Genomic DNA, 70,339 nt, shown 5'->3' on the forward strand with positions numbered 1-70,339 from the left:
TCAAATGTTGGGTTTTGAGAAGCAATATTTTGTTTTCAAAACACAGGACGTATCAAGATGCATTGAGGAGAACACTTTCCTCCAGCCAGTGTTTCCGCTGTGCTCTATACCACGCCCCACATTAGTTCTTGAGTCCTGATCTCTCCTCTTCTCACGTTGTTCATTTTGACTTCTTAGGTACAGAGCCCTTATTCCTCTTCACTTCCAAGCCCAATTGCATCTCCCCTCTCTGCTTCCAGAGAAAGTTCCAGACTCCTTCCCGTAGTGCATTGGGTCAGATTGTCCAGGAGCAAGTTTGAAGGCAAAGATTCCTGAGCAAGTGCTTTGCTAAATCGTAGTCTCAAGAATAACTGGTGTGAGGGTGCAGAAGGAGCAAGGAAGGAGGAAGAGAATGGACAGGGTTCCAGCCTTGGATTGCTCCTGTAGGGAGTTCTGGGATGTAAACTGCAGCTCAGGTGTGTCCTGTCTCCCTGAAGAGGGGCTGGACTCACTGCTGACTCTTTGGCTGTTACCTTCTCCCAGAGGGAGGTGTTGGTGGTGCCAGCTACTGGGTACTTCTGATTCTCTGTGCCTGTAGGCAAATCTGGTCCAAGAGCCCACGGCCAGTCCTCTGAAGACAGTCGCAGATGGAAGCCATTAGAAAGAAAACACAGACAGGCTGGAGGTTATATACGTCGTAAATGGATAAAAAGCTTCACGGGGATTTGGATGGAGCCATCACAGCATTCTTCCCTTGCGCCAACCAGACTGGTTTGTTCTGTAAAAATTCCCTGGGAGTTATTTTGTTCACCACTTAGAGAGTAAACCTTTGCTTCTTCTGGGTGTCCCCCGGTGCTCAGCCTACTACGGTGCTCATGGATTTAAAAGCACACTGCCCCAGTAGTCCTGGACCTCCAGGAGGACGTCCAAAGCATTTCCCCTGCTTGAGATTCCTCCAAATCCGACAAGCCAGCCAAAGACCAGAAAGATCCTTACACTGTATCAGCTGAAGTTAGTCCCTGTGACCATTTTACTCCTAACAGGAACCCTGAGCTATTCCTCAGGGTCTCTAACGACTCCCAGCAATCAGGAATATGAGAAAATACACCCATCAACCCAAGGGCAAAGCCACAGTGATGCTGACTAATTTACTCAGCTGATGGGAAGCATCTCGGGACCCTTGGTGACCCTAGAGTGCAGTTTGCTGGCAAGGAGCCCATGCAGATGTAATAGCTCCTCCAAGAAACGCACTGGGAACTAGCTCGATAAGCACATTTACAGTGCATAGTAGAAAACCGACTGTCAGCCATGTGAGGAGATCATAGCCATTTTCTTCTTTTATTTATTTCTCTTCTTACAGAGGGATAGCAATCAATGCAGCCTGGGAAGATGCCTAACTAGAGCACTTTTCCACCCAACCTGGTAGGGAATATATATATTTTGTAATCCGAATCCAAATTAGGTGCATTGTACCCATGCATGTATTTCCTCCCATATATGACTATCTTTTCTGAGGGAAGCAAAAGGCTTGGAGAAAACTGGGCTGCCAATGTGTATAATTGTCCCTCCTGTCTGCTGCCAAGATTAAAGGAAAGGCAATAGCTTCATATTTGACAAGTGAACAGCTAAGCAGGGGCCCCTAGGCATTGCTGTTTGGATAGACCAGACCCATCCTGCAGCTCCCTTCACATTCCTCCCCAGCTTGTCTTCCTACCTTGACCTTTTCTAGCCTAGAGATTTGAGATGCTGGGTCTTTAATGCTTGCTGGAGAGTTTTTGGTTGGAATACTGAGAAAGGACTGCTGGAGCAATCTGATGTCCTAGGTGAAATCTGCTTGTTACTCGGCAAATTCAGAAGATAAAGAAATTCTGCTTATAAATGTAAATTCTCAATGTCTTATAATCTGTGCACTCCTCTCTCACTGTCTGTTGCAATCATGCATTCTATTTTCTTTCAGTTCCTTTTTTAACTTGAGAAATGAGAACATCAGAAGCAACTTTCAATATTAAAGGTGTTGGCTTCTAAGTTAGTTTTCCACAGAATACTATGCAGCCATTGCTTTGGCAATTGATAGAGTTTAGAATCTGCATATTTAGTAAAATTTCCCAAAGTTGCCAACAGGGGATCTTAGGGACATGAAACCATAATTAACTATGACAAAGAGAGCAAGGCAGGAAAAAATAAGTAAATCAACGCTGTTTTACTTTTTTAATACAAGCCTACTATCAGGTAGCTAGCTAAGAAAAAATAATGCTACTCTGTGATTCCCAGATGATAGGAGCACAGAGAAGCAGAGAAAGCAAAACCATCTCCAGATAAAAAGAATTTGTTGCCACTTCTTCCGTTATATTCAGGACCTGATGCATGTGAACCTCAGCTACATGGCTGGCTGCTCTGAGATATTACCCCACAGCAAGAGAGGGATCCGGAGGGTCACGCAGCATGTGTTTCTGCTGCTAACTGGCTGATCATTTCCCAGTGCAAGTAAGCAGGTCAGGCTACAGCTACCGCATTCTTCAGCCTTGACACCAGGGCCACTTTGGTTTTAAGCCTGTGGAGCAGGGACAAGTGACTAGAGGAGACAGGGTGGCCAGTTCTCACGAGGAGAGTTCCAAACAGGCCAGTCCTGAAGAAAATGCTCTCAAGTTCACCCGCAGGGTGGCCCAAGTTTTGTTGGCCCGCCGTTGCCATTTCTCTTCTTTATTTGCTCAGTCTTGCTCTTGCTTTCTCTCTCATATGCTGGTCCCTCATAAATGTTTTGCTTTCCAAATTCCGTGTCAGCATCTACTTCTGGAAAACCTAACCTACGACACCTTAGGTAAATCAGCATGTAAAGTTTTCCTTCTGAATCAACTGCTCTAGGAGCTGCTGATGTATAGGTAGGGGCTGAAAGAGATTTGCCCATGTGGGAAGATTAGCTGTACTTGGTTTGAAGCCTTCTGTTCAAGCAAGAAAATTGTGATTTCTAAGATTTGCCTAAGCCAGGTCGTCTGTGTATCAATTTTACAAAATGATGGGATGAGTCAAGGTTTCCTCAACTTTATAGCTAATGTGTAGATTAAATTCTGATACAATGAATTGCTGAGAATATACAGTTAACCCATGAGCATGAATTATGTCTACTTACAAAAGTAAGAGCTAGTTTAAAAAAAAAAAAAGTCTAGTAACTTTCCCAAAAGCACATGGCTTCATTCTCAAACCCTACAGACTTTACTTGAAATTCTCTTGGGTCTTACTTTTCACTCCAGAGGTATCCAGATTTTCCAAAGAAAATGGAGATACACTCGGTCCACTGCATCATAGAAAATGGAGTTGCCCTACTTTCCCCCAAATCTTGTAAGATAAAACATTTCTTAAACCCTGAAGGGAGTTTAGATAAAGGTGACAAATATCCCCCATCAGGTGCTGCTCACCCTTGCCTTTCAGAACAGCGTGATGGGATTTGTCACAGAGCAAAGCAAATCAGGATGAAGATGTCCATGGTGGTGGTGATGGCTCATCTAAGCCACCTGAGAGAAGCCTTGGAGGTGACACCTGGGATTGGATTTGTGGCACGAGTTTGAGAAAAGGGATTAAAAATGAAACAGAACACAGCTGCTCTCAGCTCAGGGAGTAGCATTTGACAAAGTAGTCAGGTAGGAGAGTTCAAGGCACATTCACAGTACTGCAGGAAGCGCTTTCTTAATATGAATGGGAAAAGCTCTAGGAAAAAATGTCCAAGTGTTACAAATAAATATTTTCTCTTTCCTAAACCACTGCATGGAGACATATTTACAGTAATACTGCACAGATTTTACAAAGGAGATAAAGAAACTGGGAGAACCCATCTTCTGCCACCTACACCTTATTATCCTTTTGATCTTGGAGGATCTGTCTCCAAAGGCAGTTTATTCACACCTATGCAATATGTCACAGCAGTGAAGAAGCAAGGCTCCGGGTTCAGGGGACCCTAATTTATTAGCTACCAAACTCTGATCGAGTTACTTAACTTTCCTCAAAGTCAACTTCCTTGTGTGTAAAATGGAGGGGATGTTTCCATAATTCTTGACATTATGATGAAGATTGAGATGCAGCCGATGAAGGGCTCGAGAAAGTGCTGGTAGATGCGAATCACCTCAAAATTAGCTCCGGTTTTGTTGTTGCACCATTATCTGTGTGCTACCTTTCAGGTGTCAGAGAGTAGATAGGCATAAGAGGATAGGCTTCTTTTGAGTCTCTCTGCGTGTGATCGCCTGGACTTTTCCATTTCCTCCCCTGATTCAGGGTAAATGCAGACCAGGTTTAAGCACATGCCACGATTGTGGAGCTAATAGAAAATCCATTCTCCTGTGCCGTCAAATCACTGCGTTTTACGTGTGTGTTTAACACTGCCAAATCCAGAATGAAGGTTAATGTTCATGGCAGAGAAGAATCATTAGCAAATTTATGAATTTGCATTTCACTTAGCTTTACTGACAAAAATGGTCCATGGAAGTATAGCTAATTAATTTTTGTTAGTGACAACGACACCAAATATATTTGTGACATAGGACAGGCATTTGCACTGTCGTCTAGACTAGGTCCTCTGCTGCTTACTGAGAATCAGGAAGCGTACTGTGTGGAAAATGAGGGTGAAGGCTTCACACTGTTCCTAAAGTGAATTCTGTAAACTCCTGGCTTTTGGAAACCACTAAGCATTCTCATAGAAAAATGGGCCCTCTAGCCTCTGAGATTCAGGAACTACAGATTCTAACAAAGTTGAGCAGGATTCCTGCTATAAAACTTCCCAGAAAGTACAGCATATAATTTTGTGTCATAGATTTCCGAGAGGGACTAATCTGTGCTGTCCAGTAGACAGGTCATAGGAGCCATATGTGTCTAAAATTTTTCCACAAGACCCACGAAAAAGTGAAGAGGTTTATTTACTTGAATAGTGTCTTTATTAATGTATCAAAAATGTTCTCACCTATAATCAATATACAAATATTGAGATACTCTACATTTTTATCCTACGTTCAGAATCCAGAGTCTATTTTAAACTGGCAGCGCATTTCAATTTTGACCAGCCAAGTGCTAGACGGCTACCCACAGTGAGTGGCTACCCATGGGGATAGAGCAAGGCTGGGTGACCAGAGGCAAGGGAAAAGCACGGACACAGAAGATGCTGCCAAGGTCTTCAGTCTGAGCCAAAAGGAAGCCCATGTCATGACTCCTGTGGATATTACCTGTGCACCGCACAAGCGTGCACACCCACCTTCATCAGGAGCAGACTGACATTCAATGAGATTGCCTATGCGCTTGCAGGTGGAGAATGGGATTGAAACTCTAGTGAGAAATAGGGTTGAGTGAGTGTTACCAGAACAGGGGCCTGATGAGCGCAAGAACAGGTGTGTGGGGAGACTGCCGCTCCCACACAAGGACACTCACACCAGGGCTGTGGGAGGATAGTGATTCCCTCTCCATTTATTCATTATCCCAACTGAAGGGACTCTTAGAAACAAAGCAGTTCAGATCTTAGAACACCTTGCACATTCTGAGTCATTCCTAGATATTGGAGATGAAATCCAATAGTGCCAGAAAGGAATTCTTAGATTTTCATCCTAAACAGAAGTGGGCCTGAATCGACTGGGATTTCTTTGTTTTCATCTTGAGCAGACACAGCTCCAGATATTTCTCCACCACTCTGTAGCCTCTTAGTGACTGCCTTGCCAAGGTATTGTATCCTGCTGGCCCAAATGAGTTCACTGGCAACGAGCCAGTGAATCGAAGGGTCTTGGACCCGAGAGGCCCCAGGCAGACTTGTGCCCTCCACACTTTCCCCCAGACAGGGATCTCAAGAGAAATTTTACCAGGGATCAGCCCGGAGCTTTTCTTTCCCTGTTGTCAACAGGTTGGTTTATCAAGGCAAAGGCAAGCTAAATTTTTTTCACAATATTTGCTCAAAGGGTCTGGAATCTAACCCTAAAAAGGAGAGGCAGGAGGGACAGTGTGAGGGGAGATGTAATTTGTGCAATTGTAGTGCTATGGATGAGAACACCAATACCACCAGATTTAATTATTCCTTTCATCCTGCCTTATTTCACACTCGAAGATCAATATGCTTGTTCTCTTCTTAAGCAGCAACGATTTCTACAATCTAAACATAAATTTAATCATGTGCTGCCATCCTGGTGTTTATAGACTCTGTCAAAGACATAGCCCATTATAATTATTTTCTCAATCATTTCCCACCAGAGAAACACTTCAGGCAACACTAAAACTTAACTTAATCACTAGAAACAATATCAGTTCAACAAATGGATCTTATTAGATGGCCATTTAAGAAAAGCATAAAGCTCATTTCCCAATACTTTAATTTTCTGCTAAATTTCAGCTTGTGTTTACATACAGAAATTGTGCTATTGCCATATTTTATATGTATTATAGATGGAATAGTGTCATAAGATTGTTATTAGAACTGATTCTCGATGCAGCATATGCAAATTTCCAAGTTGTAAATTATTAAGGAAAGTTTATTTCCTTCCCCTGAAAAAGAATTGTGTATTAATGCTGAGAATGAGTGCAGACTCCAAACTCCATTCATTCTAAAGCAAATGAATGAAAATGTGAGGAGATAAGACACTTTTCGGAAAATAGGCAACGTAGATGCCCTCCAAAACTCTTTCAGACCGACCCAAGAGATTTTGAGATGAAAGTACTGTAATGTAAATTATAAAACAGAGGTACAATAGCGAAAGAAACCAGTGGTTTTGGCACTCTCTGCACTCTGGGCCTGGGATGGAGCAATGTCCACAGACTCACCTGTGTCTCCCTGAGGATGTGGCTGTGCCACACAAACCAGACCAACTTCAAATATGTATGAATCAATTAAAAATGAAAGCATGATAGATATTCAATCTTATATAAAAATCGTGTACAAATACCTCATCACCAGAATGAGATTAGGGTATGTGTATATGAATGAGTACATGTACATGTATTAGCATCTCTTTCTGTGTGTGTGTGTGTGTGTGTGTGTTTGTTTGTATATATGTCTGTGTATGTTTGTTTTGCTTGTGGTGTAGTAGGAGGCTGCATGTGTGTGGAGGTTTTATGTTTTTTGTGTATAAATAAAACAAGTATATTTCTCTGGGTGAAAAAGAACTTGCTTCACATTGTGTTAGACAAAAATAGAATCTGTTAGTATATTATCAAGAGTTTCACTTCAAAAATATGAGCTTAATAATACATACAAATGTATGACAAAATCATATAAAAATTCTCTTGATTTCTTATCAAAGGAGGGAGGAGAGATTTCTGATTCAAATGATGGAAGTTGTTCTAAAGAATACACTCTGTGCTATTGTTACTATGATCAATGTAAAACTCACAAAATGTCTAGAAGAAATAGAACAAACACCCTATAGATACCCCAGATTTAGTAAATATACCATTTTGCTATATTGACCAAGAAAAAATAATGTTGAACATTTAGCGAAGATGCTCCATATCCTTAAAATAAAAGCCCTTTCTTGCCTCCCCACAAGCAAATTCCTGGGGCCTCACACCCTTTCTGTCTGTGATTTTATACTTTTACTACTTAGTTGTGTTAAACATTTATCACTTTATCTGTGTGCTTTTACACTTTATGGTAATGACATCCCACTGTGAATGTCATCTCCTATTTATTTCTTTGTTAAATTACACTTTTCATATTTATCTATATTGAAGATTTTTTATACTGATAGCACTAGTAAATTCTGTTTAACTACTATATAGAATCCAATGTAAAAATGTAACATTTTTGTCTGCTCTCAAATCAATATCTATTTCCAAATCTCTTGTTTTTCTAATCAAGCAGTGATTATTCATCATTCCTCCTTGAATATGGGTGCAAGGATCCTGCCATGGAATCTGCCTAGAGACACAATTGTTTCTGGAAAAGGCTTCCTTGACTTTTAAGTCACCAAATTGATTTCTGTTGCATTTGTACAACTTACATAAGTATATGAGATTTCTGTTATCCCACATCTTCACCACAACTTGTTATTGTCAGGCCTTTTAATTTTATCATGTGAAAGATATAAAATAATAAACTAGTTTTTGTCTTAGTTCACATTTTGCTCATTACTAATAAGCCCTTTCTGATTTGAATTTCAATACTACCTATTTCATCATTGATCTTTATTCTGTCTTTACAGAGTCATTCTACCCATTTTTTCTGTTTTTATTATTTTTTAAAAAAATAATTTCTTCTTTTTTTATGTTGTCCCTCTTGTCCTCTTTCTCCAGCTCTGTAAGTTAATTCTTAATTCATTTTGTTTTTGATCTTCTTTATGTTTTTATTTCTGTAAATACATCTTTGGAGCTTGTTTTGATTTTTTAAATTTTTCTCTGGAGGTAATGATTCACCTGATGCAATGATTTAAACAGTAGGGATTTTGAGAACAGAAGGCTCAAAAGTATGTAACTATTTCTTTTTTAATTGAGGGAGATCTTTTGGATTTGTTGCATTCAAATACTATGGGTGCCCAGCCTGCCCATATATGATACAGGTTTGATTTTGACTAAGCTGGCCTGTCCAGTAAGAACGAATCAGTGCTGGATCCAGTTAAGAAATGTTGTCTACCTAACTTTTAGGTAGTCTTTATAAATAAAGAAGTAAGAATTCCTTTTATGAAGGCCCTCAGTGGGCCCCAGTCAGCAGAATAATGTGTGAGTAGACTGTGTGAGTAGAGCATCAGATGGAATCAGTTTAATCCAGAGTGTTCTAATTATGGCTTTCAGTACATACCACTATCCTCAGAGAACAATCCAACACCTGAGCTGGAAATACCCTTTCTGTAGATAGAAAAGTCCAGAGCAGTTTAAAATATATATTGACATTTTTAACATTTGATCTTTAAAAGAAAAGAGCTCTTGGCAGGGGGCTGACACAAACAGATTCTGAGGGGAAGAAACCAAGTCTCTTCATGGATCTAACTTGATTTTTTTCTTCACCTAAGGATGGTGTTGAAGCTTGAGTTTTATCAACATCATCCTTTACCTCATGTATTTGCCACTCACTGATTTCCCAAGTAGTTTTGTCTTTTTAATGATACTTAAGATTCAAAACCTTTACCTGGTGGACCACTTAGAAATTTTCCCTGCATCCTTTGCATGTGTGATTGCCCTACATTCCTGCTTCTCCTATAGCACTGTCTTTTCAGGTACCTTATGCCCCATTCGGTTATTCCATTTAGATTGGTTTCCATTATTGTGTCTTCCTTGGCTTCAAATCACCTTAATCTTTGGAGTCTTTGTCGATTATTGTGTTTCAGAAAAGAACAAAAATATTTGCCTCTATGATGAGGAGGAAATCATTTGCTCTTTCTTTTCTGTAAGTCTATAAACATGGGCAACACAGAGCAAAAGTTCATCTTTGACGTTTCTATTCTGTGGACCCATATACTGTTTCTTAAAATAGACTGTGAATTTAGATCTGCAATTCCTACACAAAGAAAAAAGTATTTTGCATTTTTCCTTTTCTGATTTTTTCCCCCTTCCTTTTTGGAAAAGAACCTAGTTGAATGTATTTGATAAATGATAAATGCATATGTACTTTCTAGAATTAACCACAGAAATTATTTTCTGGTTTTCTGATATTTTAAGAGTCATCTTTTATTGCAAAAGACACAGGTTTTCTTCCTCTAAAAGTAAGCTGAGATTATATATATATGTACATTGCATATATATATGCTGTTAATGAAAGTTAAGTCCAGTGGTGTGCTTCATTTGGCTTGCTGGGGAAGAAGAGGCTCCACCTCTTGCCATTTGTGAATTCTGTCATGTAAACGCTCTCCCCAAGTTTGACCTCACACTTCCAGGGTGATGGCACTAATTGAAAATGATTCATGGCAGGAGGCATTATATAATATTTCCACATAAAAGTTCCTTACATGTAATAACCCCAGACAGAGGGCTAAGTAAATTAATGAGGAAGTGCTAAGGCTTTAGTAGCGACTATCTTTGTGTTTACTATAATTTATTTACTTGTAGGTTTATATAACAAGTTTAAAATAATTGAAATTATAGCTATTTCTAAGAATCCACTCACAAATTATAACGGTAGGCTTTCTCCAGCTCACACTGGTCGGCCCTTTTTGTATTTGGTTTTATGACTTGACTTTTTAAACAGTTTTAAATAAAACAATTTAAATATTCCAGAAAATTGTTGCCTTATCTGATAAATAAACCTCTTATTTCCATACATATAAAGAAATCATGTTTTTGTTCTCATTCCATTAATTTCCCTTACTTTCTGGTCAATTTACATTTGTATTAAAATTAATTGCGGTTTTACCTGTAAGCAAAGAGAAAAACATGATGCCGCAGCAGAAGTTAAATCTTTGTTTGACACAGATTGTATCGGGACGAGCAGAGTTAAAAAATTGAGATCCTTCATTGTTCAGATTCACCTCATTTTTGTAAAGTAACCGAAACGCTTTCATTATTCCACACTGGATTTTGAAAGGAACACGAAATAAACAAAAAATAAAGACTTAGGAATTAAACTGCCTTGGACTCGAGGCCTGTTCCTCAGTACATGCTGAATGATACAACTCAATATATGTGAATTTGAAACAGTTGATTTCTGGGAAGAGTTTGAGAGAGGTTATCACGCACACTCTCTCCCCTCTCTCTGAAATTCTGCAGTTTTGTATTTATTTTATGACATAAGCACGGTAACAAGAGTATGAAATAGTCCCCAGCTCCAGGCCGGTAGTCCCTGCTCCTGACAGGTCCCCACTAAATTCTGCCCATTTCCTGTTCTCTTTACAGAAATAGTCAGTGCACACTCAAACTCACTGTGCAGATGAGAATGTTCAGCTTTGCCTCGCTTCTTCATTTAACAGTTTTTCTTACAAATTGTGCCCTTAGAGTGTCCATGGAGTTGCCTCATTGTTTGGCACTGGAGCATAAGACTCTGTACTTTAATTTCACTAATCCCCTGTTGAAAATGTAGATTTTCAGTGTATCCTTTCCTCAGTCATCATTACAGTAAACATCTCTGCCCATACTGTGGAGTGCACAGCTGTATTAACACTCCATAGAAAAGAGTCAAGTTCCTTCCTTGATGCTACACAGAGTCAGTGTGAGGATGTAATGGGTTAATTCAGACCAAGTGCTCTGTACAGGGTGTAGCATAACAAAGCAGCATCCTGCAGCCTCCTCTGCAGGATCCTGAAATAGCCCCAGGTGGTGCCCTTCTGAGCAGGGACACTCTGGGGCAGGTATTCAGGACAAAAGCAAAGTGGCCAGAGGGGATGTGTCACTCCTCCGGTATTTCATTTTCCTTGAAAGGTGAACATGGATCATCCTAGACCTGGTGATTAGGCTCTGATTACCTATTGATCACTCAGCCGAATTATAAGTTTTTGCTGTGCATGATACAACCAGTGTGACCCAAATTTTCATATTTTTCAGATGATCACTTTGGCAAATTTTAGAACTTTCTGTGTAAGCATTTAAAGCAAAGAAAGTTGAGGCCTTATTCCTTAAGTTTATTCAGTAATATTTATTACCGAATTCAGGACATTAAACTTCCTTCTCTGATGAAAAAGCCAATAGAGTGTAAACTGGTTTATAAACTCCGATATCAGGCATCCACGCCTTTGGCATTAGAGCTGATGTACTGACTCTGGTATGTTGTTCAGGCCAATGCAGGGGACTCACAAATCCCATTTTTTAATTGGATTTTCTCCCCTTTTTGTAGCAAACAACTCTCTATCTCTATATTAGGAGAGATGCTTCTTCCCTGCTGAGTGCTTAAAGGCTCATCCAAGAAAGGAGGCAGATTTATTCTGGTCTTTTATTTTCACATATTGGATTGCTTTCCTGGTATTTACAGAGCATTCAAAATGTGCAAGGTTCCGAAAACCAAGTCACCTTGCTTCCTGTTCCTGCTGCTAATCACAGAAAGAAAATAAACCATTGGGCTCAATTAGCTATTTATTTATATATAAAGGAAAGGCAAAGACGTGCCTTTTGAGGTTGTTGTTTTCCTCAGGAAAGAAAAGAGTCCAAATTCTTGATCTCCTTCCCACCGTGATATCTGCTTTGGAGGTGAGCCAGGCTGGGGCCCGCCATCTTTCTGGTCGCTCGGCCACCGTGGACATAGAGTATATCCATGCCCTAGCTCTTTTCAGGGACTTAGCAGAAGGTCACACCCAGATCCTGTTTTTGTTCCTGCTGCAGAGCTTCTTCTGCTACTAGGCTGTTAAGAGCATTTTGTGAACAATGATTATTTCTGTTGAGCTGGTTACTCATTGGTAAACAACAGTGAAAGCCGGGAAGCAACAAATAGGAGAAAGCAGGAGGAACTTGAGGAGCAGAGGAGGACTGGTTTCCCAGGTAGGAGGCAGGCCTGAGCTACAGGATCTATTCCTCAGCATCTTTCCCTTCCCCAACTTCTCTTGAATCTTTCTCCTGGCTCCCGTTCCGATAAGTGTGACCAGTAGAATGTCCTTCATCAAAGCCAATGCTATTCACATATAAAGTAAATGATTCTGAGTCCATGCATCTTAGTCCCCTCTTCAAGGGGACATTTGTATTTGCAAGGAAGCATTGGCTGATGCCTTTCTGACTGGTGTATTGTGCAAGGGTATCTTAGACTCATCGCTGTTACTTCCTGTCAATTCTACTAGGCAGGGTTGCTTGTTCTTCCTCTCAAACTGTGAATATTTAGGAGATAATGTAGGAAAAATCTCTAAGGGCATCACTACACCAAGGCCCTGACTCTATTCTTTGTTTTCCATGGCAGAGGCAGTGGAATGAGGGGAAAGAGAGGATACTTCTCCTTATACCCAAATTCCCACCAACTGCTGGCCAACTCTCTCTTCCTCTGGGTTCTTCCTTTATACATTGAATTTTTCACCTCAGCAGGCTCCTGCTTTGCCTTATTTTCCTCGACACATTTCTAGAACCCACGTTCCCATGCCTTTCCTCCACCTCCCTCACACCCCAGATCCTTGTGCCTCCCTGGCCCCTGTCCTAACCTCCCTCTTCACTCTCCATGTCCCCAGATGGATGGTGGGCCAGTCCACGACCTTTCAGAGTCTTCCATTCCACAACCATGCCATGTGGACCTCTGTCCCCTCTTCCTTAGAGTGTGTTCTTGCCTGAGACACTAAAGATTCCTTTGCATTCTAGACATGAAGACTTCCCTTGGCAGCCACTGGTGTAGGGAAGCCCTCACCCTCTGTGACAGTCTCCTCCCTTGTGTTCTATAGCACAAAGCTTTCCTCATTTCCCTCCTACCTTTCTGGCAAGTTTCTCAGCCTTGGTTTTTATCTGTTCTTTTTAAAATCCCTGAAATATTCATATTCTTCAGGGTTCTACTTCGGCCCTTTTCTGTTTAATCTCTCTTCCTAAAGGTCATCCTCTTCTGAGGTTCCATTATCCTTTTTATAATAGTGACTTCAACGCGTGCATCCCTAGACTTGATTTCTCTGGGCATTTCCCTTTAGATACAACCTAATTTCAACATCCAAAGTCTAGCCCCTTCGTTCTTTTCATCAAAGGAAACCACACTATGTGCATGCATGGCACACACACACACGTGCGCACACACACACACACACACACACACACACACACACGAGTATCCCTAGCTCTATTTTTGTTACTTAGGGAATGGAAACCATCTGGTGACCAAGACTAAACGAGTTGTTTTTCTTGACTTTCCTCTCCCACTCACCTCATTAGAATAGTTATAGAGTTTCAACCTCTATCTTTTGAGTTCACTCAGTTCTCAGTGCCCTTTGGTACTACTTGGTATCAGGGCTTCTGATTTCATTTTACTTCTCTGTTCCTATTTGGCTTCCAGAGTAATTTCTATAGATTTAAATCCCAGTAGGTCTTCAGTTTAAAACCTATGACCCTTAAGTCTCACTCAGAAGAAATAGTTCTCACTGTCTCTCTCCCCCCCTTCCCTTCCCCCTCCCCTTTCTGCCTTCATTCTTTCTTTTTTATCCTGGGGATTGAAATCAGTGTCTTTGTACTAAGATATACCCCCAGCCTCTTTTTTGTCTCTTATGTTCAGAGTCTGGCAAAGTCATAAAGTTTCCCAGTCTGGTCTCAAACATAGGATCTTCCTGCCTCAGCCTCTTAAAATAGAGGGTTCACAATGGATTCCAGCCTCATTTGTTACTATTTTCCATCTGCTCATTTGTGCCTTTGCTTCCCTTTAGATTGAACTTTCACAGTGCATGGAAATGTCCTTCCCAAGGCCTGCTCTCATCGCTTACCTCTTCGAGGTCACCTCTTGCGAGGGTCCCGGCAAAGTGTTTAGAACTCTTCCAGATGTGCTAACACTGTGTGGCCCTCCTTTCAGCCAATCAGTTGTCACCTTTCAGGAAACCTCCAGACTCAGCTGCTTTTCCCTTGACCCACAGGCCTCCCAGCCTCAGAAACCCCTTTCCTTATTTATCTCTGTCCCCCTGTGTAGTGTGCTGTGTGCAGTGTCCTATACTGCCTGGCACAGAGGAGGACTTTCACTATCACTCACCACTTCCCAAATAAATGAGTCCCAGTTCCATGCCTGGGCCCTGTCCTATTTCCCGTCATTTAGCTGCACGCTGAGCAGTTCTAATTGTTTCTAGCTAGGATCTTCATTTCAATACACCCCAAACTAAGCTCGAGTCTCCAGACTCCCTTGTCTCTCCATAGCAACACTGTTATTCCAATCCCTGGGGCTCCCGACCCTGGCATACTCTCAGACTCTTCTCCCTCCCTTGCCAGCCCAATCCAGGGAGTTGTCAAGTCTGCAGATTCTGCTCTTGCACAGTCTCTCCGATATTTTCCTTTTTGTACTCTTTCTACTTCCACAGTATTAATAAAAAAAGTCTTGTTGCATTTTGACCAGCGGACTAACATGCCCAGTCTCATGGGCTTCAGTGTCCAATAGACTTCCACTATATTCCACCATTAGATTAATTTCTGAGAAGTAGTTCCAGTAATATCACTTGTTAAAAATCTTTAAAGAGTCCCTGATTTCTATTTAGTTGAAAACCTAACAGCCAAACACCGAAGGCCTTCACTAAAATAGTCCTTAGTCTGCCTCTTCATCCTAATGTCTTTCTGTTCTCCTAAGAATGAGATGTGCCAGTTAAAGGACATTGTTCCAAAAATGAGTTCTGCAGTTTCTCACCTTGGCATTTCTTCCCCCTCCTCCATTACAGGAAGTGCCCTCTTTTCATCCTCCTCCTCCTCCTTATGGAAATATCACCCACGCATCCAGGTTTGGTGAGGTCTCACCACCTTCAATATGCAGCCTTCCTGAGCTTGCTGGATTAAATGTTCTTTCTCTGCTTTTAAATACTCAGAGATTTTTGTTTCTGTCAAACATGGGGTAGTTAAAATATATAGCAAATGTTTAAATTTTAAAAAATTTATTATAGTAAAAAATACATGGCCACTAGTCACCCTCAAATTCTATCCTCACTCTCTTGGAACATACTTAGCCCATTGCTCTTGCCACTTTCGGAGGGTGGTCTGGAAGTCCTCTTTCGTGAGTATCTTTACAAGGTAAGATCACAACTCCCACAAATGCTGCTGCTGAGTGCTGCCCAGTGGTAAGGAAGATTTCCACTAGGCTGTGGGGCCAGGGATTTAGCTCAGTGGTTCTGTCACCTGCCTTGAGGCACAAGGTCCCGAGATTGATCCCTGGTACCAGAAAAAAAATGCTGGGGTGTTGCTTTGTTCACCTTAGTCACCGGATCTGGCACCCTGTGAATTGTGACTCTTCCCCAAAGTCACCATGACCACGAAAGATAAATGTTCTGAATCGATTCAGGACAACATAGTGGTCGCAGCCGCCCGACTAAAGACACTCAGGAAAGACCACTTCCAGGACTGCTTCAGACACTGATAAGTTCCTTGGGCTGAGTGTCCTCAAAGCAGCAAGGAGTTTTCTGAGGGGCACTCGTGGGACTGTGCCTTTTACTCTAACATTTTTTAAAAAAGTTTAAATAGTCACTCTAGTTTTCAGTCATAACTTGCAGGGGCCTTACTGGCATCAGGCCAGTTCTCTTCTAATTACGGGGGACTCAACGCTGTTTGTGTTCCTCGTACTTTCCCAGAGGTTAGAAATGGTGGCTTATTTGTTTTTGTTACCGATCCACCTGGCACCAAACATAATTGGCCTTGTACATGGACATGTGTGTGTGCACACACACACATGACACTGATGCACTTGCTTTATCTATAAGGAACCCAGAGGAGAAGAGGCATGGCCTTGCGGTCTCTGTTTATAGTTAACTATTCAGGAGTCATGTACTAATAAACTGAGTGATCCCACTTTTATGTTCTGTGCCATCCAAGAGGTATCCCCTTTCGCTCATTGCCTGTTGATAAGCAAGTGCAAGCTGGAGGCACAAGCAGGCCAGCTCCTTGCTCCTGTTTGACACACTTCTATTTGCAATGCTCTGCCCCCCCAGAGGGGACTCTCAGAGCCACCGTGTCTCTGTGTCTTCCAAGGCTTCAGGCTGACCCTGCGGAGTCACAGGCAGCTTCAGAGAGCTCTGTCTACCCCAGGCGGGATGCAGGTCCATATTCCCAGATCCCCTTGTGAGCCTCTTCTGTGACTAAAGCAGGAGGAAGGTTGTTCTTGGTCAGAACAAAGGGGACTTCGCGCCTGACTTGTTCCCCAGGAAGAACAAACAGAGCCATGTTTGCCTTCACCAGGGCACATTGGCAAGCTGAAAGGGACTGGGCATATTCAGCCCTTTCCCGTTGAGAGTAGTGGGGAGCCCAGCCGGGGTGGTTACCCAGTTCACAAAGAAAGAGGCAAAATTTTGGCAAGTCGCAGGGAGACCTAGCAACACATCGCACCGCCCCTGCCCCCTTTCCCAGCCATTTGAAATAGAGGCTGCCTCAAAGCAGCGTGAAACCCCTGGGAACTTCTTGTGCCCTTTCAACAAATCAAGGATGACTCAGTCTCCTTCACCCCTGAAAGTCAGCGCCAACCTTGGCTACCGGCAGCTTGGGCTTCACAAAAGAGCCGTTTCCCGCTCTGAGTTCCCTCCCAGACTCCAGGCTGTCTCCCTGCTGCTCCCAAGTAGAGTCAAGGAGGGTGTGCGAATTGTTGCTGCTCCTCTGGAGAAACCTTTGTGGTGGCCTGCATGTGGAAACGCGCCCATTCACAAATGGACTCCTCTCCTTGCCAAGTAGGACAAACGGCTCGATGCAAAAGAAAGAACTCTTCTGCCTTTACACTCAGAGAACTTTTTTGCAAATGGGGCAGATCAGCTGTGGCCAATTATGAACTGGTTCTGCTGACTCTCAGCAATTTAAGTCTGATAATTAAATTGGAAACTGCTTTCTATAGTTTATAGGAAGGATGTACAAGTGAAGCACATATATATGCACAAATATATATTCAGAAATATATTTGTTTATTAAAAAATGCATCTTCTGACTGTTCGCACTGGTCTATAAATCAGTCATCAATCGTGGCTTGGCCTGGAGCAAGAAGGCTAAGGGACAGTGAGACTCTGAGACAGGTCTTCCTACCTGATGGATGGGAGAAGCCACCAGCCATGTTACCCTCTTTTTCTCAGACTGAGGAGGGACTGTGCCTCTGATTACACCAAGTGAATCACAGGGTCAGAGGTCAGAGGTCAGAGGTTATGCATCTACAAAGCCTTATGACCTGTAGCTGACATTTATTCCTCTCCAAAAGAGGAGCAAGAGAGAGAGAAAACTATGCTTGTTCTGTTTCTCTCACCCTATCTCTCCTGAGTTTAATTTCTTCACAGCTGCATTCAATCTCAAAACAATGCTTTCTCAGCATTTCTATTATTTACTTTTTCACCATCTCCTTTTATTTTTATTTTTTCACCACTGCTTGCTCCTGTATCCTATTTACCTTTCTCAGTCATGTTATTACTGTTTTATTTGTTTCAGCCAGTTCTTCATTGCTTCTCCGGGAATGTACTTTTAGTAAAGACTTGCTTATTGACAAATCCCTGCCTCCTTGAAGAAATGCGGAATTAAATGGTTAGAGAAACCCTTTGTGTTCTTGTAATATTTTTCTGCTATTAAGGTTGTTTTTAGTTCCATGTTTATATTTGTAATGATATGTTTTATTTTGGCTCTTAGATGAGGGATATAGATTAAAAGGAACAACAGCTTCACTACCCTTTTTTTAATATCTATTTCTAACCTCTTGTCTTCTAATATATTCAGAAATTTGTTTTTAATTACATGAAACTTAAAAAGCCCTTATAGATTTCTGAGCAAATTTAGGAATTCAAGGATGTTCAGGAAATGTATTTATATGATTTATTTAGAAGGACATATTTCTGAGTATTAATGGAAATATGTCCTATGCAGATTATTGAAACACTACAAAGATTGGGAATAAAATTAAGAGTAGAAGAGCCAAATTTAACAGACCTCTTACAGACACCACAAATAATTAATATACGAATGGGTTGGAATAGAAATAAAGGATATCAGAGGAAAGCGAATTCGTAGGGTAAATTTGAAACGAGTCACATGTGGCTCCATAGGCATCGTAAGCTGTCTTTTTACTGTGATGTCATCCCAGCTAGACTGAAAGCTTCTCTGAGGCCCTGTGAACGCCTGTCTCTCGCACCATTCCCGACACAGTGAGCGCTCCTAAGAGTGTGCCCGCTGGCTCAATGACTGTATGAAGGTATCAAAGACTTCTGCTAAGAGAACTCAGCTCAAGGACTCTTCCCATCTCATATCTATTCTCCAACCAGCCACAGCCCCTGTGCTTCTCTGTGTGCACTGTATTTTTCTCTTGTTGAGTTTCACCTACTGTTGTGTTGGCCGAAGCTGACCCTCTCTCCACCGCGCTTTACTTCCCTGCTCCGCTGAGATGATTCTCTGCAGGACTGGGGAGAGGGGCCACAACGCACAACATGCACCAGATCCCACTGACTCTGCATGATTCATTTGTCTGCATTCTGCTCTAGACCCATCACTTCTTGAAGGGAACAAAAGTCTTACATTACAGAAGTATTCCTAGTGTCTAGCCCAGAGCACGGGGCAGAGTACAAGCTCCCCAGCTTGTTTAATGAATTGTAATGGGTCAATGGGCAACAACAATGAGGAGAAATGCAGAAGAGACAAAGCAGATGTGCTATCAAAAGAGGTCATCTGCCTTGGCTGTGAGATTAGAAAGCACAACCTCATAGGAAGGTTGCACTGGTTTGGATTCCATGAGAGTCACCATCTCTTCGGCTCCTCTATTTAGATCTTGTATTCTGAGAGAATGAAGGTGAGGACTGAGGTTGGTTAAAGGACAGGTCTCATGGGGAGTATAAATGACCGGAAGGAAGCCTCATGGGTATTGTTCTGGCCATAAACTGAAGATGGTTCGGCAGATTGCCCCCCCCAAAATATGTTCCCCACTTCCACTAACACTTTCTTCCTCTGTTAGCTCTACATTTCTATTGACTTTATGTAAATCACCTTATGAATTTCTACTTCAGCACTTTTTCTCTCAGTGTACCCTCCCCCTTTCCTGGTACTGGGGATCGAACTCAGGACCTTGTACTTGTAAGGCAGGGGGCCGAACCACTAAGCTAAATCCCCGGCCCTCAATGTCCCCCTTTTTCTTTTTTCTTTTTTCTTTTTCTTTTCCTCTTATTCACCTAAAATCTGCCTCCTCTGGGGCCAGCTCAGTTTCTTTCTGCCTCTAGACTCATCTGAGACTTCCAAGCTAAGTCTCCAGGACACTTATAATACTGGGACCTGCAGTAAAAGCCAATATGGGTGGGGTTTAATTATGAACAACTGTTATTGCTCTCTGCTTTGTCCACACAGTTTATCTTCCAACCAGATTATAACCACCTGTAGGGCAGAGATTTCATTTTGGCCATTTTGTAATCCTTCAAAGAATGTGGTCTGATAAGATGGTGTTGATTCAAATAATAAATGTTGATTGAGAAAAATGGCTTGGTAGATAATGTTAAGAAACAAATCTTTATAAAGTAGCATTGTACTTAAACAGCTTTCTCAATAGCTACCCTAAATTTATTCTTTATTCATGAAAGTTGGTGCATCCTGGTTTATAATTCAATGTGGATATAGGGTATAGATACAATTAAACATAAAGATAGAGACGTACAAATAGCTGTTGCATTGGAAACTTCATATCTAAGCAGTTTTTACACTTGCAAGCTTCTTTTCTTTTATCCTTTCCAAAGAAGGGTGATAAACAGCGGTTTACTGCCTTCGAACAATAAACTGTCACAACTGCCCATTCTGGTTCTCTCCTTTCTTGGCTAAACAACTTTAGCCCCTTTAGACATTTAAATGCCATGAACAGATGCTCAACAATATTACATGGTGATTGGACATAATTTACAGGGCTTATTGGAAGTGGATGAAAATAGAAGCGTTATAAGTTTTAAAGATTTTCTTTCACATATGACTTACTCTGAGAAGAGTAAGGATTTGGATGAATGGAGCTAATATTCTTCTTTCAGTCTCAACTAAAGGGAAAAACACAGGAAACATTCAAATGGAGGCTGAAATGCCCCAGAACTCTTCCATTATTAACTCGCACCTTCCTTATGCCAGATGGTGCCCGAGGGAAGTTTCGTTGTCTCGCTATGAGTTGTCACTTTTGAGTGTTGTTAGCTAGACACGTTTCCCCTATTCTCAGCGGACACAGACGTGGCGGCTTCCTTTGCTCACTTCTGCTTTGACATTCCCAGGTGTTACATGCCCTTCTCATTGGATTCTTGGAGAGGAGACTGTACAATTTGATACACTAAATCTTCCGAGGTTCGGGTAACCACACATGCTACCATAACACCTAGAATAGCCCTCACTATCCGAACATGTCGTTTATTTTCTTATTTGCCTCAGACCCATGCTAGGTACCCCCAGGTGTCAGGAACTCTTTCTGACTTATTTCCTGTCCCAGCCTGGCACATAACAGATTCTCACTGAACACTTCTTGAGGAGAGGCCCAAAGGAAGTCCAGCATGTTCAGGTCTACTCAGATGTTTAAAGGAAGTTTCTCTACTTCTGGAAACCACGTGGGAAAGAGAGAAGGTTTGTCATCACTGGATTGCATCTATAATATAGCAAATGTTGTCTTATTTCCTCGTTTCAAAAAAAAAAAAGCAGGAGTTGTTCATTTCTTGCTGCCATTTGTGGATCATTTGGCTTTGTGAGAAACACTATGCCCATCTAACATACTTTCTCATTTAGTGTTTTTCATAATCCTAGGAATGAAGTAGGATTATTTTCATTTTTAAGTCAAAAGAGTTGAGACTAAATTTATTTTAAGGATAACATATTTGAACCCATATTTTGAAACCCCCAAACCTAAATATGCCATATTTTATCAACAGGACAAGGAGGCAGAGTGTTACTTATGTTACTCCACCACTTTGTTTTTACTCTGACAGCTCCACTACCTCCCTTTAGTTTTACATTTGACTGAGTTGAGGATTTAGTTCAGTGGTTCCCCGCCTGCTTCCCAAGCCCAAGGTCCTGAGTTTGATCTCTGGTACCAAAAAGAAAAAAAAAAAAAAGTTTAACATTTAACTCTCACCAAGATGGAAGACATTAAAACTTACTGTCGAATCTAGTGAAATCTTACTGTCCATTTCATAGGCTGTCTTTGGCTAACAACCCTTGGTCTAATTAACTGTGACCAGATCCTGAGGTTACATTGCAGAAAGCTAGGGCACCTAGGGATAAAGACCTCCCTTGACATTTTTCCTGAAAGATGCCCGTGGGTCTGATAATTTCCTGGAGTTGCAAGGCTGCTGCAGTCACAGGTAGGAGATCTCCTCGGAGAAAAGCATGAGACCTTTATCAGCAGATTTAGTTTCAGACATGTCTTCTCTAAAAGTGCTGTCAAATTCTAGTGAGACCTACCAGCCTTAGTTTAAGGAGTTATATGGCAAGATATTGCATTTGAAAAATCAACACAGTAGTCCCTATAATCAAAAGTGTGTGTGGGGGGTAGGGGTCAGGACCCAGGGGGATTTGGAGCAGCGCAGTGGGCTGCAGACATTATTTGAACCTTGTGGAGAGCTGTTGGTACGGCCCTTCAAAAAGGGCATAAGAGTATAGAGGGGCAGGGTCACGAAGCAAGAGAACAAGGTTGTCACACTAATACAACCAGATCCTGGGATGGGAGGAGGCTTAGACGTCAGCCAGTACCACTTCCTGTCCTGCCCAGTGGGCAGTACCTTTCCGCTGTCATAGGTGAATATCAACTCTCTTTGAAACGCTAGTTTAGATTATTATTTTCAGCTTGCAAAAATGAAGAGGGAAGGAGGTGATTGCAATTGCTAATACAGGATGAAGGGACGGGCAGGGAAAACGTGGGTGCAGTCATCTTAGAGCAGGACATCAGCCTGAACTGCTCCTCTGGAAGCTGAGGGCTTGTGTGTGACTGTGGAGTTCAGCTTGGTGGCAGGCCCTGTGCACTGAATGGCTGTCGTGAGTACAGGTTTCTGGTCCAAGCTCTGTCACTAGCTGCCTGTGCAGCCATGAGCTGGCCATGTGACTCACCCATAAAATGAAAAACTGGGACTGAATGACCCCTAGGTTCTTTTCCAGATAAACTGAATGATCATGAAGATTGATTTGTGTTAGGGATCAATGTGCAACCCTAAGACACTATTGATAAGGAGCTTGAGCTTTCTATCACATTATCTTCTATTGAAAATGACACCCTTATTATGCTATTATGCCATCAGTCCTTGCTCCATGTTATTTGCTGGGCACTTCATTTTTTATAGAACTGAGCTGCCAGCCAGGCAAAGTGGCACACATCTGTAATTCTGTAATACTGTGGAAGGCTGAGGCAGGAGGATCCTAAATCTGAGCCCAGTCTGGGCAACCTAGCAACATAGGGAGACCCAGTTTCAAAATATAAACTATGAAAAGGGTAGAAGATGTAGCTCAGTGCAAAGGCCCTGGGTTCAATCCTCAGTTCCACCAAAAAAAAAAAAAAAATCATTGTGGTGGTCCCAGATCACTTCTGTAGACTCACTGTTGGGTTAGAGAGTTGTGAGATGCACAGGAATGATGCCAATGCTGTTGTTTTTAGTTAGTTAAATTAGTACAGGTTGTGTACTGCCCAGTGGTACCCAAATTAAGAAGAAAGTGAGGGCAGAGACCTCAGTGCAGGTGCATCCACCTGAAAGCAGGTGGATCTCCTGATTTACTCTAAGGTGCAGGAGAGGCTGGCAGTGCTCCGGAAAGTGGGCTTCGCCCATTTATTCTGCATTCTGAGATAGTCTGAACTTTACCAACAATATTAGCAATAGCTCCCCGGTGACGAACATGCACCACAAAACTAATGACAAAGGACTCTTTCTTTGGGGCTAAAAGTGGACATCACCCATCCGTTTCTCCTAAGGAGCAAGACATTCCAGACAGCTCCGATTCGATTTTTGCATCAGCCTATTTTTTCAGAATAATGGTGCGTTATCGTGGGAGGGCATATTTTTTTAAACAAAATTTATTGGACAAAATCATCCTCAGGGTGAATTTGCCCTGAATCCCTGCTGCGTGATCTCAAAGGAATAAAACAAATGGCACAGACGGCAGGCCGTGGACCTGAGATGCCCTGTACAGGCCAGAGCAGGTTCAGGTGCTTTGTGTAGGCCCTGGGCCTGGCAGGGGAAGGAAGATCTTGCCCAAGCCCTTGTTGATCTTGCTCCTCCCTCCTGAAAATTCCACAGACTTGTTTGTCTGCAGATGCTCAGCTACCTGGTTGAGGTTTGGAGTGCACGGCTGCGGAAAATGCAAATCGCCCGAGTCCTTTCCAAATCGAATCACACTGGAATCAGACTGGAGGGCTCCCAGAGCTCTTCCTCCAGCCACAGATGGTCCCATTAGTGCCAATTTATGCAGAGACCCTGGCAGTCTGCATGCATGATTCATTAACGAGGGGCTTCACTTTCGGTCCCTAAAGTAATGCCGTGGTGCGGCAGCAGTAATTCCTCACCTCTTTCCGAAGGACCCCATGCTTGCCAGCTGCTCACCTCTCGGCGGGCTAAGCCTCCTCCCTCAGGCCCAGGCAGCGCGGGCTCAGGGGACATTTGACAAGGGTGACAGTGACGGTGCTCTCGCACCGAACAGCACATCTTCGTGCTTACTTGAGACCAAATGTAAGGCCAACTCTTACTTTCCTCTTCCAATGAAATTTCTAATTCAATTAAGGGCGGTGTGGAGGCGCTGAGACCTCTATTATTCTGCGGCACATTGCTTTGCCACAAGGCACCTACATTATCCCTCTCCCTCTGCACAACGTCCTGCTGGATAATTACCCATATGACGCCAGAAATCATCTCGGCTCAATGGATGTATAACCCTGCTCTTGATCAGAGATTGTGGCTTTTACAATCTATAGAGGCATATTTTTAATTTTGTCTGTATATTTCATTGCCATGACTCCAGCCATCATATCTCTTGAATTTTAACAGACACATCAACATTTTTTCCCCTCTATCCTTCCTGCTTCCTTTTTGCTGTTCTGCCTACACGGGGGTATAGATGAGAAGTGGCAGGTGCCTATGACAGTCTCCTGGACCAGCTAAGGCAGAAGAGAAGAGAGGTCTTAACACTAAATCTGAGGAACAGGAAAATACGATCTTCTTCAAAACATAAAAGGAACTCTTTTTGCCTTGGGGAGAAAAGGACCAGGGACCTGCTTTCCCCATGAATTTGGTGGTGAAGGGCATCTTTTCCCACCTTTTCTGACCCTAGACGTAAGCTTCTGGCTCTGGCCAACAGAGTCCTTGTAAATGCTGCTTTATTCAGAACACTTCAAATGCTGGACCCAAATCCCTGGACTCCCGCCTTAATTGTTGACATATTCCATGTAGGAGCTGGGGTGAAACACACCACTGAACTTCCTACGAACAGGGAGCAGGAAATGTTGGAGCTGTTGAAGACATGGGCAGTCCTGCTCAGTGTCCCTGCTGAGCTATTTAATAGCGTGTGACCTGAGGTAAGGACTCAAAGCTCTAAAGCCTTAATTTGCTCATCTGTAAAATGAAAACATTGGATTAGATTTCCTCTTTGCCTCTTTATAGCTCAGAGAGGTTATGCTTTTATACATTAATGGCAAACAACTTGTACCGGGGTGATAAAAATCAGTGGCCCTATCAAAATAGAGGCTATTTACCAGGCTTCTTTTTTTTTTTGTTCCTGGATGAAGATGGAAATATAGCAATCATTACCTGGGCCTGGGGGATGACTTGCTTGTTCTCAGGCTTTCTGGAAAGTAGAGATGCATGAATTGCCTATCTTCTGAGTCTAAATCACTTTGACGCTGAATTAGGGATTGTATACTTTCCCTGTTTTACTGAGCAGTGGCCAGGTACTCCAAAGAAAGCATAGTTAAACAAAGAAGCATACTTTTGCTTTCTGGAGGGCTCACACTAGAACTAACTTCAGTACTGTTTAAGCCTCTGGTAAGTTCCTGGGAGAGGGAGGAACCAAAAATCACCCAGCCAAGGTCAACCTCTCCAATGCATTTGAAAAAGCAGAGGCAGAATTTCATGTATCTCATAAGGTTAGGATGAGGCAAAGGAAACTCTACCACCCATGCTATCTGCATCCAGCCCAGCTAAAATTACCTGTGAAGTTACATACTCTTAATGTTTTTGGCTTGTCATTTATTTTGAATATTTAATACCTGCATGGATTCAGTGGCTGTAACACCATTTTTTTTTTTTTTAATACGGCTGCACAGTCAGATTAAGTGGGGGTTAATAGCACTGGTTTGGTCTTTTCAAAGCATAGCAAAAGCACATGGGCCATGGACAGAAGTTGCACCAGGTTAACTGTGTCCTTACAAACCACTATTGCAGAGCATGATTGGGACCTTGGCTTCATTCCCTCAATGGCTATATCAGTAGAATAAGTGCTATAATTTCATTTCTTGTGCAAACCATTCAAATAACCCTTCACACAGAATTATAGCTTCTATTAAAAATGTGTATTCATTCCCAAAGCCTTTTTCTTCCCTTGTTTTAATATGAAACAATTGAGAGTTATATCAGCGCATTGGGAGAGAATTATTATCCTTGTCAACATCCTTAGGGGAGTTGATTAATATAAGAACAGCTTCCTCCAGACTAATGATACTACCGACTGCAGGAGCCTTCCCCGAACAATTGTGTAATTCAAGTCCTTTGTATCCAGTGTGTTTCTGACAGACTGGTCAATAGATCTGCTGAAGAAAAGTATTCCTCTCCATTTCCATCACAGAGCAACCCCCAAGGAAATTCTCCAGGCAGGCGGAAGAACAGGCTAGATTTAATCTACCATGCTTACCTGGGACAATTTTTGCTTCAACAAAGATGGTGGCTTCCAAAGGGCTTTGAGTTCCTGAGTGGAGGATGCTCAGGGAGTCTGGATGACGGACGACAGCAACAAGATAATGTAGAGCAGTTGACTATGACCAGATGAACAAGGGACATCATCAATAATACACACAGGCATAAAAGCTGCCAGGGATAAAACAGCTAATTTATACCAGCTAATTTTCTAAGTGCATTTCATGTGCTGCCTGATTTAATGCTGTATCCACCTTGCACGGTAGTTTAGAAGACGAGACTATAAAGAGTCTTGTCTGCAAATTATTTTACTTGGTATTGGGTTTTCTTTTTGCCTACCTCTTTCATTTTTAAACACTGGCTTGTGAATCTGTTGACCGCCTATCATTTGAATCATTATGACCTCCCTACAGTATTGCAATCTTGGTTCTCAAGTGTCTCATTTGGTAAGAAAAGGAATAGAAGCTTCAGATGTAATAGGGGACAAATGAATCAGTACACATTTTACTGGGTAGTTTCTCCATGGTATCAATTGTATAAATGCTTTTTCTTTACAGAGCTTTAGTTATGTTTATGTTAGAAGGGCTAGTGATCAATTTGGTTCTCACAGTAGGCTGAATTCTACCCTCGGATCCCCACGAATCCTTATGCATAAGCCCTAATTCCTGGTTTCCTCAGACTGTGACTGTATTTGGAGATGGGTCTTTTGAAGAGGGAGTTGAGGGAATTAAGCGCCATCATAATAGTGGGCCCTAACCCATTTGGCTGTATTTGGAGGTAGGTAATTAACGCTAAATTAGATCATAAAGGTGTGGCCCAAACCCTGTGGCTGTATTTGGAGATAGGGACCCTGAAATAGCTGTCTTCATTTTAACCACTTCTCCTTTAATTAGGTCAAAGAATCTGCATTGAGCAACAAACTGAGTCTTGATGAGCCTTTCGGGCAGGTATTCAAGTGGTTCAAGTCAAAGATCCAGGCTGGATTCTGTCAGAGATTTGACTTTGGTTCTGTAGCAGCAGGACCCAAAGCCGGGAGGGGAGTCCAGTGCAGGCAGGGAGAGTGGTGCAGCCTTGAGCTGCAGTGATTTCACTGGGTCCCAGGAGCAGCACCCGGTGACCATGGGTACCAGAAGGCCCATCCACATCAGATTGGAACTGCAGCAGCACCGACACCTCTGAAAAGTCCTGCAGTCCTGCCTTTCAGCAGCAGAAGTAGACCGGCTCTCCTGCCTGTCCTTTGGCAGTGCATGCACTTCAACGATTTTAGGCTGTTTTGGTAGTGAGTGAGGCAGCTGAAAGAGTGTTGACACTTTCGTCAGGGGGTCCAAATTCCTAAGCAGCTGAAATGTCATCTTACATATTATGTTGGGTGCTCTTAATGTATCTTGGAAAGTAAGGCCCATTTTGAAATGGCATCTTTTAAAAATGGGAAACCAGCTTTATGACAGGGCCTTGATTAAAAACTCAAAAAAGATAAAAGCATATGCTATCTTTTTTAAACACAGATGTCTCCCTCCAGAGAGATAGAGTCAATCACACACACACACACACACACACACACACACACACTTGTGTAAACATTCCCTCAGACTCTGCCTTTGGATGCCCATTGAGGAGTTTAATCGCTATCAACATTGAAAAATATTTTCTTATACAGCTGATCTTAATCTCTATTGTGGGGGTTTATCTGCTTCTTCTTTTCAGTTCCTCTGTAAAAAGAGAAAACAGCTGGTCTCAATCCTTTTTATGTCAGTTTTTCACACACTGGGGGACTTAAAATGGTGAGCTAGGTCACGCCTGTTGATTAAAATAGCAGACTTGAATTCATATAACCTCAATTATTTTAGTTTCCTACTCAGGGGAAAGAGAGAGTGGGGAATACGTGGTGCTTGACAGGATTTCATGTATTGTCATAATCTTTTTTTCAAATAAATTTTGTCCTTATAAGATTTGTCCTACCGAGTTCAATTCCAAGCACCAAAGGCGGCGGGAGATTTGTCCTAATTCTTTAGCAAAATGGCTAAGGAAAATTACACAGGAGAGCCATCAAATTTCCTCTGTTGATGATTAAAGAACACTAATGAAAATGAGAGAATCAAGTCCCTCTGAATCTTCCTGTGTTGTTCATGTTCTGTTGGATACATGTTAAACACTTGTGACTTTCGCAATTTCCAAATTGTTAGCTTCAGATTAAAAATAAGTAGGTTGAAGCTGGGTGTGGTGCCTCATGCCTGCAATCCCAGCACTCAGGAAGCTGAGGCAGGAGGGTCATTGTGAGTGAGACCAGCCTGGGCTACATAGTGAGACCCTGTCTCCAAACAAACAAACAAATACAAAGTAGGTTGAGATTATTGCCTTCTGTGGATTAGCTTGGTCACATCAACCCTCCTCTAGGTAATAATTATTAAACCTAAACGGTACAGTAAATCACTAACTGAAGACATTACAAAGAAAAACCCCCAAAAGTAGAAACTAGTGAGATTACATTTCACAGAGGAGCTGCAAAAAATATGTGAATCTTAACATAGTGTGGATATTTGCCTAAAACAAATCAAGTATTGTGGGAAGACAAAATTGTACACGTTTGAGGTTTCAGAGAATATGGCTTTGGATTACTTGAGCAGTTTGAATGTTTGAGGGGAATTTTGAAAGAAAAGGAAAGAAGGAGGGAGTAATCCTGAAAACAAGTATGCAAAAGTTACCCACATTTTTGGCTAACTAAAAAGAACAACAGATAGAGACTAAAATTACTGAGTGGGTTGTGGTATTACTACCAACACAGAGAGGAAAAGAATCTGTCAGTTAATCAACTGCTAGAATTTCAAAAATTTCTTCGCCAACAAACAATAAAATCAGAATCCTTTCTATCTAGCATTTTATTTTCTCCTTTATTTGGCACCAGGGATTGGACTCAGGACTTTATGCTTGCAAAGCAGGTGGCGGCACCACTGAGCTAAATTCCGTGACCCTTTATCATTTTTAATATCCAAAGATATTTAGAATACTGATAGTTATGAACCAATAAGGTGAAACTCAACCTTTACTCTTCAAAATAAATAAATACCAATAAATGTTAGGAACACAAGAATCTTTTTGTGCATATCTCACACTCTGAATAACTACTTCAAAGATGACGATACACAGGGCATTAACTACTGTTATGCTCTTATTATTTTTTAGGAAATTTTGTTTTATTTTTTCATAAAATAATAAAGAATACATTTTTGGCAGTATTATAATAGTTAACTGAATAAAGTATGTATGTGTGCACTTATGCACATATTTGATTCACATCTGTATATTCCAATAAGTACTTGTCGATTAAAATCTCCTTGCCCACTTCATTAGCACTGTATAGTTAGCAATACATAATGAATACATTCATTATGGGGAATTGGTACATAAACATATCAAAACTCAATCTTGTTTTATTTTCCTTTCCCTATCCCTTTCCTACCATCCCTCCTCCACCTGCTTTCCTCCTGTGTTAACCTTAATTGTCACCTTGATTGGCTTGGAAGTGGATCAAGGAATAAGATAATTCCCTTTGGGTGGGTCTGAGTAGCTTATAAAAGCATGGCTTTGTTTGCCATATCCAGGCCCTGGCTCTTTCCCCGCTGTTTCTGTTCCTTGGTTCTGGTTCCCAGCCATCATGAACTAAGTACCTTTCCTCCACCACATCCTTCTGCCATGGTATTTCTGCCTTGGAGCCAGCTGATGGACTGAATCCTCTGATTCTGTGAGTGAAGATAAACCTTTCTCCTTTGAATTGTGTATGTAGCGTATTTGGTCCCAAGGATGGAAAGTTGACTAATATAGTATAATTTGTAATGTTCTATATCCAAATAAAAGTCATTACATGTGCATAAATAAAGGAAAACGAAGTGCGTGAGAAATCTTAATCATTGGAAACTAAACTCAAGGTACCCCAGATGTTGCACTAAGAAGAAAAATATTTCAAAATAGCTTTTATAAGTACGTGTAAGTTTTTAAAGAGATGTGCATAATGGATAAATAAATACTGTATCACAGCACAGAAATATAAAGTATGAAACACAGCCAGATGGAAATTTTATGCCTCAAAAGCACGAAAATTAAAATGAAAACTTCACTGGGGAAGCTTACAGATTTAATATGACAGTATAATGAAAGATTTTGAAGATAGACCAGTTGACATTAACTACCCACAAGCATGAAGGGGGATAAAAGATCAGCAGACCTTGTGCAGATCTTCAGAGATCTGTGGGACACTGAGTCAACAGAAGTCCCAGAAAGCAAGGCAGAGGGAATGGGGTAGAGCAAGAGTGAAACAAAGTAAGGGAATGATGGCCCAGGTTTTCTCAACTTGCTGAAAACACGGCGAGTAAAGAGGAGGTGACTCCCACAATAAGTGTGCGAAATTGACCCAGATCTTTGAGTAACCACCAGTGTACAGGTCAGATAAACTTATGAGTAACTAACAATATAAATACAAAGAGCGCTGCACATAGCTATACCTTAATCAAACTGCCAGCATCGTGAACTACAAAGAAAATCTTGAAAGCAGCCAGGAAAAATATTGGATGATTTTTCTCTTAAATGAGAAAACAGTATAAAATTAAGAAGACTTCTCACGGGTCAAAGCTGAGAATAGGACAATTGATGAAATTTGTAGAGTACTAAAAGAAAAGGAGGAAATTACCCTGTAAAACCAGAGCTACATATACAAGAAATGCTTCAAAACTGAAAGTGAAATAAAAATATTTTCAATAAATAAAACAGGCAAATAAATCCAAAGTTCATTGTCAAAAGACATATATTACAAGAAATGTTAAATGCAGCTATTCAGGCTGAAAGAAAATGACTCAAGGGCCAGTGCTGTGCATGAGAAAGAATGCCTGTTACCATAAAGCACACATCCATGGAAATATAAAATAAATATAATATACATATTGTATAAATGTGCATCGGTATCCATGCATAGCTATCTCTCTCTCTCTACATATCTATGTTTATTTAAAAGAGAATGACTTGAAGGAAAAATTATAATATTGTATCATAAAATTTATAACATTTATACTATACATGCACTATATGATTGTAGTAACTAGAAATAATAGAACAAAATATTGTGGGTGAGGTGTGACTGGAACCGGGCTGTAGCCATTTTCAAGTATCTTATGTGAGCTAGTACGAGAATAGCTCTCACAAAAATGTGAATTTTTATAAGTCGAAGTGTAATCATCACAGTAAAACAAAAATAAATGCTATGGAACATAGTTAAAAAGGCAATGGATGAATCAAAGCAGAATGCTGAATTTAATTTCAGTGCCCAAAACTCAAGAATGGAGAAGTAGAACAAAAATCATTAGCACAATAAGAAGTCATCGCCCTAAACTTGGTCACACACAGATATACTAAGTAGAGATATGATAAGCACATATGGCCTGGCTACGTACGATAGTAGGATGAAGAGCACATACTGTCAGACTGAATACTGATCTACAAGGTATACTTGAGGTATAAAGAAACAGACACTCTGGAAGAAGGATGGAAGAAGATATCCCACGGGAAAATGGCTGTGTTGTGTCTGACAAAATGAGCTTGGAGACTAAGTGTGCTACGAGGGATAGATGTGGCCACTTTATAAAGAGGCAACACACCAGGAGAAGATGGTGGTATGAATTTCTTCTTGGTGACAAGTTCAAATTGTAAAAAGCCCCAAAACTTAAAGTACTAAGATATTGAAAAAGCAAAAAAAATAAATCAATTAAAGTGAAATCATCAGTATTTTACTACTCCTCTGATACGAACTGACACAACAGGTAAGCCAAACATCAGTAAGAACATAGACGAAACAGTAAATCTGAATGGTGCTACAAATCTCTCGACAATAATAGAAAATTATATCTCACAACTATAGAAAATGTACTCTTCTTATGTACAAGTGAGATGGTCGTCAATATAAATATATGTTGGCTATAAAACAAATATCATTAAATTTGAAAGATTGAAATTATGGAAAACAGTTCTCTGACCCTAATTAAATTAAATTATGAATCACTAAAGATTTAAAAATTAAACAATATTACTTGAACCCATGAGTTAAACAGGGAAGCAAAAGGAAAAGTGTAAAATTTTTCAATTACAATGGGTAAAACATATCAAAATGTGTTCACCGAAACAGGTATTATTTACAAATAATTATTTGGTTATTCTCTTCTTTAATTTCTAATATTGGAAAAGTTGAAAGATTTTAGATAAATTGTCACAGTTTCCAATTGAAGAGGGCATGAAAACACAAGGAAATTGAAACTAAAATAAATGAAAGCAAGTGAATCAGATGGTAATAAAAATAGAAAACATATAGTAGTGCAAAAATTAATAAAAAATTGGTTCCATAAAAACAGTCATTAAAATTGATGAAGGCTTGGCAAAAGTGATCAGATAAGCAAAAGAAAAAGTCTGAGTCACCGATATTATGAATAAAAGAGAAAATATCAGCATAGAATCTATGAAGTTTAGAGGACAATAGTAGTACATTGTGAACGATGCTATACCAGTAAGTCTGATCATGGAAAAGTCCTTTGAAAAACGCAATTCACCAGGAAAGACACAAAGTGAAATAAAAATTTAGGTACCTTTGTACCTATGGGAGAAATCGAATTTGGCATTAAAAAACTTGTCTGGCAAAGAAATCTCCAGGCACAAAACTTTACCAGTGAATCTATCAAATATTTACTAGAAACAATACCAAAATTTAAAAAAAATTCAGGTAATAAGGGAAGAGAAAATATTTGCAACTGCATCTGATGATACCAGTACAATCCTGACATGTGTCACAGGGAATCTATCTCAGTTCTTCTTTTCTTCTCCATTCCCCTCCCCTCCCTTCAAAGCTTCTTCTTCTCCTTATTGGCCAAAGCTTTGTTTCATTTTTTCCTTCTCTTCTCACCCCCCCACGTTTCCATTCCCATGTGAACATTTCCTTCCTACTTCCCAGTATTTATCGTCCAGTTTGGCCCTGGAAGGGAATATTTTTGTCGCTGGCTCCTCCTTCTCTTTCTTTGCTTCCTGGCTGCCGTGCGTTGAGCAGCTTTCCTTCACTGTGCCCTTCCACTGTGCTATTTCTGCTCTGGATCCAGCCGATGATGCATGGACCGAACCCTCTGCATCTGTGAAATAAACCCCTCCTCCTGGAAGCTGTGGGTGATGGGTGTTTTCTCCCAGTGACAAGAAAGTGCACAAAACAGGAAAATCAGTACCAGAGAAACGGGGCCATTGTGGTTCCTATAACCAATGGTACTGGTTGCAGAAGAGTTTGAAAAGATTTGTAGATGCATGAGAAAGTCTCAGTGCTATAAGCAGAGCTTAGTAGGCAATTCTGGTCAGAGCTCAGCAGAATAGAATGCTGATAGGCATGTGGACTATAAGGGCCAGGCTCATGAGGTTTCAGCTGGGAAGAAGGACTCTACTGTGAAGTGAACTAAAGACCATGTGCATTTGAACTAAAGACCATGCGTGTTATATTGTATTAAAGAATTTGTCTACATTTTGTCCATGTCATCTTTAAAAGTGGCAGTTAATTAATTTAGTAGAGTGCATTTCAAGGTAGCCCAACATTCAGGCCATGGCACTATGCTCTAAGCAAGCTGTTTTGGTAACATAGAATGAACACATATGTGTCTTTCTACAGTGCCAGTTTCCCGTCGTTGACTAACAGGAGCTACACAAATTTTGCTAGCCTCACCAGGCCGACTACCTAAGGCTCATTCAGTAGCCCAAGAGCCTGGCAGTCACAGCCTCTTCCATTCCAATAGTATTTACTAAAATCTGTAACATTGAAGTCACACATTACACTTCACGTTATATTACGTAGGTTACAGAATTGCTAAGAAAATGGCACCACCTGCCTCACAAGTGCGAGGTCCCGAGTTCAATCCATGTTACCAAAACAAACAAATAAACAAACCCCCCAAACAGTTTATGGAATAGATGCTATGAATCCACCTTTAAGAGATGATTTCACAGAGTTTGGAAAGTTACTTAATGATACAATTATGCAATATGAAAAGTCACTCTGTTATACCAGGTTTTTGGAAGCCTTAGTGCGAGATGTGTGTATTTCGTTGGAAATTGATGACTTGAAAAACATTACCTATTCACTGACTGCTTTGTAGTGAAAAACAGAAGCCAGAAAAGCAAAGCAAAGCTAAAAAGAAGAAAAAAGAAGAAAGGTGTGGTTCCTGGAGGGGATTTAAAGGCCACGATGAAAGACGATCTGGCAGATTATGGTGGTCATGATGAAGGGTATGTGCGAGACTATGAAGACTTCATGTGACGTTTTATCTTCCCTGGTGTCTTCCTTCTGTTGCCCACCATCCCTTTAACATGCAGGACAACTTCCTTTCCTTTCTGTTCTGCCAAATGCTACAATCAGAAGTGAAAAAAGCTGTTGGCAGCGAGGGCATGTGGCGTGCGCCTAGTATTAAAATTGTTTTGTCTTAAAATTGAGCGTGAAGATATTAAAATCCATTGTGAAGAAGATTGCTCATCTCAGAGTGAAGATTGAATGACCAAAACCCTCCCACTTTGAAGCTGAGGAGGGCTGCAGTGGAACAAGTTTAACAAGGTTGTAGCATTTCCTTTCCTTTGTAAAACATGCTCAGCAAACTGCACCACTTAACTACAGTTTGGTAAATTGTTACATTCACAGTTATGACATCTGCAATGTTTGATAAAGTAACTAATCTAATAAAATCACTAATGCGAGGACTTAACCAAAGAATTTCTAAGAAAAGGCTAAGAGTGGCTGCTAGATTTGCAGATGAAGAAGTGAAAGTCAAAGCACAGTGCAGGAAGCTGAAGAAGTTGTCACAGGCAGTGAGATAAGATTATAGGCCCAGCAGAGCTTCTGTCAGGAGGCCTGGACTTCCCTGAGAACACAGAGTTTGTTGAAGGCCAGAGTCTTGTTGGCAGGCAGTCCACGTGGGCTGCGTCAAGCAGGGAAATCAAGTTGAGCTGAAGGTAGAGGTCAGAGAGCTGAAGTTCTAGGCCTGCTGACAGGGTGGTGTGTTCATCAGGTGATCTCATGAGATGCCAGCTCACTCCAGTGTTGACTGACCTTCCTTTTATATGACCCAGGTGAGGGGTGCCTCCTTTGTTGTTCCGATGTGTCTGATAAGTTCATGAGCCTTGTTTTCTCAGGTATAACTTGGATACTTCATCACGTGTCCATCTATCCTAGATTTAATTTGTTAAATTTACAGGTGGCAGTGTTTTATTAGGAAGATTAATTTGTTTATCAGATTATGATTTATGATTGTTCTGTGCAGCTGGGAATTTTTAAAAATAAGTTTGCTTTGTCTAACATCTGGTGTTTATCTATTTGTACAAACAAGTTATGAAGTCATTCTTCCTCAGAATTTACACTGAACATGAAGCAGAGAGCTGTTAAAATGGAGTCACAGGGCCAAGCACAGCCTACTCAAGACAGCATGAAGTGACTCACAGCAGGACACAGCCTGCTCTATACACATGGGTACTTCTATCTTTAGCCAGATTTATAATGAAATCAGAAGCAAAAAAACAGAGCTGGGGGACATAAAAGTTATGTAGCTTGGCCAGGAATGAAGGTCCTGTAAAGTTGTAGCCAAGGCTAGGATCCGTGTTAAAAAAAGATTAATTTCATTAAAAACAAGCCAAGTTTTTGCACCAGGAAAATAGGAAAGATGCTATGAAGGCATCTCAGAACACAGACAAACCCTAGTTCAAGGGTGTAAGAGAGTATACTCCTTTGAAAAGCCTTGGTTTGCGAAGAGAGCCATAGGGTACCCTTTTATTCAGGGTTCCCTAGGGAAATCTTTCAGAGTTCAGCCATTAGAGGCTCCACATTCAGAGGACTTTCAGTGATGGTCTCAGTGGACCACTCAAAGGCTCTGCAGCTATGGTCCAAGGGGGTCCAACTACTGCTTAGGTTGACAGCAGACCATGATGCCATCACGTGCTGCTGATTTAAAAGACATGCAGAATTCATGAGGTGTAGGAGGCTTCTACCCAGATTTCAAAGAAAGCTTGGGTGGTCAGGCAGTGTCCCCCTGAGAGAGGGCTGTGTGCAGCTGTGAGAGTCCAGCTGAAAGTGCAGTAGGGACCCAAGGAATTTGGTGCAGTAGGAGACCCTATGTCCTCTTTTCCCCTCTTGGCCTCCTTCCTCGGTTCACCACTGTTCACCCTGAAGGCTAACACATGGCCATCACTTCCCCAAAGATTTTCCTGCATTGCTCCACCCCCAGATGGAGCAGAATCATGTGATTCTGTCCTGTGATCTGACCACTCCAGTCCCGCATTCATCATCAGTATTGAAACTGGACTTCATTATCTCCCTTCATCTCTACACTGATAATCTAACTCTCATTCCTCTATTATGATATATGTCTTTACATACGTAATAGTATATAGTACTAAAAGATATATGTAATTATGTTTAATAAGTTATACACCATAAATTTGTATTAAATTTCTATAAGAATACATACAGAAGTACACTTATACATATATGTGTTTACACAGTAAAACATGCTTACATAGAGTGAGAGAGGATAGAGAGAGTGGAGGGCAGTAACTGCACTAAGAACAATGAAGCAGAATTCAGAATGAAATTATGTTCTTAAAGATTATGGTTCCATAAATGAGATTTAAATACTCTGGGCTTGAATTTTATCCTATTTTATCATGAAGGAGAATAAATATGAAGAAAGTTTTATGCCCTTCAAATTTAAGACTATGTGAGTCTGTGAAAATGAGCAACCAGGTGGAGTCGAAGGCTTATCAATTGCCAAATGTTGTAAACAAAGATGTTCAAAAACAGAAAAAGAATTGGAATGACGTTTGGTAGTATGTGAGCAGAAATGATTTCACAGTTTGGTCAAAAATAAAGATTATGTTGTGATTTATTAAAAATAATTTCAAGTTAACTATTTCATTAAGGCCGGTGGTAGACTTTTTTAAAAAAAAATAATTTTATTGGTACATTTTAGGTATACAATGTAAATGACATTCATCATTAGAAATTTGCACCTTCACATAATCTAACTTGGTTCTTATTTTTTCCCCATTCCCCTGCCCTCCTTTCAACCCCTCCATCCCTCCCTGTTTATAAAGACCTTGGTTCCTTTTTCATTTTCTCATATTAATTCTACTCCCTTCTTTCCTTTCCCCTTTCCCTCCTACTTCCCCTTCCCCTTTGAACCTTTTCCTCCTGTTTCACATTGTCTATTGTACCTTTTAGTCCTTATTTACACTTTCAGACTTGCTCATTATGGAGTTGAAAGCCTGATACCGAATAGACCGGGTGCATGCAGCTAGTTAGCAGAGGTACAGCCTTTCTACTTATATTTCCTATTGATGAGGGGCTATGTGGGGCCACGGTAAAGAAAAAATGAGCACTTGAGTACACACAGAGATAAATTACCAAATTGTAGTACAACTTTTCCAAACAGGATGCTTAATCAATAGCAGAGAAAATGAAAATCCTTTCCTCTTTTTTTTCCAGAGCCAAACAGCTACAAAATTGGGAAAGACCCTCAGAGTTCATCTGATTCAACCTCACTGGAGATTTATCTCCCCATTCAAGTGCTGCCTCAGTCTCTCGGGCATACCTCTGGAAAGCCAGTCTAACTGGCAACTCATTCCATCTTCAGAAAACTTTATCCATAATCAAAAAACATTTTCTTTTATTATGCTCTCAAACTCGCATTCATTAGTTTTAGTTCTGCTGCTAGTATCAAGCAAAACACGTCAAATTCCTCTTTCACATGTCAGCACTGAATTGCTACTGAAAATTCTGTTTTGCATTTCTATGCAAGAGAAAACATAATATGACAATCAAAACCTTTCTGAGCTAAAAGTGAATAGAAGTTTAATTTCTTTTTTATTCACCAAATTGCAGAAATTATGGCTTAGCCTATATCCCAATTCATGTTGTTTTTAAACTAGACTGACCCTCTTTTAAAAGTATCACAGTAGCGTCTTGCCTCTTTTCTTCAGCCTGACATCAGTCACCACAATCCAACCGCTCTTGTTCTTGCTTCTTGGCAGACAAGACATGTGTGGTCAGTTTGATGGCAACTGACATGAAATGCTTCCTTCTTTTATAGAAATAACTGAATATATCACACACAAGTAGGCTGCCAACTTATTTTACAGAATTCTGGGGTGCCTATGAAGAAAGTGAGAACTGAAGCCACTTCATGTGATAAGTAATTGTCTTAGTAATGTGTTAACTATATATATTAACATATATAATAATAAGTAATTGTCTTATTAACGTGTTAACTGGTTCAGTATGCTATTTCCATACGTGGATAATGCACCACCTCTCCAACCTGCTTCCTGCCCTTTCCAATTTTTCATAATCACTATTATACCTTGAGGTTTACTGTTCTTATTTTCCATGCTTTCAGAGGAAAGCGTCTCACAGCATAGGGTTAAGAAAAATAGCAACAATAAAACAATGAATTCTTTGGAATAGGGCCAGATCTAATTTTATAACTTTGCCCAGAAAGTTACTGTCTATGTAACCTTCATTAGATGAGTTGATTTCATTCAGCCCCGATGTCTTCGCCTATAACATGGGAATAATACTACTTTGGCAGGCCTCTTGTGCTAACTAAGGAAATGAGGTACATTAGCACACTTCATCTAGTATGATGTCTAGCTATTCCTGGGCTATGTAGTTAGACTGTAAGCCCTTTACCAAGGGCTGATCAGACCCTCAGCTACCTTTACGGGGGAACTGAAAGAAACCCGTGTCTGCCGAGGATCACTCCACACACCAACAGAGCTCGTGGGAGAGATTTATTGTAGAGTCACGACACAGTGTCCTACTCAGCGAAGGAGGAAGAAGAAAAGGGAGAGAGAAAGAGAGAGCTGGGTGGAAGGGGCTTGGTTATATAGAGGGTGTCTGCTGTAGGTGGGCCAGGGACTTGTATCAGCTGTGCGGGCAGCCACTCAGGGGTCATTATTTGTGATCCATTCCTTATATGGACAAGCCTTGCTCATGTGTTGGTTTCTCTTATGGACGATGATGTGTGATGTAGGAAATGGAAACTTAAGGTATAAAATGGTGGTCGCTAACCAAAATGGCGATGGCCATATCAAGGCAGTTATCTTAGAGGAACGACAAGGAATAAAAAGAGATGGAGACAATTTTCAAGATATAAAGAAGGGACCCAGGGAGGCCTGCCTTGAACTAAAACTCTGCAGTTGGCCCTCTTTTATAAGCCAGCGGGAAGGGGTAGCATGCATGGAAAGGCAACTATAGAGAATGCATGGATAGGATTAAGTTAATGAGGAACCATATATTCTTTACACCCAAATGCCTCTGTAGTGACAATTGTCCTCAGCAGATGTGTCTTGCCTCGGGCATGCCAAGGTAGCAGCATTCCACCCACAGCCAGGGGCCATTCAGTCTTCCCCCTGTTCGCAAGGCAAGGTAACGTTGACCTGGAGTCTGAGATCTGAGTTATGTAGCCTAACCCCCAACAGCCCTTGACAACTCTGTGTTCCCCCATCTTGGCTTCAGACTTGCTCTTCAGAACTCTCTCCAGCCACACCTTCAGGCCAGGCATTTTGTGCTCTAAGCTCTTAACTTCTCCTGACAGATGATTTTTAAGTGGGAACTCCTCAGAACACCTCAGAAAGGCACTGGCGGCACACAGGCTGGTATATTTTGTGCTTCCAGTGTGACTCTGAGTAACAGTCAGCTTTGTCTCTGAAGTTCCCCGTGGTAATCTTCATGGGACAGCTTCACAGGAAACAGGGGCAGCTGTAATTGCCCCGTGAGCCATCAGTGAAAGCACTCATATTGATTATGTGCCAAGAACTCTTCCAGGTTTGTGCCTCCAAACATCTCGTTGAAACATTCATGCAATCATTCATTCATTCATTCATTCACTCATGAAAATGATTGCAAGGCACCCTGGTCAGCTTATGTGTAACAGTGAAGAGATGACAATATAGTGCGAAAGGCGCTGTGAAATATACAAAATAGAGGAATGACACAGAACCTCTACTCCCTGAGGTGACAAGAGAGATCTTCCAGGAAAAACTGACCCAGGGGCTGAGATTGGCGGAGTGGATTTGTGAGCAAGAGTTCAGGAAGCCAAAGCCGGCGGTTTTGCAAGAGTCTCTGTGTTGCTGTTACAGAATATGCAAAAGGGGGTTGTTACAATAGCTTGTTAGAAATAGTTAAAACCCAAACCTTAGAATTTAATGCTCCTTACTAAGAAAGAAAGGAAGAAATTCTTTCCTGCTGGTAGCTGGACTGCTGTCACTTTTGAGTTTCTTTGCATATAATAATCATAGATTTTTCTCTTATATAAGTACAATGCAAAACCATTTGAGATTCAGATTCTATCAGCAGTGGAGATTTTGTGACACAAAGGTGATGGAGGTATAACTTTTCATATGGATGGAAGGGGAATTTAGGGACAATGTGGGAGGGAGAAATCTTGTGAAAAGCCCTCTTGAGAAAGCTATTTGTGAAGAGTAGTGAACATAGACTTGAGAGAGGCACAGAATTTATCTGGTAAACATTAAGCTATTTTCATTTTGCAGAGTCCATACATTTTTGTCTCCAATATGAAGTCATGTGAGGAAATTCTGATTAGGGGAGTCGGGGTTTCTCTGAAGAGGCTGGTCTTGTGTGTCATATACATTTTGCTGGGCTAACAGAAAATTTTAAGCGTGTAGAGTCAAGATGGGATTTGCATCTTATAGGCATTACCTCCATCACAATGCAGAAGATGAAGTAGGGGGTATAATTCTGGAGGCAGATAAATTAGTTAGGAGGCATTTGCAATATTCTTGGGGAGAGATAATGAGGGATTAAGCCAAGATGAGCTACTGGGAATAGAAAGAAGATGATGAGGTTATTTAACAAAAAACCTTCAGAAAATAGCAGACATAATAGAGAAATTTTAGATACATTCTGCTTTATGTCTAAATAAGCCATGGGTATCTGCTATCACTTCTACTTTTCAGTATAGCACAGGAATTCCGGCCAATTTTGTAATTTTAAAAACTGAGTAAGTTGTTTATAGATCAGAAGGGATGAGACCATATGTGATTATTTATAGATGATGTGATGAGATTCTTAAAAACAAAGACACACAGAAACATGAAAGTTAAATTGAAACTATTAAGGCTAAAAGTAGTCTATTAATATTCCAAATACCAGAACACATTAAAATTCAATACCCAAAAGATCAATAAATTTCACCAAAATCAATTGTACCCTAGACCATATTTTCTCATAGTGAATCTTCTCACACAACTTTCTTTTCCTTGTTGCTTTCATATCTAAGTGTGGCAAACCTTGCTGCCTCCATTGTGGGCCCCTTGTGACTAGGAGTGGAGAACTATAGAATTCCTCTGATTTTCTTGTATTTTGTCCACATGCCATTAACTTGACTTATGTTAAAGTCTCTGACAAGGACCCTGATAAATATGATTTCATTTCAGCAAGATTAGTGTTCTCCACCATGGATGGAAATTTCATTCCCTGTCATCGCTGCAGTAAACACTTGTCATGGACAGACCATTAAATGGGACCAAATCATGTTGATTCATTTCTGAGGAAAGATTCATCCACTCATAAAAAAGGATCAGAAAAACAAATGGGTTCTCTTTCTTATTAAGACAATTCTACCCCATTATTCCATATCGGAATATGGAACTTGGAATTCTCGAATCTTCTTATCCCCATGTGAGAATTCAGATTATTGAGAAACTAAAGCGAAGGAAGAAGAAAGTGAAGATTTTAGAGACATTTGGCAATCAGCATGTGATGGGAAGAAAGCAATCTTATTAAAATGATTAAGATGCTGTCAAGGTTTCTATGTAGATGTCCCCTAAGAACCTCATGTGTTCATAGGTGAGGCTTTGGAAGGTGATTGGGTTATGGTGCTCATAGCTCATTTGAGGTGAAGACACAGGGTCTGGTCTGAAGAGGCAGGTCACTGGGGTCATGGCCTGAGAAGATCTATTGCCCTCCCTCTTTCCTCCCTTGTTTCTCTGCTCCCTGTTCAGCATGCCATTAGCAGCTCTCCCCCTCCACACCCCCTGCCATCCATCCTACCTTGGAGCCGTTCGATTATGGTCTAAAATGTGCACCAAAATAAACCTCTCCATCCTTAAATTGTGGCTTTCAGGTGTTTGTTGTGTCTCAGTGACAAAGAAAGTACATTGGACCCTTGGCTTATGGACTCTCAGTTCCCGAGGAGGGCTGGTTGTTACTCAAGTTGATTGTAAGCCAGTACAGCTGAGATCTGGATGTTTACCTGGGTACACACCATAGATAACAAGAGGCAGATGAATCTTCCATTCACCTAATTAACCCAAGTTGTTTGTACGTCAGGCCCATCATAACTTGAGGGTCCACTGGAACTAAGACAGATTTTATATGTATATACAGATACTGATTCTCCAAGACGGATGTAATTATTATGTATCACAGACATGCACTCATTTTAAAAGGAAACTCAAAAGAGAGAAGCATCAGAGAAGCAGATGAACTAGAAGAAAGAATATTTTTGGTAACTAAGAGCTTCAAGAAAAGGGGCGTGGCCAGGGGTACCACGAGGTTGATGGGGTCAACCGTAGGACTCTGAGAAGAGAGGCTGAGGTCAAGGAAAAGCTGTGGCCGAAGAATAATGGCATTGAGACTCACTGATCAGGCTCCTGAGGGGAAGAGGGCTTAGCAGAGCACAAGGGGAATGGGAGCCCAGGTTCATAGTCTGCCAGTGAATTCGGGATGGGGCAAAGGAGGAAAGCAGTGTGGTTCTTTTTCTCCATAGGAAGTCATCAGAGTGAAAAAGTGTGGGTGTAGAAAGTGAAGTGAAAGCTGTTAGAAAGAGGCTGATCATCTGGCACCCTCGTCTGTTTGAAGCCCTGGGCTCTTTTTGAAGGATTGAATTCTCTCCAGTGTATCTCCTGTACCTGGACATGATGCAGGTTGAATACAACCTTATCCAAATGCTTGGGAAAAGAAGTGTTTTAAATGTATGATTGTTTTGGATTTTGGAACATTTTCACATTCATTCTATGATATCTCGGGGCTGGAACCCAAGTCTGAACATGAAATTTATTCATGTTTCACATAAGTTTTGTACGTTGCTTGAAGGTAATTTTAAACAATACCATTAATGTGCCTGTGTTTTGATTATGAGTTGTCACATGAACTCAGATGTAGGATTTTCCACTCTGAGTGTCATGTCGATGCTCAAAACGTTTCAGACTACAAGGTGTTTCCGATTTGGAATGGTTGGGGTGAGGATGTTCCAGTTGTATCCATCCTCTAAAGTGATTCGCTGCCTTCTGAGCTGTAGGTTCATGACTTTCCAGTGACTAAGCACTGTGGAAGAAAGTGGGAATACTGAGCCTGGGCTGGGCACAGGGCAGGATGCGCCTACTACTCCTGTTGGGATTTCTGGCTGAGGGCCATTTCACTCACACCTGAAATCTAGATGTCATAACCTGGTAGAAGGTTGGAACTTAGAGATTGAGTTTCTTTAGAGTGGTTGTTCAGAGGGCAGACTGCAGCGCACTCTCACAAGGAAGGACAGTGGCTATTTACTCTTTTCTTTTGATTTTCCTCCCTCCCTCCTGCCCTTCTTCCTCCCTCTCTGTGTTTGTCCTCCTTCCTGTACTTACTAATGCTTTATGATAGTTACAGATATTCAAAAAAGAACCCAAGCTTTTCTGACTTCTTTTCAACTTCTTGCAATTCATCTCCTCCCCTCCACTCTCCCTTTTATATTTCCGCCCTGTTTAATAGTAATGTGATTCCTACCCTATCTCTTCTCCATGCTGCTTACTTACTCTTTCAGCTTCTGTAATGAGTTCCTGGCACACAGGTTAACTTTCCTTTTCTTTTAATTATTTTTACTTTCTCACCTTGACCTTTCCTCATTTCTAATTGACACCTTCAGACTTCTGTGAGCCAATCAAGTCACCTCCACTCATCCCAGAGGACTGAAGTGTGCGCTGCCTGGTCACAGGTTCTCCATCTTATTTCTTCCCCTAGCAAAGATCCAGAAAGATTAGTCAAGAGGAGGAAGCAATTTGTCCAGCACAGTCAAAAATTTAGTATGCAGCAATAGTACCTTTAGTGGTCTGAGGTATCACACAGAAATGATTTTTAAAGAGAACAGGAACACATCACTTCTTGGTTTGGGTGTCTAAATGGAATAACTTTGTTCTTTTTGAAAAGAGTCTTAATAAAGACTGCTCATTGTGCAGTGTACTTTTTAAGTAGCAGCACCAATGTGTAACACAACTGGACACTGTGTTAACAACATGGCCGTTATTCACAACTGGTATTATGACTCCAGGTGTGACACATTTAATAAAGGAATACATTAGTATGTGAGCCTTCGTAATGTGGCGCCAACACGGTCCCTTTGTAAAATGCTTGTCTCTCTTGGCGAGTTTGTCACCTTCTCCTTCAGCAAGTGTTTACAGCTGTATGTGATTCTCAGCTTACCTTTGGTAGCCTTTGCTTCTCATTTTTGCAGGTTGAAATTTTCACACTGCCCTGCGTTGGGAACTCATGGTCTCCATCCTTGCTGTAAGTGTTTTCATGGTGCTAAAGGGTTCTGGGTGATTTCTGGACTTGCTGTGCATGAGCTGTGAGCTTTTGTATCATTTACTTGGCAACATTTTTGCCAACTTATTTGTTTAAAAAGTATCAGACAAGTGGAGTTGCCAAATAGTATATTATTGCAGTAAAATATTGTAACACTCCCAGATATAAGATTAGTACAACCTGACTAATTTTAAATAATTCTTGTATTTTATTTTTATTTTTAAATTAAGTTTATTGGTCCATTTAAAGCAAACAATACAGTTACATTCATCACTGGGATCTTGTACCTTTACATGATATGTTTTGTTTCTTGTTTTTTCCCCATACACCTCCCCTCCCTGCACCCACTTCACCCTTCCCTATTTACAAAGACTTTGTTTCCATTTTTTCACATTTTTTCTTTTCCCTTATTTCCTTTCCGTCCCCTCTTCACTTCCCCTTTAGCCATTTTCTTCCTATTTTAAATAACAGAGACTAGTCCTAAATTTTAAAGAGTCAAAGACACAAACAATGTGTGTATTTATAAAAAGTAAACACCATGGCTATAAATTATCATGTTCATTAACCACAAATTCAATCAGATCTCCTTATAGTAGGATGGAGCGAACATGGGCTTGGGAAACCAGTGAGATTGTGTTGACTCCAGGAATATATTTGCCAAGGGTTTTGTCTTGGATGCTCCTTTCCCAGGCTTTGGGCTTCTAAGCCCTTGCCTGTGAGTGAGAAGGAGACAGTTCTGTCCAGGCTTAGCAGGTGGGCACTTGTGTATCTATCTCATTTATTAACACACACAGGTTTATCAAGACTACCTTAGTTTCTCCTCACGTTCACTGTTTAACAATGATATATTAGTGGCCTTCAGATCACTTGGAGAAAGCAATTTAAAATAAAAGACGTTTATGAAAATGAATATATTACTGACAGTGGCAAACACATTTAATACAGAATAGAAAGTGAGAGGTTGTCCAGCCAATATGATTGTAATCAAATAGTCATAACATCTAAATAAACGCATAAACCAATGCCATCTTAGCCATGGAGAAAGCAGTTTACAGAGAAAGAAACTTGTATTTGAGTCCCCAGCCTACAACCCTTTACTCCTTGTATGATTTAAGATGGACACTTGATCGTTTCCTAATTTTCAAGAGAAAGATATTAATATCTTGTATCTACCGTAGCAGTTTACCCTAACATAGGAATAAGATGAAATAAATAGCATGTTTCATAGCTTTCAAAATTGTTCTAAAGATATAGCAGGCTTTTATTACTATAATTACATTCTACCTCAATTGGCCGGTATGTTTTCCCAGTCCTAATAGTGTATACTTAGTCTTAATAGTATTTTTTTTGCACTACTTTTACAATACTCTGAATAGCTTACAAAGAGCATTCAGGCGTTTCAGTTTTTCATTCGTGTGACAACTGTGTAATACATGTCTAGTTCTATGTTATAGAGTGGATGATTCAAGTCATATAAGATTGTGAATGCTTTCATAGCGTGTGAGACTACATGGGCAAAGAAAAAGTTGAAGCAGGAAGGAGTAAGTCCAGTGATTCGAATTCATGGTCTCCATTCTCACTTCTTCCCCACCCCCATTAAGTTTATTGGTCCATTTAAAGCAAACAATGCAGTTACAATTTTCATTGGGATCTTGTACCTTTATATGATCTATATGGTTCTTGGTTTTTTTCCCCACACCCCTGTTCTCCCTTCACCCCCCCACCCTTCCCTATTTATAAAGAATTTGTATCCATTTTTCATTTTTTTCACATTTTTTCTTTTCCCTTATTTCCTTTCCCCTCCCCTTCCCACTTCCCCTTTAGCCATTTTATTCCTATTTCACACTCCCAATTGTACCATTTGAACCTTATTTAAACTTTAGTTTTTCACACCAGAGAAACTGTTTGTTATTTACTCATATGTCCTCTTTATTTCACTTAAGAGTACAGCCTCAATGTGCATCTATTTAGCTATAAATATTTCTAGTTTCTCATTCTTTATGGCTGAGTAGTACTCCATTTTATAGATAAACCACAAATTCTTTATCCAGTCTCCAGTTGATGGGCATTTGGGTTGTTTCCAAGTTTTAGATATTACGAACTGTGCTGCTACAAACATGGGTGCACACATATCACTGTGGTATGATTCTTTTAATTCTTTTGGAAAGATACCCAGCAGAAGGATACCTGGGTCAAATGGAACCTCTAGTCCTAGTTCTTTGAGGTATTCCCATATTGATTTGCACAGTGGTTGCACCAGTCTGCACTCCCACCAACAATGGAGAAGGATTCCTTTCTCCCTGCAGTCCTGCCAGCATTTGTTATTGGTTGATTTCTTGATAGTGGCCATTCTTTCTGGGGTAAGGTGGAATCTCAGTGTTGCTTTCATCTGCATCTCCTGAATAACCAGTGTTGTTGAACATTTTTTTGTATATTTATTGGCTGCTTTTACTTCTTTGAGAAGTGTCTGTTTATTTCAGATGCCCATTTTTTAATCAGGTCTTTGTATTTGTAGGGGGGTCTGGTTTTTTTAGTTCTTTATATATTCTGGATAGTAGTCCTTTGTCTGAGGAGTAGCTGGTAAAATTTTTTTTCCTAGGTTGTCTCTTAGCTCTATTAGTAATTTCTCTTGCACTGCAAAAACTTTTTAATACAATTAGATCCCTGTTGTTCATTCTTTGTAAAAGTTCTCATGCTGCTGAGGATTTGTTCATAAAGTCTTCTCCTATGCCAATGTCTTTGAGAGTTCTACCTAATTTATTTTCCAGTCAGTTTAGTGTTTCTGTTTTGATATTTAGGTCTTTAGTCCACTTGGATTTTAGTTTAGTGCATGGTGAAAGATAGTGATCTAATTTTAATCTTTAGTAAGTTAAAAGCCAGTTTTTCCGACACCATTTATTAAAGAGGCTATCTTTCCTCCAGTGAGGATGGTTGGCTCCTTTGTCAAGGATGAGGTAGCTAAGTATGTCTAGTGTTGTTTATGTATCTTCTAATCTATTCCATTGATCCTTGGGTCTATTTCTTTGCCAGTACCAGGCTGTTTTTATCACAGTGGCATTGTAATATAGTTTCAGGTTGGGAATTGTGATACCCCCTGCCATGTCTCTGTTGCTTAGAATGGCTTTTGCTATTCTAGGTCTCTTTTTGTTCCAAATGAATTTTTGTATTATTTTCTCAAGTTCTGTGAAATATACTGTTGGGATTTCAATTGGGATTGCATTGAATCTGTATAGCAGTTTTGGAAGTATGGCCATTTTCACTATGTTGATTCTTCCTACCCAGGAGCAAGGGATGTCTTTCCATCTTCTTATATCCTCTTCTTTTTTTTTTTTCAGAGTGCTGTAATTTTCAGTGTAAAGGTCTTTTGTCTCCTTCATTAGATTGATTCCAAGATATTTCATTTTTGAATGTTATTGTGAAAGGAATTGTTTCCCTAATTTCTCTCTCAGTGAGTCTGTTATTTGTGTACAAGAAAGCTATTGATTTCTGAGGGTTGACTTTGTAGCCTGCTACTCTACTGAATCTGTCGATTAAGTCTAGCAGTCTTTTGGCAGAGTTTTGTTTTGTTTTTTTTGGATCTTCTATGTAGAGTATCATATCATTAACAAATAGTGACAGTTTAACTTCTTCCTTCCCTATCATTATTCCTTTTATTTCTTTCTCTTGTCTGATCACTGTGGCTAATGTTTCTAGAACTATATTGAATAGGAGGGGTGACAGTGGACATCCTTGTCTTGTTCCTGATTTGAGAGTGAATGTTTTTAGTTTTGACCATTTAGAATGATATTGGCTGTTGGTTTTTCATAGATAGCCTTTATCAAGTTGAGATAAAGACCATCTATTACAATTTTCTATAGAGTTATTTTGTCATGAATATGTTTTGAATTTTGTCGAATGTTTTTTCTGCATCTATTGATATGATCATATGGTTTTTGTCCTTGATTCTGTTAGTAAAGCATTTTACATTTATTGATTTATGTGTGTTGAACTATCCTTGCATCCCTGGGATAAATCCAACTTGGTCAGGGTGTATGATCTTCTTGATGATCTTCTGTGTTCTGTTTGCCAGTATCTTACTGAGGATTTTTGCATCTGTGTTCATTAGGGAGATTGGCCTGCAGTTCTCTTTTTTGGTTGGGTCTTTTTCTGGTTTTAGAATCAAAGTAACACTTGCTTCCAGGAATGAATTTGGAGCTATTGATTCCCTTTCAATTTCATTGAAGAGTTTAAAGTGTAGTGGTGATAGTTCTTCTCTAAATGTCTTGTAGAATTCAGCAGTGAAGCTATTAGGGCCTGTGCTTTTCTTTGTTGTTTTAATTACATTTTCAATTTCACTGAATGTAATTGGGGTATTTAGACTTTTTATATCTTCTTTGTTCAGCTTTGGAAGTTCATATGTATCTAGGAATCTGTCCATTTCTTCTGTATTTTCCATTTTATTAAAGTATAGGTTTTCAAGGTAAGTATTGATGATCCTCTGGATTTCTGTGGGTATGTTGTGACTTCACCTTTTTCATTCCTAATTGCATGAATTTGAGCATTTTCTTTCCTTTTATTGATAAGATTGGCTAAGGGTTTATCAATTTATTTATTCTTTTGAAAAAATAACTCTTTGATTCATTAATTTTTGTGTCATTCTCTTAGTCTCCATTGCATTAATTTCTGTTCTGATCTTTATAGTTTCATCCCTTATATGAGCTTTCAGTTTGTCTTGCTCTTCTTTTTCTAGGAGCTTAAGATTAAGCATTAGGTTTTTTATTTGAGCTTGCTCTGTTTTCCTAGTATAGGCATTTAATGCTATGGATTTCCCTCATAGAACTGCTTTCATTGTGTCCCATAGATTCCTGTATGTTGTACTGGCATTATCATTAAATTATAGCAACTGTCTAATTTCTTTTTTAATTTACTCTGTGACCCAATGGTTGTTCAGCACAGTGTTATTTAATTTCCATATGTTTGTGAAGTTCTTGCAGTTTCTTAGGCTATTGATCTCCAGTTTAATTGCATTATGGTCTGATAATATACAGGGGATAACTTCAATTCCTTTGCATTTATTTAAGCATGTTCTATGAGCTAGCATGTGGTCTGCTTTGGAGAATGAACCCTGTGCAGCCAAAAATAATGTATGTTCTCATTCTGTGGGATAGAACACTCTATAGACATTTACTAAGTCCATTTGTTCTAAGACTTGGTTCAGTTCTGTTATTTTGTTGTTGATTTTTTGTCTAGATGATCTGTCAGTTTGTGTCAGTGGTGTACTGAGGTCCTCCAGTATAATTGTATTAGTGCTTATTTCATTTTTTATAACCGTTAATATTTGTTTTGTATAGTTGGGTGCATTAATATTTGGTGCATATATATTTATGATTATCATTTCTTCCTCTTGTTCCCTTTACAATAATGTAGTGGCCTTTTTTGTCTCTCTTACTTAGTTTTGGTTTGAAATCTATTCTGTCTGCAAATAAGATAGCTACTCCTGCTTTTTTCTGGGTTCCTGTTGCATGGAGAACAGTTTTCCTTTCTTTTACTCTCAGTCTATGAATTTCTTTGTGGATTAAGTGGATTTCTAGTATATAGCATATTGTTGGATTTTGCTTCTTAATCCAGTCTGCCAACCTGTTTCTTTTGATTGGTGAATTGAATCCATTAACATTGATGGTTATCATTGTTATGTATTGGCTTTCATTGTCATGTTATTTTCCTGTTGATTCTTTTATTTTTTAAATTTTTTTCCCTCTCTCCCTTCAATTCCTTGCCTTGCCTGGTATATTTGCTCTGTTGGCCCTTAAGGAGTTGTGGTGCTTATTTTCTTTTTCCAGCATATTATTTAGAAGTGTTTGGAGTGCTGATTTGGTGATCATGAAATTTCTCACATGTTCTTTGTCATAAAAGTGTCTTATTTCCTCATCCATTTTGGAAGACAGTTTTGTAGGATACATCAGTCTAGGTTGGAGGTTGTTTTCTTTAAGACTTGAAATACTTCACTCCAAACTCTCCTTGACTTGAGGGTTTGTGTTGAAAAGTCTACTGTGATTCTGATGGGTTTTCCTTTGCATGTGATTTGTTTCTTTTCTCTAACTGCTTATAGTATTTTGTTCTTCTGTTGGGTTTCTGAGATCTTGATTATTATATGTCTATGTGTAGATTTTTTTGCTCATGGTAGTTGTAGTCCTATATACCTCATTTAGCTATATGTCAAATTCTTCTCTCTTTGGGAAGTTTTGTCATTAATTCTATGAACAGTTTTTTATGTCATTTTTACTTTTTCCTGCACTTCATAGATTCCTATCAGTCTTATATTATTCTTCTCTGCATTATCAAAGAGTTGTTGGATTGATTTTTTCATGGTCCCTTACTTTTTTAAAGATATCTCTCTTTTCATGGTCACTGACTGCAATCCTATCTTCTGTATCTGAAATTCTATATTCACATTCATTCATCCTGCTGCAAATGCTTTCTGTAGCTTTTTTAATCTGGATATCTATTTGAATCTTTCATGGATTCCATTTCTTTCCTATGTTGGGCATTCAAGGTTTCCATGTTTTTCTTTTGCTGGGCATTTATGATTTCCATCATGGTCCTGAGCTCATCTTTTTTTTTTTTTTTAATCTGTTTCTGTTCTAGAGTCTCTAATCATGCCTTTCATTCTCCTCACTATCTCTGTAACCAGAGAGATTTGGGAAATTATTTCTGTTTTGAATTCTTCTAGAACCTCATTTATCTGTTTTTTTACTTCCTGTGCCATTGGTTCAGGGTGACCAGATGGTTGATTGTTAGTCTTTTCCACCTATTTCCTCCAGAGTTTACCTTTGGTGGGGTGGAAGTCTGTGTTGTGTCTTGTTTAAATGCCTTTTCATTTCTATTTTTGTCATTGGTACCATCCTTGGTTTAATTCCTGGATTAATGCTTCAATCTTCCTGATATAACTGGTCTTTAGGTTTTGAGTTTCTTATGTCTCTGAGGCAAACTCTTTTTCATTATACCAGGGCGGACAACAAATAAGATCAATCACAACACCTTAGCCCAAGTGATGCAATCAGCAACATAATAACATCAAGCATAACTTAGAAAATAACAATTTGTGGTAGTTATTAATCTATCACCTTTAACCATGTGAATAAAAAAAAAATCAAGGACCAGCCCCAAATATGTTTACAGTGAATAAGTTCTTCAATATAACAACTTTACTCTTCAGCTTGGATATTTAGAAGGAGTAGGGGAGAGCGGGATAGATAGGATAGAGAAAGGTTAGAAGTGAGGTCAGAGGATACAGGAAGATCACACAAACACTAGGCAGCTGTTAAAGAGAAGAGCAGAAGACAGAACAAAATATTCCCAAGAATAGAACAAACTAACAGCAATAAGGAGGCTAGAGACTGTAATCACTTCATTTTAAAACCAATGGCAATCTTACTAAAAAGCTTCTGTACTTCAAAAGAAACCATTAGCAGAACTAAGAGACAATCTACAATGTGGGAAAAAATTTTTACCAGCTGTACCTCAGACAAAGGACTATTATCAAGGATATATAAAGAACTCAAAACAATCAGTCCCCCCAAATATAAAGACCCGATCCAAAAATGGGCATCCGAAATGAACAGACATTTCTCATACAAAGAAGTGAAAGCAGCAAGAAAATATATGAAAAAATGTTCCACATCACTGGTCATTCGAGAGATGCAGATGAAAACAACACTGAGATTCCACCTCACCCCACAAAGAATGGCTGCTATCAAGAAATCACACAATAACAAATGTTGGCGGGGTTGTGGGGAGAAAGGAACCCTCCTCCATTGTTGGTGGGAGTGCAGACTAGTGCAACCACTATGGAAATCAATATGGAGATACCTCAAAGAGCTTGGACTGGAGGTTCCATTTGACCCAGCCATCCCTCTGTTGGGTATCTTTCCAAGAGAACTAAAAGAATCATATCACAGAGAAGTATGTGCACCCATGTTTATAGCGGCACAGTTTGTAATAGCTAAATCTTGGAAACAACCTATTTGCCCATCCGTTGGAAACTGGATAAAGAAGTTGTGGTTTTTCTATAAAATGGAATATTACTCAGCCATAAAGAGCGAGAGAATAGATTCATTCATAGGAAAATGGATACATATTGAAGATATACTCCTAAGTGAAATAAATAAGTCCCACATGTGTAAATACCAAATAGTTTCCCTGGTGTGAATATTCTGCAACAATGCATAAGATTCTAATAAGATTACTGACATTTAGAAATGGGAGGAAAGGAGCTAAAGGTGTAGGGAAGGTGTGATACGTAGGGGAAGAACAAAAAGGGAAAAGAAAAAAATGTGAGAGAATGAAAAGATGAAAATAAAGTGTTTGTAGATGGGGAGGGGAGGAGGGGGTGAAGGGAGGGCAGAGGTAAGGGGAAAAAAATGAGAATCAAGACTTGCCATGTAAAGGTACATGATCCCAACAATGAATGTAAATGTACTGTATCCCTAAATGTACCAATAAACTCAATAAAAAAAAAAAAAAAAACAATGGCAATTGAGAATAGGAAAAATAAAAGAAAGGGAAAAGAAAGAATAAATTCAAATTAGGATAGGAACAGGAACAAAAAGGGAGAGTAATGGAGATCAAGGTAGGAGAGGGGGGGAGAGAGAGAGGGAGGGAGAGAAGAAGATAAAAAGATTAACAAAGGGGAAATTTTTGAGAAAAGAAAAAGATAAAAATATTTTTAAATGATTAAAGAGAAGTGAAAAGTATTACTTTGAAAATAAAAACTACAAATAGAGGTAGCGGGTCTCCTTCAGGGTATGCCCATGTTGACACAATAAACAGCATGGTCAGGAATGTGCAGATCTAAGTTAATTAGTCTCAGAAAGCCAGCAGCTGTCCCCTGAGGTTCAGGCCGATTTCTGGCTACAAGGCCCAAGTTCAGATCTCTGACCTCCTGCTAGGATGAACTCTGCAAGGTTCTATTGCAGGTTCCAGCTGTCTTTCCCCTGAAGATAGACCAGGTTCTGATATGAGGTGCCGATCCCTCTGACTTACCAACTGTGGTGGTGTGGTGTGCCATTATCACAAATTTTCTTCGCTTTTCCAGTGGGCTTTAATTTTCATCCAGAAGCCTTAGAGAAGCCCTCTTTCTCTTGTTCCAGGAGTGGGGCACAAACACCGCTGTATTGCACCCATGCAGCTGGGCTCCTTTGCGGTGCTGGGTCAAAGGGGTGGGCCTATGGGTGGGTGGCAGGCAACGGCCCTTCATTCTCACTTCTTACAAAGAAATAGATTGAGAGCCACACAGAACCTGGAAGTGTTTGATTTGGCTTCCTGACAGATGCTGACTCTTGAGGAAGGAGCTAGGAAGACTTATGTTTGCATTCTCCTTAGGGTTTTATCTCCCTCCTTTGCCCTCATTCTTTGTGGACACCGCAGTATACCCAGATGTCAGCAAGTTTTCTCCTCAGCCACATCCCCGCTCCTGGAAAGCCAGCAGTCATCACCTGAGGCAGAGGGTGGGATGCACGCAATGCATGGCTTAGATCAGTGCTGCTCTTCTGGAGGAGTTAAGTGTGGCATAGTTGTTAAGAAAGGACTGAAGAGGGCCAAGGAATTTAGCTCAGTGGTTCTACTGCCTGCTTCACAAGCACATGGTCCCAAGTTTGATCCCCAGTACCAAAAGAAAAAAGAAAGAAAGAAAGAGAGAGAGAGGGAGAGAGAGTGTGAAAGGAAGAAAAAAATGAAAGAAAGAAAGAAAGAAAGATAGGGAAAAGCAAGCACTGAAGGGAAAGGGGATGAGAAAAGGAATGAAAATGAAGATGTATCATTTCCATATAGCAACTCCACACAAGGAATGTAATCATTGTGTACTGCACACATGCACTAATAAACTAAAATTTAAAAAAGGAAATGTACTTATAATAGTGGAGTACTACTCTGTCATAAAGAAGGATAATTTTGAGTCATTTATAGGAAAATACATGCACCCAAAACCACAGTGCTAAGATAAATAAATCAGACGCACAGTTTAAATGTCACATGACTTCTCTTGTCTGAGAAACCCAAAGTCTGACTAATTTAAAGGGTAAAATAAAAGACAGACAATAGAAAACAGGGAGGTAGACCTTCTGTAAATGGGAAGAGGACCAAGATATGGAGGGAGTGGGAATGGACTGGAGGGAAAGTGGAATAAAAAGAATTAAGGTGTGTTGTGTACATGCACCTACTTACAATGAATGTAACCCTTATGCAATCCAGACCTACACATAAAAGTAAAATAAAAAGTATAGCTCTAGAATCAGAAAGCCTATGTTTCATTGACTATATGTGAAATCTCAAGAAGACGCTTTTACATCTCTAAGCATTGTCTTCCTAAATGTGGATAATGCTGTGTGTACATCTCACTCTGTGTGTGTGTTTTGCCACTGAATTATATAACTTTACAATATTTTTATTATTACATGTTTGTGGTACACAATGGTTATGTTCCCTGTGGGGAGCTGGTACACGTACATAACACATCTCAGTTCTTTTTCACCCCTCTTCCTCCCATCCTTCCTTGCACTTTCCAACTCTTGGCCCCGTTGTGACTTGCAAAAGTTCTATTTCCATTTTTTTCTTCAATGTTTTCCCATCTCCATTACCCTCTTCCCCCACCCTCACTCTCTTGGTCTCCTCATTTGAAAAAGATCTCCCTCCTTTCTCTTATCTATGTTTGATTTTGTTCTTTTTCATCTTAAATGAGACGATCCATGTGATACTCGATTGGCACATTGTAAACATTCAGTTGTGATAATTACATTGACCTCTGTCCCAGGCCTTAAACTAAATAGCTGAGGCTCTAACAGGTTGTTAAAGTTGGTGTTTAGGTATCTCCCCAAAGCCTCATGAGGATGAGGTAGGGCTTTCTTTTTCAGAGGTAATTCAATCTGGAATGTGTGATGCTGGGGTTAAGGGAATGTGATAGCTAAAGCACTATATGTGAGTGATTACTTTGGCACCACCCTAATCCTGGTAGTCTGGATAACATAAAAGGGGCAGGAGGATGCTATTAAATATTCTTGTTTTCTTTGTTACCTAGTGCGTGCCATGCTGTTTCTCTTCTGAGATGTCTGCTTTCCATCCCTGCCTGGAAGCCAGCCCATTATGAACTGAAACCTCTAGAAACTGTAAGCCAAATAAACCCCTTCCCCTTTAGCTTTTAGATGCTGGGTATTTGGTCTCAGCAAGGACAGAAAAGTAACTAGCATGCAGGTCCTTGTAATATATAGTCCAGTTCAAATGATTAACTTTGTACAAGCATCATTTGCACTTATTTTTACCAGAGTATTTTTGGATATATTCCTTAATAGCTGGTCACTTTTTTTAGAAAAAAACAAACTTTATCTTAATCAGTTATCATTTTTGTTAGTCCATGTTTGCAGTATGTAATGTTTACATTCCCCATGTGGAGTTTGGACCTGTATGTAACACATCTCATTCCTGTTTTCATCCCCTTTCCCTCCCCACCCTCCATTTCTTGATACGCTTACCTCTGTGGAAATCAGTATGGAGATTTCTCACAAAACTAAAACTAGAAATTCTATTTGACCCTGTTATCTTTTTAAATAAAAATATTGAATTTTTACCCCCTGAGGCTATGATTTTACATTTTACACGTCTTTCAGCATTACTTTTATGTAGGCTTTCTTCTACATTGTTGGGTCTGTGGACTCTATTGAGAATCACTCTATATTGGTACTACTGCTAAGGTGAAACCTTTCTGAAGACTCCATTCTTTAAAGTCTCTCACATTTTAGTGTCTGTGGCAGAAACTGGTGAGAATGTAATTTATTCTCATGCTTCTGAGAGTTCTGAGAGCTGTTTAGCCTACTGCTTCTTGGTATTTCTTTCTATGACCTCAAGTAGTTTCCTGTCCTCCATGTGCATATCCAGATTCCCTTGGGGATTGATGGAGGGAAGGGTCACTTCTGTGGATTCTCCCAAGCTTGCTGGTTCCCATGAAGCGACCTCTTCTCCAGTGCTCTAGTTCTCAGGTTAAGTCTCCTTGGCCTCCGTGTCTCCAGCCTGTGTCTCCTTAAGCCATAAATGCAGCCCAGCTTAGGTTGGTGCCACCTTTCTGCATCTTAGCCTAGAAAATGACTCACAGCCAGAAGCTGGGCAGGATTGAGCTTTTATTTTGCTTCCTTTCTATTAAGGATCCTAGTCATGTGCAGTCCCATGTGTGATGTCTCAAAATCATTTATTTTATCTAGTCTCTGTTTAAGTCAGAAAGTTAAATTCAATCCCTGTTCTACCATCATGGCTGGAAGCAAAAGTCTAAAGCTCTGTCTTTACTACTGCATGATATATTAGCTGTATTCTTTCATCCCTTTTGCACATATTATTTTATGAACTTATTGCTGTTGAAATATTAACTGACAATGAGTTTGTCATTTGTTTATAGGTAATGTATTTCCCCAACCACAAGCAAGAGGGAACTCATTGATTTACTGTAGCTAGAGTGGATAGGAGTAACAATACATTTGCCCAAGACTATCTGGGGTTTAGTGATGAAAAGTGGTGTCCAGAAAAACTTCTCAGTTCCAGGTAAACTTGGATGGTTAGTATTACTACAAGTCAGTATTGGAGGGCAAGAAATAGGATATGTCAGTGGCTTAAAGGGGCAAAAAAAAGGTACCTCATTCATCTGGTCCTGGCAATGTATTTTGCAAAGCATCTTAATGGGTGTTTGCCTATAATTCTATTTTGTTCTTGGAAAGCCTTCAGGTTATCTGGTTCACCATATTGCAAAGAACAGAAGTCTAAATTTACCTATCTAAATGCAGCTGTCTACACAGGCTATCCTCTGAACCACACCAACATTTTCAACAACCTAACAGAGTGCCTGAAACATGGGAAAAGATTACAAATAATCAACTGGAAAATGGAGAATAATAGTATTTGCAGCTCTGCAGAAATCTGCGTGCAAGATATTGTGATTTTTTCAGGTGCAAAGTGTGAGCAGAGGGTGCTCCTTAGCTGTGATTGGAATTCCCTGCATGTTTGGACAAATGGAGACACCTCTCTCTCTAGGAAATGGAGACCTCTGCTTTCCCAGTGCCATCAGTGATAGAGAGATCTTACTTTTTGTTGAAGTTCATAGCTTCATAACATCATCCTTTTGAATGAGAGGGCTTCTCTTTATTCATCTTACTATCAAATGCATAGCATGGTTTCAGTACTTGTGGGTCTTCAGTTTTTCTTCTTACTTGTCCTTTCTGTGGGTATTTTAACTACAAGCACATGGAGATGGGTACTCTGTGTACTCATTGTAATTACTGGGAGCTCCTTCTTTCCTATCATTATCTTTTTTAGGAGTCAGGTGCTAAATTTGCACCCTGATTGACCCCAGTGCTTTGTGCATTTAGAGATGTATAAAGGGATCATGGTTAGAGGTCTGCTCTGTACCTGTGCATTGTAGTTCACATCCTGAGAATGTACAGTCTGCACTTATATGCCCTGGGAGACTGAGTTGGATGACAGCCTGTAGAGCTAACTTTGTCTTTCATTTTAGTTTCATTTTCTGGTGTCATGGCAGATGAGAGCATGTTCTCCTTGCTGTTGGCAGGTGTCATTACCCAGGTTCAACTATGCTTTCTCTGTGATTTACTTCTTCCCTACTTCTGGGAGTCAGCATCACTCATAGTTTTGCGTAGCTCCCATTGGTCTGAGGTATACAAAAAAGCAAGCCTGAGCCTTCAACTGCTGGCTGATGTGTAGCTATTGCAAGCAGAAGACCCAGGGTAACAAGGTGTGAAACTTGGGCCAGCCTTGGGAATAACCTGGACAAGTCTATTAACCTGTTTTGGCTCAGCTTCTTTATTGGTACAATGTACTTGTTAATCTATATCTTCCCTTTAACTGTGACATTCTAGGTTTCTGGCACGTTTTGATGTTTCTATTAGTTTCTGCATTTCATTGTGAGAATTTTGGAGGTTATCCTTACATATATACTTGACTAATACTCTGATCCATTAATTTCCATTTTGTGTATCTATCTAGGTATCAGAGCATTAAATCTGGGTACATAATTATGAGCTCATGCAATACAATTTCAGATGGTGTTGTATTTAGGAAAACATAATCTAGAAGTGACAGATATTTTCTGAAAATCCTCAAGACCAAAATACCTCTAGAACGTCTACTGTAATATTTCTTAACATTCTCTGTTGCCTCTTCAATTTTTCTGCTTTCATTAACTCCCTGGAGACTGCTGCTCCCCCAAATGCAGAAGACCTTCTAATCTCTCAGCCCTTCTTTCCTCCCAACATTTCCTCTTCCTTATTTCACATTTTACAGAAATTCTTCCTGCCTATGGGGAAGTTCCCCAGGGAGTGTGGTTTGTCTTCTGTTCTCAGTATTTTTTTTATCCACGCCCTCAGGTTGTGTTCCTTTCTAGTTCTTGAGCACAAGGTAAAAGGCAGATGGCAGAATGTTCACCTGTTTACCACCTTAATGTATAACTGATTTTTTTTGCAAACAACTATGAAAGGGGAAGTATGATAATTCAATGAAATCATGGTGACAGCCATAAAAAGAGGTTGTCTCGGCTCCTTGCCTATGAGACAGAAGATACAATTAAATAAACAACCCGGTAACAAACCTTCTCTTCTTGTATCCAGAGTTCATTAAAATGTATTGAGCTGGGCTCTGTGCCCATCATCAACTCTTCTCTCTAGTAGTAAAAAACTGACTCCTCAAGGGCTGAATCCAAAATAATGGAATTTTAAAGTGTCCCCTTTGGACAGTGATCATCCCAAGGGCTGTTCTAAGGCATGTTGCATATGAAGAATAAATTTTCTAAACAGGTGTGCCAGTTAATCTTAGTTGGCAGTTTGACAAGATGGAGAAACTTGGATAGATGATTTGATCTGGGGAACCTATACTCATCAATGGATTGATCTGCTGATATTTATTGCTCCTGTGCTGTCAGGAGGTAGGATTTAGTTGGAGCATGTGGATCACTGGAAGTGTGTGCTTAGAGAACCTCTCTCTTGCTCTTTTGCAGCCTTCCACTGTGCTCTGTTTGCCAGACACCATGAAGTGAGCAGCTTTGATCTGCCACACCCTTCCTGACTGCAAACCAGCTGTCCATTGACTGAATCCTCTGAAACCGTGAGCCAAAATAACTTTTCCTCTTTTAGCTGCGGGCGTCCAATATTTGTCTCAGCAACAGGAAAGCTGACCTATAGAACAGGTAATCAAAACTTTCCTTTTTATAGATTCTAAGAGAATCTTGAGCCAGTCAGTTTCTGATCAACTTTAGTCCTGTCCAGCCTCTGTGTCCACAAATGGGTATAAATTATTGAGTCATGCAGATTGATCTCTTTAACAGAAGGCATACTCTATCACTTAGAAACCCTTTGGCTGCTAGAAATGAATGAGGACTTCTTTCCTATACAAAACATCTTGAGGATGCCACTGATAATTCTGTTTAGGTGGCTTGTGACACCAGAGCGTGTATCTCTGTCATTAATCTGAACGTTTTCACATCATGACCACAAGATGGCTGTTGCAGCCTTAGCTTTATGCCTGCACTCAAGCAGAAAGAAGGGGAAGAAATAAAAGGTTTCAATGGGAATTTTGTCCTCTTTTACTAGGAAAGCATAAATAAATGCTCCTTCAAACAGCCCTATTTGCCCCCCACCTGCTGCGTCAGCAGATGGGTCACTGGATGCGCCTGGGTCCTGTGGCCGTGCCTGACTGCAGGGGAGGCTGAGAAAAGCAGGAAGAGAACTAATTCATGAACCCCTGCCTGGGCTGGGAACAAAGCTACTCTGAGACTTGGGGCTTTTCTCAAGGAAAACAGTCAAAGGCTCCAGCAGGACCAACCCTGCCTGTTCTGCTACACTGCTCAAGAGAGCGGAAGATCATCTTTTAAAGAATTCTACTTATGAAGGAAATTCTATTAAGCTTTTGTTGAGATTTACTTGTATGCATCTTCAATAAATGGGAGTGGGAAGGGAAAGAGGAAGGGACTAGAGAGAAAGAGTGGCTGCAAGGTGGCAATGGAACAGAGGCATTTTCTTCCTGGTGGCCTTGGAGTTCAGATTGACATTTCTCTGTAGAATTCATCTCTACGCTCTCGACCTAGTGTTTTACTTCTGTGGAATTATTCATCTATCCTGCACCATAGCTTCTAAATATTCTGTTTTAATCTGAGTTCCTTAGCCCAGGCATCATTGAGGGAGGCAAAGGGTGACTGTTGCCAGATTCCTTTTCTTAGCTTTGTAAAAATACATGAAGGGCTGAGTGTGTAGTTCTGAGAACTTGGTGGACACAGAGGTGGCAGAACAAACTCACATAGTCACCATGTAGATGGCAGAGAATCTTTCTTTTAAGTGGGGATACATACCTCCAATATAAAAGACATTGGTGAGTCAAGAGGAGAGCTTTTTAGAGCTGGTAAGATGCTACTTTGTGGTGGTGGTGGTGGTGGTGGTGGTGGTGGTGTGTGTGTGTGTGTGTGTGTGTGACTACAGCTTCTGGTGACCACTGGGAACTCTGATGGCCAAGAAACATCTGCTGAAATATATTGCGTTGGTTCACCTGTGTGTGCCGTCCCACTGTTGTTAAAGTGTTTTACTGATGAAGTGTGTAAATCTTTGCTTCTTGCTAACATTCAATAATGCAGGCTTCACACATGAGATCCATGATTTAGAAGACTGTGCCACTAACCTCTCTTCCCAAGCCTGAGTCTTCCTGTCACACTACTACAGGGTTGTACATTAGTGTGGAACAAGTCATTGCCACTAGAGGAATTACAGGAAGCATCTTATTGATTAAAATGGTGTACTACGCAAGACTCAGCTAGTACATGAGATGAGTTCCATGGGAAGTAGAAAAGTTGATTAAGAATACCTAGACAACCACAGAGAGCAAGTGTAATGGTTTAGGTATAGACTGTCCCTCGAAAGACTCCTCCATTCAGCAGTTGGCTTTAGGGAGGTGATTGGATCATGGAGTGGTGATATACTCATCTGAGGACTGGCCTATATTCTTCTCCTCAGTTCTTCCCTCCTTTCTGCTTCCTGTCTGTCACAGGTTGAGTAAAGTTTACCCCTTACTGTGCCATTTCTGTCTTGACATCAGCTATCATATATGGACTGAACCCACTGAATCCTTAGAACAAACCACTCCTTTAAGTTGTGGATGTTGAGTATTTTGTCCCAGTGAGGGTAGAGTGATGAATGCAGCATGTTTATAATCACTCAACCACATTCTGGTGAGAATTAATATGTCTGTTTACCTCATTGGGGTGTTGGGAGAATCTGTTTGGGAAACACTGCCCTAAGAATGTGTCTGCAGAGATACTGCAGAGTTCTGAACTCCAACAGGCAGACAACAGTTACTGAATCTTAGCAAAATGACCCTGTCCTTCCAGCATGGTTTTCCATGCTAGTAAAAGAGCAACCTGTCTCTATATAAATGACTTTAGCACATATATAGCTGTGAATTTGGAACAGAAATAACTAGGAAGGATACAGGAAATGTGGGCTTTCACCAGGGGATGCCAACAGCCTGTGGGAATAACACCAGATCAGGAGCCTAACCAAGCAGAAAGCAGCAGTCTTTATTACAAAGCAAGGAGCAACCACCAATTGAAAGGCATGAGCTGTATCTGCCAGTCATATATACAGCAGGGAAAGCAGCCACAGAAAAGGGTACCATGTGGAAAATGTTCTGCGAGCTTCTTACAGAAACGCAGTGCAGAGAGCGTGGTGAAGAGCCAACGTCCCACAGGCTAATTCTTGCTGTCAGGTTACAATGCCTCGATTTGCAGCAACTGCAGAAAACGTGATAGTGGCTGAGTTCATGCCCACCTGCACCTCACATATGGGAGCTATTGCAGTAACTCACTGACAGCAAAAACAGCAGTTGCTGATGGCTGCCACACTCTGGGCTTTGGCACTGGGAGAAGCTCTGTCATCCAGCTGCTGAGGGTCTGCGTCTTTGCCACTGAATGCAGGGATCTGTCTGTCCTCTTTGCTCCTCCACTCATCTAGAAAAGCAGCCCCAAAGGAAGACCTTTTCTCACTTCCTCCTTTGCAGTTGTTTCATGGAGGAGAGGACCAGAGTAGTTGTTTAGCTAAACTTTTAGTCTCAGTGTCCAGAACTAAATAAAAACTCTGAACATTGGATTGGTGGATAGCTGTGCTTTTCTGAAGAGAATCAGAACTCAGCCCTCATCATCAGTGGCCGTGGGGCCTTGGTTGTGACCTTAGCCTTGGTCTGAAGGACAGAATGTGGGGGAAGAAGAGGCTTGATCTCTCTAGAACCCCTTCTGTAAAGAACTGGCTTTTGAATTGGATTAGAACTTTCTGTTCAGGTGAAATGTTATTTAAAATTCAATTGTATAAACCCAAGGCTGAGATTTTTAAACTCTTTATTTTAAAGTAATTATAGTCTCATAGGAATTTACAAATATAGCACAGGAGGTAGTTATATACCTGCCTTGTCTCCAAGGGAATATCTTGTGTGAAATTCTAGTATAATGTCAGATATTTGAAACTGGAAATCGACATCACCACAATGTATAGATATTCTTCATTATGCGATTTTAGCCATGTTTTGTAAATGCTGGCTTCAGTAAAAGCAAAGTGATCTCAGATGATACTGAAAACATCAATGACATGTGGATTTCATTTAGGTTGCTCAGTTTTTAAATGCTTTGATGCCTTTCAAAATGCCTTCCTACTACCTCTAATAGCTAATCAGCTGAGAGCAGATATGTTCAATCTTGGAATAAGGTGATTCATTTATAGTAATGGATATAAATCGATGTTTCGAAGTGTCTTATTTATAATTTTGCATTTTTAGGCTGACATCTTGTGCACTTCATTTGGATAAACAGTTTTAAAAGCCCTGCGATCTGACAGCTTTGTTAGAATCCCGCAGCATCTCAATCCTCTCATTCCAGTGATTTACATGTCTGCATGCACCATTAGTATCCTCTTCAAGCAGCCAGTGATTTTCCCAGCGTCCCGGAGCATGGCTCATGGGAGTACCGCTGTGTGTTCCAGGTGACACAGGGGCTCTGTCACGCAGAGCCGTCACTGCACAAATAATCTCCTCCACACTCTTCAATTTCCTCTTGTTGCAAGTACCTGGAGGGGTGTTTTTATCTTGTGCTTTTACAAAACATTATTAAATGTGTTAACATGAATTATCAGACAGTATAATTCATATCCACGAAGCACAGTTTACATAGCTCCAAGTTAAGCACAAATGTATGCAGCCAGCGAAGGAGACCACACGGAAATAGCTTTGTTGTAGGAGAGAGGTTTAACAATGTTTTGACAAACAGTCCTCAGGGGTTTGCCAGATGCGCACATGATCATACTTCGCCATCATAACCTTTCCATGGGGTGCGCGATTTAAGTTGTCTGTTACAAATGGGGAAACTGAGGCCTTAATGAATTGTCTTGTGTCACAAGTCTTATGAGAGGAGGATCTGGAATGCAAGCATCAGCTGCATATTAAATCAGCGATTCTAACTGTTCTGCAGGGACCTTCTAGGAATTTGAGGACAGTCTTGTTCTGGAGGGGCTGGGAGACTCCCTAGGTCCTGCTCTCAGGGGCATCTCGGTGCCAATAATGTCCTGCTAGTGGCAACCTTCTCAAGCTCTCTTTTGGTCATTTCTGATCAACAGAACTATCAAAAACTCACCTCTTTGGCTTATTTTGTTTCTAAATGCTATTGCCCATAACAGCAGCAGTGACTTTAGACAATAGGATGACTTTCATGGTTATTTCAAACCGAAAAGCCCTGTCCAAGGAATGCTTATTACTTAGTTTTATGGGACTTCAAACATCCTGGTGAAGGCACTATAGGCATTCTGTAGATCGCTATGAATCCATAGATTCCAAGGCAGGCTCTCTTGGGCCAAAATGTGCTCCTCTTCCTGGTATGTGAGATGCTCTAGCTACAGGCAGTCTGGGTGGGTGTTCTACTCTGTAATGCCTATTCCTTGTTGTATGGAATAGACCTGTTTTATGGGGTCTGAAGCCCGTACAATTTGTCAAACTCTAGTTAAGACACAAAACACAGCAGCACATCCACTTCCACAAAATGAGCACACGACATCATTCAGTCTCCCTCTGGATGTTAGGAGGAGGCCTGTGCAGAGGCCAAGCTGGGATGCTTAAACTTTGAGAGCTTCATGGTGTTTTCTCAACCTCCGTTGGGTAGCACTGACCTGCTGAAGCAATTGAAGAATGAGATTGTGTCAAAGGCGTGGAGTCTGTTTCAGAAGTGGGCAGCGCTTGAGGATTCTCTAAGGTACTGGGAGGGAGGGGGTCAAAGGCACCCAGGGTGGGGCAAAGCTCTGAGCATCTAGCAGAAACCTTTGTTAGTGTGTTTCGATTTTAAAAATATGCACAGGATTTTCTTGTCAGGTTTCACAGGTTGATTCATTTAATCTAGTGAACAAATGAGTTAGTTGTGCATTGTTAAAATACGCAGAATGTAATTTAACCCCCTCTTTTAAAAGTTACTATTTCTCCTTTTTTTAATATAAGGCTGGGCCTTTGATCACTTTTGTCCTCTACATCCAGGAAGGTAGGTCATTTATTCTTGCCACTCCAGAACAATCAAGTTCAGTTAGGGATGGGCAAATCCACGTCTGAATCCTGGTAATCAGAAGCACTCGGTGAGCTAGAAAGTGCTTGTGTCTGATCTCCGAGGTATAGTTATGGTCCATTTTCTTGTAATTTTTGCAAGGCAGAAATTCAAAGGTGTAAATATGAAGGAGAGAGAGAGGCAACACTTGAACCTCCAGGGCTGCAGCTCATTTTCATCAGAATTATTTCCGGTCACTCTCTCCCTCCCTGAGGCACCTGGCCAGGGCCATCAGGCACCTGACAATTCTCTGCACTGATTCAGGAACCACAGAGTCGGCCATTTGTACCATCTGCAACCCAGGTGCCAGCATTGGAGGGAGGCATAGTCAGATCCAGGACCATAGGGCTGAATGCCCCTCGGAAAGGAGCTGGGGCCTGTGCTGAGAAAGAGACTGGGAGTGGAGCACTCAGTGTAAAGAAGGAAGAGCCTCCATGAAGGGTACAGAGGGTCGGGCATGGTAGTGCACTCTGGAGAGTGGAGGCAGGAGGATCACAGGTTTGATCTCCACTTGGGCAATTTGGGGATTTAGTGAGACTCTGTCTACACAAGGAAGCAAAGATATATATGCTAGAGATAAGGCACAGGAGAATCCTCCCACTGTCTCTTAGTCACTTGTATGTGATTCTTGCTTTTGGAAGTCATAAAAGTATCCAGGGGCTGGAGAAGTCATTCAGTGGTAGAGCATGGTGCCTTGGATTTGATCTCCAGCAATGAAAAAGAAAAATACCATTTCTTAGTATAAATATCTTCTGGTAAAAATATTTGTGCACCCTTGTTTTCTGAGAGTGGAAACTGAGTGGAAAAGAAATTCCTGCTAAAATGCTGTAATAAAACATCTTCACCATGGTTACTCTCTTGAAATAATTGTGATTCTTATTCAGAGACCAACAAAAGTCAGATACATGCAACTTTTATGCAGTTATCATAAAGGTTATCAAAACTTTTTAAGACACTCATGAAAGAACACTTCCAGAGCTGCTTCAGAAAGTGGCAAGAATGATGGGAGAAGTGTGTTTGGAGTGAAACACAAGTACTTAAAGGGGTTCATGGTGATGTATCTTTTAATGCGCTACATTCTTTTATTTAAACACCTTTCTGATCATCCCTTATATCTTAGCTTCAGATGGAGACAATCCTTTGCAATTTACAAAATTTTCCCTCAGTATCATCTAACCTTTTTCAGTGCTGCTTCTGCTCGTAATGGGGCTCTTAGTTCCCTCCCTTGCCATTTCTCCTCTCCTCTCTTCTCTTTGGAGAGTTGAGTTGCTCCAATCAAACCTAACTTAGGGCTTAGGAAAATTCATTAAGGACTAGAACTGTGCTTCTTAAACTTGAGAACATGAGTCTTATGTGCTCCCCTTTAAAGGGTAAAGAAAAAATAATTTCTCAGGTTTGACTGTTGTTTAAAATAATTTTATCATGCTCTTACTTATTTATGAATACAATGCAAGATATAAGCACTGTCCACTTACAACTGTTACAGTAAACTAAGATAAAGCAGATTTACATATTAAATACAAAGAAAAAAAAAAAGTCCCTCCCAAAACAGCAAATACAAAGCCAACAAAAGTCAAAATCAGGGCTGGGGATTTAGTTCAGTGGTTCTGCCACCTGTCTTGCAAGTGCAGTACCTGAGTTTGATCCCTGGTACAAAAAAAGAAAAAAAAAAGTGAAAATCATAGCATTAATATGATGTGATAGACATAGTTGTTTTGCTAAAATTAACTTGACTTTCACATTGGGCTTATTTTACCCAGTCCTCAGGCTGAAGCCCTTTCACATTTGTGTGCATGTAGGTGTCCTGAGCTCTGTGACGATGTCACAGTTGTATGAGCAGAATAACTCATTGTCACCTTATGGCAGGCCAGCATCCAGGCAGCTTGACAGGCTTCCCCATACCTTACAAGTATTCCAAATATTCCAGGTATTTAAAATTTCTTATTTATTAATTTTTTAATGATAATCTTAGAATTCCAAAAGATCCCATTCAAAGCAATAACTTCTTTGTGGTAAATCCAAAATTTCCCACCATGCCTTATTGTTATTTAGAAATTATTGTTGAGAATTTATATCCTGTAGCTCATGTTGCCCTAGTGTCTTAAAAAATCCTCATATATTTAATGACTGAAATCGAATGTGGCAAATAGCAAATCTTAAACTTGTTAGAAATGTGTGTATTAGTTTTAAAGCTGTATAGGAACCCTTCCTGGGGTGTATCTCAGTGCCAGAGCACTTGCCTAGCAAACAAGGCCCTTAGTTTGACCCCCAGCACCAAAAAAAAAAAAAAAGCACAGTAAACCTCACTGCATAATTTATCTCCAATATTTTTCTTTCTACTTTTCAGCAAAATTTTGTCTGAATCTTCTGTTGTTTATACTCTATCAGGGAGCATAGATACTTATGTCAAAGGTATATGGCTTTTTCTTTTCTTTTTGTGTTTTTATTATGCAAGAAACCTTAAAATCTGCTTCCATATATCTGTCAAATTTTTTCTTAAATTAAAAAAAATTTAATAATTATAGACTCAAAACAGTCCAGAGAAGTTCCATGTACCCTTCCCCCAGCTTCCTTCAGATGTGACATCTTCCACGAGTCCAGCAGAACATCAAATACCCAAACCGGGGAACTGGCGTTGGTACCCTCCACTGGCCTTGTTCATTATTAAACTTTAATGAAACTTCTCAAATTTGAGTTTGAGTAGAAAACGACCTCAAGTATTACGTGAAAAAAAAAAAGTCAGAGAGTGCTGTGGCCCATTTCTCTTGCTTGTCAGTGTTTGGCTGTCTGCCTTCCCTCTGCAGGGTCATTTGGTCCACACAGGGAAAGTGTGCACTGGAGTCCAGTTTCCATATTTAAAATAATGGTTTCAGCTCTGTGTATCAGATCATTTTATGGACAATTTTAATTTCTAGGCTGACTTGAGGGGAAGTAAAAATGAACAGGATTTTATATATATATATATATATATGATTATTATGATTAATATATATGATTATTATGAGGATAAATATACACAATTTCTTGTGTTGCAAAAATATACTAAAATAATAAACAAATTTGTTGCAGGATCAAACATTTTCCTAGGTTTAGAAATGTGTCTCTTCCCTCCTTTTTATGTTAAACAAGTGTGTGCATTGTAGGTACCCTCATCAACCCAGGTTCTCTGCAGAAATCTTTGTTTTAGTCACTTCACCTCTTGAACATTTACTCAAAACTTGGTATTTATGTAGTAAATCTACCTAGGCATGTGTACGCTCTATAAATTGCCTAAGGAAAAGCATGGTTGAGAGTACAATTCCTGTCCCTTCTCCCTTTGTGTGAAGGAACTCTTTTCAAGTTACAATTCATATTTCATGGAACACCTAACCTTGACCAGTTTGGGAAAGTAATTTTAAAAATATGACTTCATGTTTAAGCCTGCGACAAATCACCATATGCCCAGTGGGAGGTTATCAGCTTAACTGGCCTATAGGACACAAAGCCAACTCCGTTCTGTGTTATTTAGCCTCAACCTCAGGCTTCGAGGGCCACAGTTCTAAACAGTCAGCTTGTTCCAGTCAGCCTGATGTTTCATAGCACTTCTCCTTTGTAAATACTTTTGCCTCCATCTGGCTTCTCATACTTTCATTGTTCTGCAGAACTTCCATTCTTTCTTTGAAAGCCCATCTGCAATGGCTTTTCTTCCAGGAAGATTTCCCATTCTTTCTCTATACTATGTTAGTGTCCCCGCCAAATCAACTGTAAGCCCTTTCCTCCCATCTCTGCTTATTGGAGAGCAGCAGTGATAGCTCCTTTCTCTGTGTTCAGAACTCCGGACAGCTCCAAGTTTTGACTCAGTCTCCCCATTGCCCAGGGCTCAGCTTCATAGAATCCTGACCATTGCATGGAACCAGCAGAAGTACAATTTGCAATTATGATTCATAGCTATGAGGATCTTCAGAACTGATGCGGATGAAGAAGATAATTACCTATAAAAAATAACAGACTCCTTTGTGATGGGCATTTATTTACAGAATGAAAGCATGCTGAAGGGAATAAAATCTCGTTTCTTCACAACTTGTGCAGTTTCCGGTTCCCTTGTGGCTTAATGGCTATTGTTTTCTTGCTTATAAGGGTTCAGTGGAAATCTCTTAGGCACCTTGTGACCTCACCCTCAGAGTTCCTTGGAGACCTTAGCATGGTCTGCATCCTCTGGGCCTGTGCATTATATAGTCTGAGGAGGGACAAGGTGTCTCAAAGTAGACTTAGAAGCCAGTCTATGTGCTCATGTCCTTTGGGAAATGAACCACAGAGTGTAAGTAGCTCACTTCTTTGCCTTTAGGAGAATGATAAATTCCCACCAGGCAAAGGTGGGAGAAGTTGCTTTGGGCTCTCCTGTTGCCTCTGTGGTTTGCTTCCGGAGGGAGCTACTCATACTGGGCTGCAGTCGAAATTCCCTTATTGTATATGCAGTGAGTGGATTTCCCACTCATGGCAAACTCACTCAAATGATGACTTTTATGACTAGTTGTTATATTTTCACTGTTTTTGACTTCTACAGGCCACTGGGTCCTATAAGAGAGAGGATATAGCAGCCAACCAGTGGCCAGAGGGTGCCATCAGGGATAGCAGAGAGGCAGGGCAAGACTTCCCAGGGTGAGTCTGCTTAGTGAAACAGAAACTGAGGAGTTCCTGTGGATGTGGCCTACATTTGTTTGTCCTCAGATAACCTGGTCCCAACTTGGGGAAAGAACAGAGATGGACATATACAGAAGACAGGACAAGTTGCTCTTTCATATAGTGCAAAAAAAAAAAAAAAAAAAAAAA

At 40.4% G+C, this 70,339-nt stretch overlaps 1 long non-coding RNA gene across 1 annotated transcript; it reads left to right on the forward strand.

Annotated features, from left to right (window-relative positions):
- The first annotated feature begins 44,807 nt into the window (after window positions 1-44,807).
- Window positions 44,808-60,044, forward strand: LOC104867932. The gene is made up of 3 exons (XR_781896.1): window positions 44,808-44,880; window positions 55,949-56,036; window positions 59,918-60,044. It is a non-coding gene; the product is annotated as an uncharacterized LOC104867932 (long non-coding RNA).
- The last annotated feature ends 10,295 nt before the right edge of the window (window positions 60,045-70,339 follow it).

The sequence above is a fragment of the Fukomys damarensis genome, unplaced genomic scaffold (assembly GCF_012274545.1).
Source record: "Fukomys damarensis isolate Sample0158 unplaced genomic scaffold, DMR_v1.0_HiC HiC_scaffold_17, whole genome shotgun sequence".
In the NCBI taxonomy this organism is placed as follows: Eukaryota; Metazoa; Chordata; class Mammalia; order Rodentia; family Bathyergidae; genus Fukomys; species Fukomys damarensis.